General features: G+C 42.7%; 1 protein-coding gene across 1 annotated transcript; it reads right to left on the bottom strand.

The window, feature by feature from the left end:
- Nucleotides 1-39071: 39071 nt before the first annotated feature.
- IHH (Indian hedgehog signaling molecule) lies at nucleotides 39072-63654 on the bottom strand. The gene is made up of 3 exons (XM_070957143.1): nucleotides 63349-63654; nucleotides 45890-46151; nucleotides 39072-41241 (listed from the first exon to the last, which is right to left on the bottom strand). Exons 1-3 carry the CDS (start codon nucleotides 63652-63654, stop codon nucleotides 40592-40594), a joined length of 1218 nt encoding a protein of 405 aa, XP_070813244.1. The 3' UTR covers nucleotides 39072-40591.
- Between the last annotated feature and the right edge of the window lie 8435 nt (nucleotides 63655-72089).

Raw genomic sequence — 72089 nt, 5'->3', positions numbered from 1 at the left:
TCAAATTCTTTCTAAATCTAGAGGGTGTGGATATGTTTTACTGTAAGTAGAAAATATTTCTTCAAAGGTTGCTTCAGTCCTAAATTATTACTGATTGTCTCAAGAAGACTTTTCCCAACCATGTGCTATAATTAAATTGGATACTAAAAGATAAGTCTCTCTCTCTCAAGTCAAGCTCGATTGATTTTTTTAAAAAATAAATAAATAATTGGTTTGCCAAGGACTTTTTTCAGAATGATGGTGATTTGGATGTTGTTGGTGTGGTTTTTCTTCTCAGTGTAATCTACAATCCAGGGATTTCCTGGTCCTCAGATACTGTCTAAATACTAATCACCTCTGGCTCTGATCTTCTTTAGGGTTTGGTTTGGTTTTATTTTGTTTTTGAGGTCAGCCAAAGTCAGTAGGTACTGCCACCTGCTGTGCCCACAATTCTAAAAATATTCATCCAGGTTAGAAAAGGCTGGTTTAGCTATATATAAATCCTTAGTTTAGCCCAGATTGTTCTAAAACTGCGTAAGTTAATGCAAGTATTTGTGTGTGTGAGTGTGTGTGTGTGTGTGTGTGTGTGTTTGCTAAATTATCAGTTCCAAGTATTTCAACCTTGACTCATCAAAGATTCTAATCAATCATTTGTGTTATTTCTTCATTTGTACTTTTTTCCATAAGGTAAAGGTAAAGTTTCCCCACACACACATATGTGCTAGTTGTTCCCAACTCTAGGGGGCGGTGCTCATCTCCGTTTCTAAGCTGAAGACTCAGTGCTGTCCAAAGACGTCTCTGTGGTCATGTGGCCGGCATGACTAAACGCCAAAGGCGCACGGAACGCTGTTACTTTCCCACCAAAGGTGGTCCCTATTTTTCTACTTGCATTTTTTACGTGCTTTTGAACTGCTAGGTTGGCAGAAGCTGGGACAAGTAATGGGAGCTCACCCGTTTACATTGCTCTAGGGATTCGAACCACTGAACTGCCGACCTTTCAATCGACAAGCTCAGCATCTTAGCCACTGAGCCACCGTGTCCCACTTTTTTCCATATATCTACCTAAATTGTTTTGACTCGTGAGCAGTGACTGTGGGCATATACAAACGCTCGACATATGCTCTTTTAACAAACAAATATGTGCTTGCTGTATTCCTCCGGAGGGGAAAAAAAATTGAATGTGCAAAATTGTATGTCTGGGAGCAGGAAGGAGGAAATTGTCACTCACCTTTAGTTAATTATATTTATTCAAGATGATGGATCCTAGGGCCAGCCATAGCTATGAATTAGTTCATAATTGTTTAAAATGGGAAGATTAATCAAAATAAGCTATCAAAAACACTATGCAGCTTTTTTACCTTTCCTTCCTTGATAGGTTTATTTATCTGCCTATGCATGTGCATCTGTGTGTATGTATCCAAAGAAGTCATTTAAAAAACACACACACACAACACCTTGGCTGTGCCAGAAAGGATTCTGCCAATGAAAAAACAGAGCTAGCATTACCCAGCATCTCTTTCCTTTCCACCAAGGCCATAAACACGAGAGGGAAATAAGCTTTTCATAAAGACAGGAATCAGCCAAACAATTAATTTTGTCCTTATCTCTTCTGGTGGTAATTTAGCATTTTCTATGCCCCCCTCCCTTCTCTCTTCTAAGGGAGAGAAGTGCACGGATCAAAGGTTAAAGAGTCCATGCGTCAATCTAAAGTCAACAATTTGCTCTGCATGAGGAATCTCTCTAAATAGCAAGTGAAGGTCTTTATGTTTTGCTGGGAAACCTGTAGGGAAGGCCCCCCCAAAAAAAGACGGGCACCAAACAAGTAAAATGTAGCAAAATTAATCTGCCTTAAATTGGCAACTGAAAATATCTGCTGGGCCTACTCAAAATACTGACTTTCTCTTAATGCTTGTACTGAGTAATTATTCAAAATTATATTCATTTCTAGAATATTTTGCATATTATTCTATTCCCTCAGGCCCCACAGATTTTCTTCCTGCACTTACTGGGCCTTCCATGAAGCATTTTTTTTCCAAAATAGCCTATTCTAACCATTTTCCTCTTCTGTCATGTGGGAAGAATTTATTAATTTATAAAACTGTGATAGAAATATTGTACAGGAAATCAACTAACCCAGGTCTCCAACAAGGTTACTGATTAACAGCCTCCGAAATCCTTTAAACTTACAGCAAACATACAAATTAATTTAACAATTATTTCAAATTGTAAACATCCACAAGCAAACATACCAAACTCAATTAACAGAGTGTAAACATAATTATAATGCTGCATCACATCACTTGATTTAATCAATCCCTTCTCCAAATCAACAAGTACACACACACACACACACACACACACACACACACACACCACTCAGGTGTCACCCTAGAACCAGCACGCACACACATTTGTAACCTCAAGACCCCTGCCAAGGACAAACTCCCCTATAAAACAGCCCTTTTGTACCTCTTTTCTCTGTAGCTACCCCCTGCCCCCCGTAGGCAAACCTCTTTGCGCTGGGGAAGAAGTCAATCTCCTTTCCTAACAGCTGTCTGGATTTCATTTTGATTTATTCTTGCGCAACCCCGGCTTGAGTTGAAACCCCAAATTATTGTTCTGACAGTCACAATTCACTACAATACTTTGCCTTGAGCACCCTTCAGACAACGGGAGCAAGCTAATCTAATGATGTCGTAAATTAAGAACTACGGTGTCCCCTGCCAGCCATTATAAGGTGGCGAAGGTACCTGGCCTCAAACGGAAAGGAGTTTAAAGAATTCTTGGCACAGTTTGGTGCAGTTACAGATATGCTGGTTTACCATCAAAAGAATCCCAGACCAGAAATCATGTATTCTGAAATATGTGGTAGAGATTCAATTGAGCAGGCCTGCTTAACATATCATGATTCCGGCAAGTGATTCCAGGAGCTGCCTGCCTTAAAGACAAATGTTTCTTCACTTTAGTAACACACTGACTGCATTTATCTCATGCACTAATCCAGGGGTCAGCAACTTGCAGTTCCAGAGCCACATGCGGCTCTTTGGGCCCTCTGCTGTGGCTCCCTGTCAGGTGATCCCACCATTGGCTGACCCCGCCCCTTGCCCTCCCCTTCCAGTCACTCCTCGCCTGGCCTGAGAAGGTAAGGGCGATGGCAGGGGATGGGAGAAGTGGCCAGGGCAGAGACAGAGAGATACAGAGAGAGGGGGAGAGAGAGAGAGAGAAACAGAGAGAGATACAGAGAGAGATACAGAGAGAGAGGGAGAGAGGGAGGGAGGAGAGAGAGAGAGAGATGTCAAAAGGATTTTGTGATTCCTGGTGTTTTTTAACAACTGGTTCTCTGCCCTAATGACGGCTAGGTAGGCGTGGCTAGGGGGTGTCATGTGACTGGTGGAAGTGAATGACATTGAGTTGGCCACGCCCACCCAGGTTTTGTGGCTCCCGATGTTTTCTTTTCTGTGGGAAACGGATCCAAATGGCTCTTTAAGTATTTAAGGTTGCAGACCCCTGCACTAATACATAATGTGGTTTCTTTGGTTCTGGTGTACAGTGTGAACCCAGCAACTGCATTTCAAGATCCAAGACAAAGGAAGAAGATAGAGGAAGCTTTGTCCTACAAGCCAAGAAGCATCAAAGATGCAACTGCTTTAAAGTTAATACAACTATTAAAGCAGCTTCACCTTTTTTCCCGTTTTATTCAGTAGTGAAGAGCCGGGAGATTTGAAGGGTTTCTGAATCACTTTTGAAACATATACAACCTACGAAGGAGAGACCATTTCAAAAAAAACTACACTTTGACAAGTCCCTGCAAAGGCTTACATATTATGGTAAGCCAAATGTGGTTTTGTTTGGTTTGGGCTTAGCATTCAACAACTAGGCTTATTTCACCAATTAAAAAAACCATGGCTTATCCCGTGGTTGTGGAACTAGCCATTCTTTATTTGTGGAACTCATGTGTGGAACTAGCCATTCTTTAACCAGAGATAGCTTTGATAGCAGTTACTAACCATTAAATCTGCCTTATTGTCCAATGGAGGGGCTAGTTACTACAACTGAATACTACCATTCCATCCAAATCCAGAGAGTCCCAAATGATGCAAAATATTGTGGAAAAATTAAATCTTCCTCTTGTGGCTTTTGGCTTTTGAGGAACAGCAGGGATAAGACTAGAAGAAAAAGTCCGAGCAAGGTCCAAGGAGAACAAGGATAGGACTTGGGACTCAATAGACAAGCTGGCTGGAAGGGGCGGACATCAGAGAGTGATAGATGCCAGCAGCGTTGATGAGTTCAGAGTCTGCAGGTCATCAATCAGGTCCAAGTCAGATTAAGGTGTCCAGGTTCTGATTAGCTTCATTTCCCACTGAAGGAAGGTGGGAGTCCATTCTCATCCGTCACAACTCAGCTGACAGCTCACTTGACCAGCAGTATGGAGGAAATAGAAGATTGGAGATGGAAAATGTGGTTATTGCTTCCCTGTCAGAAAAAAAAGAAAGAAAGAAAGAAATAGGACTGGAAGAGGATTCGCCTACAGTTGGATGGCGTGGGGCAGTAGCAGCAGGGTAGAATAAATGACAAATTTGAGGAAACTCAGAACAGAGGTGAGAGAGTATACATAAACATGAAATCCTTGCCAGAAGAAAGGTTGAAAGGAAAGGAAAGATTGAAAGGAAACTGAAGGTCATGAAAACTTGAAAACATGCAATCTGAATCTCCAAATCCTCCATGTAATTAAAACACATGGCTTAAACAAGGGGTCTCCAAACTTGGCAACTTTAAGACTTGTGGACTTCAACTCCCAGAATTCCTCAGCCAGCAAAGCTGCAAAACAAAGCTGGCTGAGGAATTCTGGGAGTTGAAGTCTACAAGTCTTAAAGTTGCCAAGTTTGGAGATCCCTGGCTTAAACCATATGTTTAAAAATGGACACACTGTACAGGGGTTTATGGAAATGAAGGAGAATAGAGAAAAGTGGGTTGATGAGAAAGACAGGGATAAAAAGGGTAGGTGTTTTTGGAAAAGGGGCCAGGAAGTCTGAACTAATCTCCAGGATTGCTCACTTGCCATGCCAGTTGGGGCTGCTGGAAGTTGGAGTTCAATAAAGGGGGAGAGCTACCAGTTCTTGCTTTGAAGGCACTTGGTGCTGGCATTTTGAGCCAGCCTCTTCATAAAACATCAGGCTGCCTGGCAAAACTGAAGACTCTGATTAGAACAAAGACTTTGACATATTTGCCAATTGGAAGCTCCTTTTGGACTTCCTTTGTGTGAAAGAAAAAAAATAAAATCATGAGACATATGGATTTGAGTATTAGTAGTAACACTCAGTACTCATGACATACGTAGCAATACTCAATACTCATAACATATAGATTTGAGTACTACTAATAGTTATAGATTATAAAAAAGTAAATGTCTTTTTTATAATCTATAAATATTACTAATACGTATAACTTTGTATTGTAATCGTAGAGCAAGAGTTGAACTCTAGTTTTATTTATATCTGCTGCAGAAGTTGGAAGTCATTCTTTTTAATGTATATTTTGTTTCTTTCTATATTTTTTTTATTTTATTGCACTTCCACCTGCTGTTTTTTCTATATTCTGAGTTCTTTTGTATTGTCTCCCTTGCCCATTAATTTTGTTGTTGTTTTATTTTAAAAACTTAATAAGTTTAAAAAAAAAAAAAAAGCAACATCAGGCTCAAACCTCCTGATGCTTTCTCCTCAGGCAGTCTCAGTGCAGAGAGTCCCTAGTCCAACCAGCCACCCAAACCTCAGGAAGAAGCAATTCATTAGCACACTTTTCCACTTGACCTAACAGCTCATTAAACTCAGTGGAGTCTGTTTGGAGAGCAGCTTTATTAAGTAAACTGCATCTTTGAAGAGGTAACAGATTGAGAGGAAATTTACCATGTTGACTTTCCCCATGGAAGTCCTTTCCTTGCCTATTTCATAACTAGCTTTGACAAAAATAGTTTCCTTTTCTGTTCCAATTCTTCGGTGTCCTCCAAGCAAACTCTTAGCTCTCCCATATCTCTGCTTAATCCCACCCTCTAGTTTGCTCCTGTTGCTACCCTGCCACCCTTCCATTGTTAGGAGGGCAAAATGAAGTGAGGATTTCACTCTACAAGCCTAGGAGTATTCTGCCTCCGTGCATAAAATGCACACTTTTTACACAACGTATTTTGTGGCCTTTTGCTGTTATCAGAATCAAATAAGGATGATGGGATCCTTCCCTTAATAATTTTTTTGGCACATTTGGAATTTTCAGAGGGTGCCCTTTTGACAAAAGTGATGGGCAGGTGTCAACAAGGTGGCTACGTTTGAAACCCAATCTCTTTTTATGTCTGTCTATTGTGATTTTTTTAAAAAAAAAACACACACCTTTTTCTGTGGTTCTTCATGACTAGCTTCTTCTTTTTTTAGAGGAAGCTTTAGGTCAGGGGTCTGCAACCTTAAACACTCAAAGAGCCATTTGGACCTTTCCCACAGAAAAGAAAACACCAGGAGCCACAAAACCCTTCCCGTGCCTGACTATTTCTTGAACGGCCACAAAACTAGGATATGTAGTTGAATTAAACGTTCTGAAACTTTTCTTTTCTTGGATTTATCCATGGTTAGCCTACCAGGGGTTGAAAAGCTCAATAAATGGTGTGCCATTTATAAATGTGCTGGCGGGTCTTGCACATTGGCAGTTGTGATGCATATTTTGAGTGACAGGGAGCCTCAGCAGAGGGGTGAAAGAGCCACATGTGGCTCCAGAGCCACAGTTTGCTGACTCCTGCTCTAGGTCTTCTAATATTCCTTCGTTGCTTACTTTGTTTAGGAGGTAAGATGACCACTGCATGGCAGAAGAGGAAACAAGGCCTAATTACCCTTCTCTTCCAGCCCACATTAAAACTGTTCATTTACAAAAGAAAGGATTGTAAACTGGCAAGTATGGCGAGACAATTTTCTTCAAATGTTGAGGTTGCAAATAAACTATGTTTCCATAAAATCAGTGGCAAGTTCTCCACATAATCACTGCATGGATGACCAGGCAGGGAGCTGCAGTCAGGGAAGCTAAAGTTCAACCTTTCTATGGAAATGGAAATTATTGTCCAAGATAGTCACCAAATTTTGCAAGATAGGAAAGGGCAAAATTGCAGACTTTCAGGATTGAGGACTGCTTTTAACAAATGGATTTTATGTGCTAAACATCACCCCAGATCAGCTTGTTCCATCCCAGTGCTCTCTGGGAATGATGTAATGGCACATCTGGAAGGTCTGGAGGAGTTGCTTTATTCCCACCGTTCTATATGATAACATGCCCTCTTCCTCCTCATTCCTTCTTCGTGGTATTTTCATTGGGTAGACATTCTAGCATCATCAAGAGGACCTGGATAAACCAGCCCATTTTCCCAGGACCTTGGGTGTTAATTAATGTCAGCTCATTAAAGAGATAGTAGCTGTTTATTATTATCTCTCTGGCTGCTGATTAACCACACCAGGGCTGCCATTTCTCCTCCACAGCAAGGTTAAAATTAAAATGGGTAAAGTGGGCTGCTTTCAGAAAGGGTGGGAAATAGGTGGGAAATCTGGTAGCAGAATTATCAAAAGAAGTCAGCTAGTAGAGAAGCCAAGTTTTGCAGCGGGGAACTGTAAAGCTACCAACTCTTGGTTATAAAAAAACCAGACTTCTGCATGAAAACCGGCAGTTAAAATTTTCCATATCTTTTTTGCTGCCATTTAGTTGTCACCTGCACTTTTGCAGCTCAGAGGTGGCAGCCTTAGGCAAGGGTCTGGGAGGATGTTCTGTGACTGATGGGATGAAGTTCCACATGTGACAATGTATACATGGAAATCCATGGTAAGCAAGGATGCTTGCCATGTAGACAGCTCAAAAGACAGGAGGAGGAGGAGGAGGAGGGGGGGGAGGGGGAGGAGGAGGAGGAGGAGGAGGAGGAGGAGGAGGAGGAGGAAGGGGAGTAAGGATGATCAACCCTGGACACAGTGCTACCTAAACCCATACTCTGTGATATGTACATAATTTATGACATTCTGAGAGCTGGAGTAGATTCTAGTAGCCAATATCATCTGACTTTTTTTCTTGTTCTTTTTATAAATAAGTGGAGTTGGGCCTGACTAGTACCATGACAGGAGACAACTAGGAAATCCTGGGGCTATAGATTGGGAAGTTGAAAGAGCGTACTGGGGAAAAAAATAGCAAACCACTTTTACTGTATATTGTTGCCTAAGAAAAATGCATGGCAGTATTCATTTATTCACAAGGAACTGAATTCAGGTTGAAGGAGCCTTCGCATTTTACTTTTTGGTGCTATTAGAATGGCTACTGACTCCCCTTCCCCTTTGATTACAGCAATCCCTGATTGGCTGGTTAATGTATAATGTGCCTCAATCACTAAAGCTTAGGACATAATATGTAATATCTGATACATTTAAACATTTGAAAAAAAGCAAAAAATCCAGAAAACCAGTAAGAAAAGGAAATGCCACATTAAATGGCCACATCAGGTAAGAAAACAGATTGTTTGGTTTCAGTTTAGACCAGGGTTGTAACAAATACCAGAATGTACTTTATAAATGTGTCAAAAATATACAGTATATGCTGATGACTTCTGTATCACTATAATTCAGTATATCTTTTGCATTTAAAAAAAGCATTAAAAGAGCCAGGATGGAGGAATTTCCAGTATCTAGTACTGTTTAAGTACATGATTCTTCTTTAAAACAATTTCACTGCATACTTTTAAGAAGTAGGCAATAGCATGATATCTTACACAAAGCAGGTAAAACAAGGTAAAGGTAAAACAAAATATTTCAAATGTACCATAACATTTTATCATGCTCTCTTTCCACGGATGTATTGGAATGCATGGTGACCAAAGCAATCAGAGATATTGATACTGTACCTTTTGTTGTGAGAAAGAGTATTATGAGAGTTTGCGGTCCTCTGGGATCCATGAATTAGGTCAGTACATTGCAACTTTGGCAATTTTCACTTCTGAACTCCCTGAACTCCTCAGCCAGTTTGCTGGAAAGTTTAGGAATTGAAGTTCACATATCTGACAATTACCAAAGTTGAGAAACATGATTACACAAATCTGATCGATAAAAATAATGTAGATGAATTTGTTTGTTTGTTTATTTGTTTGTGTGCTGCCCACTTCCTCTAAAGGCGAGGTGGATGGAATGGGCACACATAAAGAGAATTTGGAGCCTTAATTGCCATAGGTTTGGAAAGGGTTCTCTCCCATTGTTAGAAGCCTCATATCTAGCCAAGTGCCAGCACAGAGCTCTCTTATGAGCTGTCCAATTTTGCATTACTGAAGAGGAGAATATAATGAATTAATAAGAAGAGCCAAAAGTGTGAATATGAATAGTTCTCTGCAAGCTACCAGTCAAGTCTATCTGCCTAATAGTTTTTTGTCTTTTTCTTTTCTTTTTTCTTCCTTGTTGTTATTGCAGGAACAAACATAACAGGTGAGCAGGTAGCAGTGTCCCAAAGGTGCTTTTTCCAAGAGGCAACTGGACTTCCTTGTTTTTCTTGGATGAGAAGCCAAACGTCTTCAAAGCAAAACCAGAAAGTCCAATTGCCTCTTGAAAAAAAGCACCTTTGGGACAACCATGACCTGGATGCCTCCATAGCCTTCCCCAGGCAGTGTTCTCCTTTTCAAATCCACCCCTCTCATCTGCTATTTGGCCTGGTTGCAAATGCTTAGGATCTTGCAAACTGGATCATGAGAGCTGTAGTGCAATTTATCTGGAGGTTCCCAGGTTTGTCAGAGATCTACTGGCATAAAGGCCCGGAAGAAGCAGTATAGCCAAAGGAATCAAATAGATCAGGAAGAAAAATGCCCATCTTTTCCAATGCCTTTCAAAGCTGTTTCTGCCTCGGAGAAAAGCGCATCTCTCTGCTCTGGGCGGTGTTTTACTCAAGGGAAGGGAAGAGAAAGAGAGGCGGGCGGCCCTTTCTCTCCGCTCCTCCGGGGAGCGAGACCCTCAAACGACCTTCTCCAGCGACTCAGGCGCCCGACGAAAAGCGCCAGCTCGCCTCTCCCCGGCAGCCTTTAAGGCTAATGAGCCCCATTATATCAATCACTCCGCTCAGCGCGGCCCTATTAGCAGGAGCGGTGGCGGATCAATCAGGCTGAGGACTTCACCTCGGCCCGCTGACACCTCCGAGGTGCGCCGCTGGGTTATTGACTGCTTGCCCGGGGAATAGATTAAACAGATTAAATTTCTCGGGCGCTTCGCGGCCAAGAGGAGGGTTGGCGGTGGGGTGGGGGGGAGAGGAGGCCACGGAGCTCCTTCTGGCTGGGTTCCCGCTTGCGCCACAGGCAAGAGGATTCATTACAGGCGGCCCGCACGGTGCCCTCGCTTGGGGAAAAAGAAAAGATCTCGGCTTGTTGGGAACCGCGAAGGTTTTACCTTCTCTCTCTCCCCACCCCCTCGATTGTGTGTGTGTGAGTGTGTGTGTGTGTAGAAGGATTCCCCCCCCCCCCGCCCCCGGTCCTTCTTATCCCATTGAAAGGAAACGATCCTGAAGAAAGTGAGATGCTTCAATTCATACTGGAGAGGATAAATAATAAAAAATGAGCACAAAGGGTCTGGTGAGTCCTCACAGATATGCCAACTCGCCTCTCTGATCTGTTGTTCCCTCCCCACCCCCGTGTATAAGGCTGCAATCCACGGGTGCTATTCAGCAGATTCTGGAGAACCGGTAGTGGAAATTTTGAATAGTTTGGAGAACCACCAAATACCACCTCTGGCTGGCCCCAGAGTGGGGTGGGAATGGGGGTTTTGCAGTATCCTTCCCCTGCCTTGCCCACCAAGCTATGCCCATCAAGCCACACTCACAGAACCGGTAGTACAAAAAAATTGAATTCCACCACTGCTGCAGTCCTAACTCAACATGAAGGATGTTGCATTCCAGCACAAGACAGGACAGAACGTCCTAGGTAGGATGGTCTGAAATGCCTCAATGGACTGCAAGCCAAGAACAGTTGTGTTATGTTTGTATTATTGAATTTAAAAAGTGCATTTTAAAAATGTGCTATTATTACATTTATATAGGCCAACATAGGTTGGCCTATGTGAGCAATCAGGTATGATAAAAGAGAATATGAAAAATAGAGTGGGAATAAAATCAATGCAATCAAAATTAAATGTGGTGTCATTTAAGCCAAGCGTCATCAACAACTTGGCAAAGAATATGTTTTCTGTCAGCTTTTCTAAATAGTGGGGGAAGGGAGAGACTAGCACGCTTCCTTAGGAAGTGCAATTCACAAACTGAGGGTATTACAGGAGAAAGTCTTTTCCAACACACCTAATAGTCAAGCTACCAGCAGTGGGTGTCTCTTCAGGAAGTCTTCATCCATTGATCTAAGGAGCCTGAGATAGGAAGTCCTTATGAAAGTCAGGCCCTGAGCAATTTAGTAAATAGTAGAAAAGGGCATTCTAGTCTTTCTTTTATCTACTGCTTTGTCTATCTGCGGAATGAGGAAATGGCATTCTTTTATCTCTATTGATCTACCACTGCTTATTTATTTATTTATTTATTTGCAAATATTTATATGCCGCCCTTCTCCCAAAGGACTCAGGGCGGCGAACACAAGTTAAAAACGTACAATAATAAAGAAAAATCCTGATTAAAAACCAATTAAAACAGGGACAAATAAATAATAAACTGCATGTTGATCAACCACTGAAATCTGTTTCCACTTCCTAAAGAGGCTAAATTGGGAAAGGAAATTCATTCGGATTTCTGCTTGGCAATAGAACTATTTTGTCCAGTTAAGAATCAATGCTTTCAAATTCAGGATTTTCCATTGCTGGACAGTTCCTGGGTTTCAGGATGTTTTCTGCAGTGGAGTTGTAGGGGGATGGTCAGTGAAGTATCTTTAAAAAATGTGTTTGTTGGGGGAAATTCTCCATTTTGCAGTGCCAATATGTTTACACTCTAGTTGTTCCGTGTTTGCTGATAGGCACTGCATATCTGCTCTGCACAAGCTGAAGAAAGCAATTCCAAGTAATCCATTACAAATCTGCTTGGACTAAATTAACCACTCCAAAAGTGGTGCCATCCAGATGTTTAATGCTGCAGCTCTAAAAATTTCTATCAGTATCAAATGCTAGTCTAAAGTTCATTAGAGGAATCATAGTAATACTGACCAAATTTGCCCTCTGATTCAAGAAGAAATAAATCACAATTTTCTGTCTGGGATGAGGTCTTCTGTTATAAAGATCTGGTATTAGATAACATTTAGTCATTAACGTTTTCAGGTTGTTCTTTACAGACGATGTTACAACTCAATCTGCTTCACAAGACAGGTGTGAAAAATGACATGAGATGCTAAGATTAACATGAGAAATGTCCTGTTTCCCTGGATTTCCGGGGAAGAACAGTGTTTCAAAAGTATTGTTGGTTATAAGAATAGGAGTGAAAAGGCAGGGGACTTTGCTTGGAAGCAGTGGTAGACCTGGGACACTGTATTTCAAAAGCTACAGAAATTCAGGTGAATTGTATGATTAAAGCATTAACAGATGCACTGATAACTCCCAGTCTAGAATGTGAGGAATTAATACTTACCTGAGGGAGTAAATAATCTTTATTGATTCCAAAGTAACTGTCATTGATCATGTATGTAGAACTCTTCATCTGTAATAAGCTTCATATCCTAAAATCTGGAATCTCACTATTTGGACAGGAATAATTTATACCATCCTAGTGGGTTGTTTTTTTTTTACACTCTGTATTTTGTTTTTATTTATCACAAGTACACGTCAGGCATTCAACTGATGAGTGCAGCCGAAATGCAGATACAGATGCAGATCCTTTCAGTTTGAAGCATCTGCTGATTGTAGTGAGAATGACAGGTGATGGAATAAGGTGCAAGAAATGTACAGGATAGTGAGTTTAAAGAGAGTGTATAGTTGAATTCAATTGTTGATCTCTGCAATCACCTCTCAATAGTGGAAACTCCCCGGATGTCCGATGTAAGCAGATCATTCTGAGTTCTCTGTAGATCCATTTCTATCTCAACTTGGCTAAGCACCAGAGGAATTTAGGATTTAAGCAGCCTTGATGTGGATTGCTTACAGTTCTTACTATACTTGAGAAAATCTATATTAAGCAAGATAGGTTACAGAATCTGAAGTGATATGCAAACTGAAGCAAGAGTGCAGAGCATTTCCAACCCTCATAACTCCCAACTAGCATAACTATCATCTGGGTATCTATGCAAGGTGAGGTTTGAACAGACTGCTCTCAAAGCTTGCTGGAGCATTCTCCTCTTGCTGCCTCTTCCCTCAGCTGTGCTGCCCAGCATTCCCTAACATTTCCCTATCAGGGTATTCTCTCCATTCTTGTCTGTTTTTCCAGTTTTTGACAAAATATGTTAGGGAGGGCAGGAAGGAGGGAGAGAGAGGAGACGGAGAGAGGGGGGAGAATATATATATAAAGGAGCTCTAGGGCACCCCTCTGCTGTGGCTCCTTATTACTCAAAATATGCATCACAACCGCCAATGTGTGACACCCGCCAGCAAGCAATTTATTGAGCTTTTCAACCCCCGGTAGGCCAACTGTGTATAAATCCAAGAAAAAGAAAGTTTCAGAAGAAAACAGAATGTTTAATTCAATTACATATGCTAGTTTTGTGACCACTCAAGAAATAGTTAGGCACGGGAAGGGTTTTGTGGCTCCCGGTGTTTTCTTTTCTGTGGGAAACGGATCCAAATGGCTCTATGAGTGTTTAAGGTTGCAGACCCCGGCTCTAGGGGAAGAAAAGAAGGATTACACTCAAGGAAAAATAGACAAATTAAACCAATGCATTTCAACATATTTCCTGGATGCATACACACATACATAAATACACTTCTTCCCACCCTGAATATACTTAGCCTTCTACTGAAATCTCTGTCCTAGGTCTTGTCCTTATTTTTATTATGGGCTTAAAAAAAACACATATTTTAAGGTACATGTCTGACCACTGTCCCTCCCCCCACCCCCCACCAAATGTCAGTGCATTCCTGTTCAGTTCTTCAATTGCCTGTTTATTTAAAATATTAGCCCCACCTTTCCCAGTGGAAGCGTGACTCCCACGAGGTTATTGGAGAATTAGAAATAATTTAATTTCTGTCTCTTGACAGGTGCTTTGCACTGAAAAGCCTCTTGTCAGACAGCAAATCCATCTTGCTGTAGACTTACATCAAATTTCATTCACTAATGAGAAAGTCTTGCTCCCCCACCCAGCCAGGCTTATTTGCCCCTTCTCCCACTCACAGAAAGCCCAGCACCATTAGGAAAATATATTGTTCCATTAACTGCATTGTTGCTGCAGTCAGGTCCCTGATGCTATGAATTATTAGGTGGGGAGGGTGGGCATTTGATTAAAACAAACGATTTATTAAGGGAAAGGGCACTGATTAGATTTGACTGCCCTCCCCAACTCCACTGTATAGGCTGTCAAGATAGTCTCAACTGTATCCCTGCTCCCAAGACAGACACACTACTCCCAAATGAGTCATTTTCCAGAAGGTCACTAGGAAATAGTCGGTGTCAACCCCCCACCACTGTAGTGTGCTTACTGAATGTGACGCATGGGAAGAATGGGAGACTTGTTGATCTCAAATCAGAGATCCAGAAGCTTACAAAATTTTCATCCACATTGTGTTTTAACAGAAAATGTAATTTGGCTCCTCCAACTCATTCAGATTGACTTTCTTGAGCACGAGGTGACCATTTCTGGGTTCTTTCCCTTGAACCCGTTATATATTATAATGATTTCAAAACTGAGAAAATATTAGGTGTTTGGTGGCCTCTGAGCATGATTTTCTTCTTAGAGATGTTTCATTACCCAATGAGGTAAGGTTATTAGTGCTTTGAATGGGGAGATAAGGGTTTTCATGGTTTAGATACACTTGCTTGTTCTCCTAGCCTTGTGTGGAACTGGAATATTATTGTTTCTTTGATTTTTTTCCCTGTTTATCTGATGCTGGTTTCTGCTTATCTAGGTGTTGGTTAATGGATATATGATAAGGGAGAATCTGCCCAGAGCTGTTTATCTCCCCCCCCCTTTTTTTTTTTTGGCTTTTTCTTCGTTCTTTTTGATGGTTTATACATGGGGTTTATTTCTATACAAGTAGTCCTCAACTTACGATCAATCACTTAACAACCCTTTGAAGTTATGACAGAGTTGAAAAAAGGTTACTTATAATCTGTCCTTGAAGTTACAGTATGACTGCCATACCACAGTCATTCTGGGTTCTTGGCAACTGGATCATGCACAGCACGGAAATGGCATTGGTCGCGTTGGTTGATGATCTCTGGAGGGCTCGGGACAGGGGTTGCTCCTCTGTTCTGGTCCTGTTAGACCTCTCAGCGGCTTTTGATACCATCGACCATGGTATCATGCTGCACCGGTTGGAAGAGTTGGGGATGGGGGGCACCGTGTTACGGTGGTTCTCCTCCTTTCTCTCCGAACGGTCGCAGTTCGTGTTGGCAGGGGGGCAGAGGTCGACCTCGAGGCCTCTTATATGTGGAGTGCCTCGGGTCGGTCCTCTCACCCCTCCTGTTCAACATTTATGTGAAGCCGCTGGGCGAGATCATCCGTGGCTTTGGGGTGAGATACCATCAGTACGCTGATGACACTCAGCTGTACATCTCCACCCCAGGCCACCCCAACGATGCCCTTGAAGTGATGTCCCAGTGCCTGGAGGCTGTACGGATCTGGATGGGGAGGAACAGGCTCAAGCTCAACCCTTCCAAGACTGAGTGGCTGTGGTTCCCGGCATCCCGATATAGTCAGTTGACTCCATCACTGACTATTGGGGGCGAGTCTTTGGCCCCCACAGAGAGGGCTCGCAATCTGGGAGTCCTCCTGGATACGCAGCTGTCCTTGGAGGAACATCTGACGGCTGTAACCAGGGGGACCTTTTATCAGGTTTGCCTGATCCGCCAGTTGCGGCCCTTTCTTGATCGGGATTCCCTGTGCACAGTCACTCATGCCCTCGTAACCTCTCACCTTGATTACTGCAACGCTCTCTACATGGGGCTCCCCTTGAAGAGCACCCGGAGGCTCCAACTGGTCCAGAATGCAGCAGCGCGGGTAGTGACGGGAGCAGCGTGGCGCTCCCATGTAACACCGCTCCTGCGTGAACTGCACTGGCTCCTGGTGGTCTTCCGGGTGCGCTTCAAGGTGTTGGTTATCACCTTTAAAGCGCTCCATGGCATAGGGCCTAGCTATCTTCGAGACCGCCTACTGCCACCAATGACCTCCCATCGACCCGTGCGCTCCCACAGAGAGGGCCTCCTCGGGATGCCATCAGCCAAACAATGCAGGCTGGTGGCCCCCAGGGGGAGGGCCTTCTCTGTGGGGGCACCTACCCTCTGGAATCAGTTGCCCCCAGAGATAAGGAGAATCCATGACCTCAGTGCCTTCCGCCGAGCCCTTAAAACCTTCTTTTTCCAACAAGCTGGGCTGGCCTAATTCTTTTTAAGTGTTTTTAATTGTTTTGTTTATTGTTTTAATTAATGGGGCCAAATCTATATATATTTTTAACTGTATTTTAATATTTAATAATAATAATAATAATAATTTTATTTCTATACCGCCCTTCTCCCGAAGGACTCAGGGCGGTGTACAGCCTATTTAAAAACACAGACAAAACAATGATATAAAATTTAAAATAATTAAATAAATGGCTCAAATTTAAAACCCCAATAAATTTAAATACCCCAATTTAAAACTATTGTATTGATAGTCTGGCCTGGCGGAACAACAGGGTCTTCAATGCGCAGCGAAACACCCGGAGGTCAGATATCTTACGAATTTCCGGGGGCAGTTCATTCCACAGGGCTGGGGCTCCCACAGAGAAGGCCCTCCCCCTGGGCATCGCCAGCCGACATAACTTGGCTGATGGCACCCTGAGGAGACCCTCTCTGTGGGAACGAACTGGTCGGTGGGAGGCTATTGGTGGCAGAAGACGGTCTCGGAGGTACCCGGGTCCTATGCCATGGAGCGCTTTAAAGGTGGTAACCAACACCTTGAATCGCACCCGGAAGACCACCGGGAGCCAGTGCAGCTCGCGCAGGAGGGGTGTCACATGGGCATAATGGGTTGCGCCCATAACCACCCGCGCGGCCGCATTCTGGACCAGTTGGAGCCTCCGAGTGCTCTTCAAGGGGAGCCCCATGTAGAGAGCATTACAATAGTCCAACCGGGAAGTAACAAGGGCATGAGTGACCGTGCGCAGGGCGTCCCGATCCAGAAAGGGCTGCAACTGGCGAATCAGGCGAACCTGATAAAAGGCCCCCCTGGCCACGGCCGTCATATGCTCTTCTAAAGACAGCCGCGCGTCCAGGAGGACACCCAGATTGCGAGCCCTCTCCGTGGGGGGCAAAGATTCACCCCCAATAGTCAGCGATGGCACCTGCTGACTATATCGGGGCGCCGGAAACCACAGCCACTCGGTCTTGGAGGGGTTGAGTCTGAGCCTGTTCCTCCCCATCCAGGCCCGCACGGCCTCCAGGCAGCGGGACATCACATCAAGGGCATCGTTGGGGTGGTCTGGGGTGGAGATGTACAGCTGGGTATCGTCAGCGTACAGATGACACTTCACCCCAAAACCACGGATGATCTCACCCAGTGGCTTCACATAAATGTTGAACAGGAGGGGCGAGAGGACCGACCCTTGCGGCACTCCCCATGCGAGACGCCTCGAGGTCGACCTCTGCCCCCCTGCCAACACGAACTGCGAGCGGTCGGAGAGGAAGGAGGAGAACCACCGCAAAACGATGCCCCCTATTCCTAACCCCCTCAACCGCTGCAGCATGATACCATGGTCGATGGTATCAAAAGCCGCTGAGAGATCTAATAGGACTAGGACAGAGGAACAACCCCTGTCCCGAGCCCTCCAGAGATCATCCACCAACGCGACCAATGCCGTTTCTGTGCTGTACCCCTGCCTGAAGCCCGACTGGTACGGGTCTAGATAGATAGCTTCATCCAGGTGCCGGGGAAGTTGTCGTGCCACCACGCTCTCAACAACCTTCGCCACAAAACGAAGGTTGGAGACTGGACGATAGTTGGCTAATTCAGCCGGGTCCAGGGAAGGCTTCTTGAGGAGGGGCCTCACTACCGCCTCTTTCAAGGCAGCAGGAAAGGCACCCTCACCCAAAGAAGCACCTATAATCCCCAGGAGCCAGCCTCGTGTAACCTCCCGGGAGGCCAGTACCAACCAGGAGGGACACGGGTCCAATAAACACGTGGCGGCACTAATCTTACCCAGAACCCTGTCCACATCCTTGGGAGTCACAGGATCGAACTCCTCCCAGATAACATTCTCAAGACCTGCCCCGGTCTCCTCCCGTGGACTCATCCAATCGGAGTCCAAGCCATCCCGAATCCGAGCGACTTTATCGTGCAGGAATTGCACAAAATCCTCAGCACGACCCTGCAAGGGATCTTCCTGCACTCCCCCCCGAAGAAGGGAGTGGGTCACCCTAAACAGGGCGGCTGGGCGGTTCTCTGTAGATGCGATAAGAGCGGAAAAATGGTTAGATTTTGCCGCTTTTATCGCCACTAGGTAGGTCTTGATATAAGACCTCACCTGTGTCCAGTCGGAATCGGATTGACTAGTCCTCCAAATGCTCTCTAGGCGTCTTTTCCGACGCTTCATCTCTCTCAGCTCCTCAGAGAACCAAGGAGCTAATTGAGATCGGCATTGGGTCAGAGGCCGCAAAGGCACGACGCGGTCCAAAGCTCCGGCGGCCGCCCTTTCCCAGGCGGCCACCAGCTCTTCAGTCGAGTCATGTGTTAGAGTCTCAGGAAACGGCCCAAGCTCCGTCAGGAACCTTTCGGGATCCATCAGGCGCCTGGGACGGAACCATCTGGTCGGTTCCGTCTCCCTGCGGTGGGGGCAGGCGGTAGGAAAGTCTAGTTGAAGGAGTGAATGATCTGTCCATGACAAGGGTTTAATATCTAGGTCCCCTCTACCAAGATCATTCAACCACTGACCAGAGATAAAAATCAGGTCCAGAGTGTGTCCCCCTATGTGAGTGGGGCCTTGAACTAACTGGGTCAGGTCCAAGGCCGTCATGGAAGCCATGAACTCCCGAGCCACCTCTGACGCCTCACCTGCGGATGGGAGGTTGAAATCCCCCATGACAATAAGTCTGGGGGTATCAACCGCCACCCCGGCAATGACGTCGAGTAGCTCGGGCAGGGTCGCTGCCACGTGGCAAGGAGCCAGGTACGTAGTCAGCAAACCCATCTGCACCGCACGGCCCCACTTCACACAAAGGGACTTACATCCGGCTATCTGAGGAACAGTGGTCTCCCTCGGACAAAGACTCTCCCTAATGATCACCGCCACTCCCCCACCCCTCCCCTGGGCCCTTGGCTGATGAAATGCACAGAAACCTGGCGGGCACATCTCTACGAGGGGGACCCCCCCCTCTTGGCCCAACCAGGTCTCCGTAATACCTGCCAGGTCTGCACCCCCCTCCGAAATAAGATCACAGATGAGGGGGGCCTTATTAACCACCGACCTGGCATTACATAACATCAGCCGCGGACCCTGGGCCTGAGGCTCTACACAACCCAGGACACGAGTCACGCATTGGGGGCCGGAGTGCGCAATCGCTCGGAGACAGCGCATGCGCACCCCCGACACTTGATATGACCCCCTGCGCCCGTCGTACCTGCCCCTCCCACTCATGATTTCAATTACACAGCCCTTTCTATCGTCCCCCTGCCCCCCAGTTAAATTTCCTGTCACGACCCCTCTGCTGCAGCTAACCAACCCATCATCCCGCACAGTCGCTATCTGGACCCCCCCAGGTCCACTTTTACAACTCCCACCCGTCCTCCCGGGTCCCCTTAAAATTTTCCTTGTATTTGTATTTGATGTTTTTGTATTTGATGTTTTTATTTGGCTGTTCACCGCCCTGAGTCCTCAGGGAGAAGGGCGGTATACAAATTCAAAATAAAATAAAAATAAATAAATAAATGTTTATGATTAATTCCAATTATGTGATCACATCACATCTGGCAAAAAATGCCCATTGGATAAGCTGGATTTAGATGTACAACCAAGTGATTTGCTTAACGACCATGGTCACTTGCTTAATGACCCTCATAAGAACAGTAATAAAATCAAGTCCAGTTACATGGTGACTTGACTTATGACCTCAATGACTTATGACTAAAATTGCAAGCTCAGTTGTGGCCATAAATCAAGGACTACCTGAATGTTGCCAATGGCTAATTTTTCAGAAGCAAGCTTTTAGGAATTGCATTCTTCGACCAGACTAGATCTAAAATATTTACAGGATCTAAAATGTTTACAGTTGAAATAAAAAGACTGGCAAGTTGGAAGTTGGTTCCATAAGGGAGAATTACTATTTCCTTACTCTTAGTCAAAGGAGATGTTATCTAAGTTATGCAAGCTAATTCTGTTTGATTTGTGTTGTGTCAAGAAGGGAAAGCTGAAGTTGGCTATTAATTCCCAATTCTTTATTTGCATGGAACTTTGAAAGATAACTCAATCAGCAAAGTAAATATATGCATAAAATTTGTATAATGTTGATTAAGACTAAGTATAGAGCTATCCCACATCATGATACTTTGGCATTCATAAACATTTTTTTCTTTAATAATCTCACAGATGCAGAAGCTTGCCCATGATATTTCAGAATTGGATTGTGTTTGGCCCAAAGCTTTTTATATATGCATGGCATTGCCAAATGCAGTGTGACAGGCTCATTAAAAAATAAGGAAGCTCCTATTTTGCAGAATAATATCTGTGGCACCTAAAGTTATACATCTACATGTCCCAAAGAAGGCCCTTTATGACACTGTGTTCCATTGTTCCATGTATACAATCAATTATAGTGCTATAGATGTATTCTTGTCAAAATAGGTAGAAAAAAACAAAAAACTGAGACTCTGCATCTCCCAAAATGTACTAGCTAAACCAAATACTCTAATGCCCAGGAGACAGACCTTAATGAGAAGGATAGTATTAAATTTGATCCCAAATTTTCAACATGTAGTCAACTGTGACATTTTTCTTCCTTCCTAGTGTTTTCTTGCAAGGGCAGGGTCTGCTTTTTTTGGATAAACCAAGTGTTGATCCATTTGGTTGTAACAGGAATTGGCCGATCAGTTTGTCATCCAAGCCTGACATTCTGGGTTGAGAGAGAGTGACTGACCCAAAGTCACCCAGCAGGTTTTCATTGGCTGAGGCGGGGTTAGAACTCACAGTCTCCCGGTTTCTAGTCCGGTGCCTTAACTACTAGACCAAACTGGCTCTCAACAAAAACATTTAAGAACATAAAATTAAAAAAAAAAAGTTTACATTTTGCATTCTTTTTCTTGTGCCATATCCATCATTGGACGTTGGCAATCATGTTGGCAATCCTTTTGCATGAGAAAGCAAAATGTATATTGAAAGTATGTGTTTGGTTACACATTATTATAAAGATAAAAAATGGTAGGGAATAACATAAGAATAAACATTTGTGTAAAAGGTGACTCATGGACCTCATTGACTTTAAGAATGAAACACCAAATAATCTAAAAGACAAACCAATCACTCTAAGTCAGCGGTTCTCAACCTGGGGGTCGCAACCCTTTTGTGGGTCCAACGGCCATTTCACAGGGGTCGCCAAAGCCCTCTCTCGCCCCCCCCACGCCTTCACTCACCCTCACCCTCTGCCTCTGTTGGATCACTGTTCGCCGTTCGCTTACCCCGCCCACTCCCAATCTATTGCTGCCTCCTGAGTCCCACTGATGGCTAGAGGGAAAAAAACTGTTTAAATTCTTGCCGCGGGGCTTCAATGGGCTGCCCTACAGCTGATCAGTGTTAAAAGAAAACAAATGAGTAGACAGTGCCTGCAAAAATAGAAAAAACAGCCCCTTTCAACTTCAGCATAGGTTAATTACCATAAGTTGATTTGATCAGCCTCCCGACTCTCAGCTGATTTGCTCTCAGCTGTTTTGCAGAGGGCTCTGTTGCTAGTTAGCTGCAAAGAGGTAAATTGCTGGAGCAGATTTTTTTCCCCTAGCTATGCTGAAAAAGCGAAACTGAAAGTAAAGCAGGGTCTTTGCTGCAACGTGACAAAATGAGGCAGAGAGATATTTCTTTTTCTTTTTCCTCACAAAAAAGGTAGGTGCAAAACTGCAAACAATGGGAAATTTAGGGCAAAAGAGGAGGTTCAAGATTTTAAAACACAAAAGAAAAAAATCTCTATTTAACTAGGGAATTGTAATAATTGAGATACTATTAATTGTATATTGTGTTGAAAGCAGAAATGGTTAAGTTGTGGTTTGGAGGAATATATGGGGGAAATTATTTGGTTTATTATTATTGGTAAATATAATTAATTGATTTGTAAGAAATTGGATTGCATGGAAATATTTGGAATATTCATGTTCATATTGATTAATATACAAAAAAGATAGTTATATAACTAATTGATTTATATTAAAATGTTGAATTTGTATTAAACAACTGTATTACATAATTACATAATTAACCAATGTGAGGATGGATATAAAAATAGATGACAATGGGAAGGGGTATAATATAGAAGGGAAAAATTGAATTTGATTAAGATTAGAGATGAGGATGAAGGGTAATATTGGTTTTTTACAAAAATAGATGAGGAATAAATATGGCAAAAAGGAAATATAGAAATTGTAAATTTAATTGAAATGACTAAACACTGTTTAAATTTGTGAACCGGCCAAATACTCTGTTCAAAGAAAATACATTGTATGTGTGTTTCTAATTATTGCTATTTATTCATATTTGTTCTCTTTTATTCTTTAAATTAAGTAGCCTAATGAAGTTATATCTGGGTACTACAATGAAGTAATGAGTTCTGAATTTTTTTTAAAAAAGACTGAAGTGGAGAATATTTGAAAATGTTTCAGAAATGGTCATAGGTAAAACTAAACATTTTATTTGTAGGCATTGCTGTATCTTCATTTACATGTTTATTGAAGGTCACTTGCAGCTTTCCTTTTGCAGTTTTTGGAGAGCAGATGTATGTAGATAGTATTGTAATGTTACTGACTCATTAGAGTCTGAGGTCATGATCATAAAACACTTTATTTGGTGTCATGTTTTTGTGCAAAGAGCCCAACCAACAAATACCTAACACTTCCAGTGTTCGCATATAAATTGAAATTGAAATTGAAATTATATCCAGCCATGTGATATTTTATTGTTAGTTTAGAGTGATTGTTATTTGTCTTATGTTGGTCTATTTCAATAAAAAACAAATATATACTTAAAAAGGCAATTTAGAGCAGTAATAGTCACATATCTCATTGGAATATATAAGCATTCTCCCATTTCTTCTTTCAAAGTTATAGGGTACCTAAAGTGATGAGGGACAATGTGATGGGGCAAAACCAAGAGGAAAGATGACAATTATAATTGCCTTAAGAGACACTCCACCAAATCTTCTCAGAATCTTTATACCCTGGCCTGAAGCAACTGCATTTCAGAATCTTGCTTCCTGCTTCAAGTCTGCATTTAAGCGAATTAAATCTCCCAGCCATTTTGAAATTGTTGTAATTAATCCAAATTTTTGGATTTAGGACAAGAGAAAAAGTGTGACTTTTATTTGGAGGAACAGAATTGCTTTCTCTCCCCCCTCCCCACCCCCCACATGGCAAGAGCCTAGAGACAAGTAAAGGGGGAAAGCATGAAAAGAATTGTTTGTTCCTTGTTCCTCTGAAGCTTTTCAACAACTTCGTTACATCTGCTGGGTGCTTCCTTCATCAAAGTGGTGTCTCTTCTTTCTATCTCTTCCCCCAACAGATCCCCCATCTTCAGACTGCTTTGTAAATTCACTGTGTATTCCCAGAACAAAATATGATTTAACTTTGAACACTACTTTACTCTAACTGGGAATGTGGACATTTTTAACTCTGGCTTCTTCACTGCATCAAAGAACAGCTTCTTTAACAGGTGTAATATTGTGGTGGAAAATAATAAATAATAAAGCCATGAACTCCTCTTCAAACTCCCCTTCCATATCCAGCCTCTTCTTTCTATTGCCTCCACCTCAGCAACTCTCCTGTTGCAAACTATTTCCCAATTTCCTTCTGCTGTTCTTGCAACCCTGCCTTTGCTTATGTAAACCAGACCACCCTCCGGCTAATACATAATTGAACCCTGGCTGTTTCTGCTGCCAAAATGGCTTTTTAATCCCATGACAGCAAAAACAGTGAAAAACCCTCACCTACAATAAGTTCGTCTAGAAAGCAGGAAGTGAGAAGCCACAGACATCCCACCCTCTTAACAATGGAATCCTTAGCAGCTTTGCTTTACAATACAAACAAAATACATTTTCCTTTGTTTCTTATTTGCTCAAAATGTGTCCAGGAATCAGCATCCACAGATTCCCCACCTCTCAACCCTGGCTTTCTATTTATTCAGGGTTCCCCTTTCTTGCAAAACAGGCATCCCCAATGAATAAATATCGGTCCTTGCTCCTTGGGATTGTGTTCCTTTCTTTGGGGAAAATTCCACAATGGCATCTTATGCCCCAAAGGTGCTTCCCCACCCTCCACCCCCAAGAGGCAACTGGACTTTCTGGTTTTTCTTTGAAGACGTTTCGCTTCTCCTCCAAGAAGCTTCTTCAGCTCTGACTGGATGGTGGGGAATGGAAGGGTTTATACTCCTTGCAGACAGCTTGGTCATTTGCATTCTTTGGGACAATAATGACCTGGATTACTGAGAATCTCCATAAAACATAGCATTTTGGAGTCGCTCACAATCCGCCCTTCCTCATTTTAGCCCGTAGTTTGTCTGCCAGTCCTTCTCTTGCACCAACAGCAGCTTTTGAGAGGCAATTATCTTTAAAGCGAGCAAAAAACAAAAAAACCCCGCAGCGCTTTTCCCGCCTTTAGCCAGTCGCGCGCGCGCGCGCGCCAAGGTCCTGCCCTCTTCCAGCCCCCGCCCCCCTTAAGAAATTTGACACGCCTCCTTCGGCGAGGCTTGAAAGCCGCCTGACAAGAAGGACGCAGAGTCGGGTACTGTAAGGCATTTGCGCTTGGGCGGGGCTTGGAAGGCGACGGCTGCTCTCCGGATGCCTTGCGTTGCAGTTTAGGGGAGGCGGGGTGGGGCGCAGAGGGCAAGTTCTGTCGATGGGTCTGTTAGAGGAGCTGTTGGCATGTGCTGAAGAGAGCCGCTCCCCGGCTTCAAATATATCCGAGCGCTTTGTACTTTTCTGCTGAGACAAATCCTTTACTTTATGCATTATTATTTTTTTTTAGACTTTTGCCCCCTCACTGCAGAATTTACACGGTTGTGGTGGTGGAGAATGGAGTGCTATGAATTCTGCTTTGAAGGAAAGCCAGGATATAAAATCAAAGACATAAATAAATTGTTGCATTGCTTGAGATGCAGTAAATGTTCTTCAGCTGACTTTATGGCGCAAACCAGTGCATATTTTGTTTGGGTTTTTTTATGGGACATCCCATTCTTTTCTGTTGTAAATTAAAAATATATATGTGAAATTGGTATTTTTGAATGGATAGGGAAATGGTTTTGGTGTAAAGTTTCTCTGCCAGTTTCTCGGCAGCCTTGAAAATATTTTCACCTGAGAAGGCTGCAGGTATGAATTTGCTTTGCCAGTTGTCTCATTGCTTCGGCTATATCAAGATCAGCACCCTTTTTTCTGTTAGCTGTCACACTCATAATGACAAAAATAGGAAATTTAAAGTTTTCTTATCTTGGATCAATGGTATTGAAGTGTTTGATAAATAGAAAATTATATTAGCTTTTCAGCTGGCACAAAGTGTCTTGAAGATCCTTTTAACTAATTTGGTTTTTTATTCAAGATTTTGCAAGTATATTAACAAATTATCTGCTAACAGTATATCATCATTTCTGCATGTAACTATTAATCTGAATATTAAAAATAACTACACATATTTGTGCATGTATATTAGCTTTTGCTGGGAGTGGGTATATGAATGGGCTTATCTGGGATATAAAAAGGCTTTTTTTGCAGTGAGGGGTGGCAAATAAATTTAATTAATAAATGCAGTCATTTGTATCTTTGATCACAACAAAGGCCAATGCATTTTGGTTCCTCTATTAATGTATTGAATTAAAGAAGATCCATGCATTGCAATTCTATTAACTTTTTAAACCATTATTGTGATCATTGATATCTCATCAATGCCATTTCCCTGATAAATATTGTTAATATTGTTCCCAAAATGAAGTGATTGAAAAACAAAAGAAAATGCCAGCAGGCTCAAAGGCAATTTAGGGCTTCAATTCAAAGGCTAGTAGAATTGGAGGCGGGGGATCTATATTTCTGATCTTCATTTGGGGGTTAAAGGATAAAGGAAATGAAAACTTGCTTGGGGTTCAAAGATGTGGGCTCCATTTGTCATGTGACCGATGCCAAATTTAGTAGAGCAGATCCCTCCCCCTCAGAATAAGTCCATCTGAGAATGAGGGCTTTCTACATATACAAAACCATATGAACACATTTTTGTCCCAGGATTAGTACCTACTGTCTCCTGATAAGACTTTTATCAGAAGAATTCAAAATGAATTCAAAAAAGCTTATGAGAATTAATGTAAGTTCTCATGAATGTAGAATTCATATTTTAGCTTCTGTTCAACTTACTATATTTTCTGTGTTTTTCTACATCTCTTTAAGTATTTTGCTTAGGGGAGGGGAGAACAGATTTGTCATTTCAAAGGGTGATGCCCTCAAAGAAATGAAATGTCCTCTGTTCTGCAATCTGAGGAGCTGGTCCTGTCTTTGATGGCTGAAAATTGATGGCACAACAGCAGATAAATGAAAACTGTTTTGTTGAAAAATTGGCAATTTAAATAACAGAGACAGAAAGGAGAAAAAGCAGAAAATTCAAGGGCAAGCTTAATATATATTGTGACTATGCCATATATGACAAGGTCCTGTAAGTCTGGGGCCTTTACTCATTTCTAGATGCTATGGCTAAGAAGAATCTGTGGTGGTTAATGTAATGTACCTATAAGGATGTTTAGTCCAAGAATGCAAAACTAATGTTGCATCAATGCCTATTTTTGCATATATAACTCTGGGGAACTCAAAAGCTATTTCAAGCATAGAGGTCATACTGGTATTTCTTATTTGTTTCCACTTAAGTTTGGACTAGACAGGTCTGTTGTACTCTGTTGAAAAGATCACATACAAAAAGCCTGAGACCAAGCAGAATTCTGATCTGATACATCAAATATTTATATGCTTGTTCATTTGTTTGATTATCAAACTTGTATGCTGCCCATCTTGCCAAAGGCATTTCTGTTTTTTTCTACTGTGGTATATGGTTTGCCAATTTAGGAATAGAACACCTAGGATTTAATCTTCAATTGTTGCATTATTATATCAATTATATTTTTGTGCAATTTTTTTATCACTGTGAACTTCTTTTTTATACAAGCTTTAAAAGATTACTGAGACAAAAATAACTCAAGAATAAAAAGATACATAAAGCAAGGTAGGAAATAAACCACATTTAATTTATGCATAAATAAAAACATTATGAAAAAGACTTTTGGTAATACATTCTCTGCTTCACTTCAATTTGTTTCCCTGATTGCTAACCCCTTCCTAAATATTTGTGCTATACTTCGATGGCTTAACATTGGAATTATTGTTAATATCAACATCATTTCATCTACTGTTTTTAACTGGCCTTTTAACTTTTTTCATAATTGTATTTCCAGTATTGAAATTTGCCCTGCTATGTAATGGATAATATATAAAGGAGCCATTTCTGCTTGAATTTTGCTAGGCTTACATTATAAATATATACAATACTTTTTAATTTTGCTGGTTCATTTTTAAAGTGAACTATCCTGTTTGCAAAGTAATATTGATATGGGACAGTTTCCTGATTAGTGTTACGTTCAGTACTAGATAAACCTTGTTTCTGTTTACTGTATCAACTGAGCTATTTTAAAGCTACATGCTGGAACTGGGAACCAATTATACTACAAAGGCAATTGAAAATATATTCATTGGGGGGGGGAAGGATTGACTTCTACTGTAGTTATAGGACGCTCTCCATGGTACTGGAAATACCAGAAATGAGAAAAATATATACTATATTAAGCCATAAAATCAAATTAAACCACTGTCTTTATATATTGAGAATTGAATGTAGCTCAGTGTGATTGAAATTCACTTGGTGTGTTTCATTGAAACCAAAGGGAAACTCCAAAATATAGAAGCTTATAGTAAAACAATGATTGCTCAGGGAAGGCCTAGCATGCAAGCCTTTGGCCTAATATTAACAGAAGACTTGTTCGTCATTCATACTGATATTTGCTCCCTATTTCTGATCTGCTATTGGGGAAAGGACGAAAGGGAGTCCCTCCAACCTCTTGGTTTTTCTGCTCCCCTTTTATTACCACCACCACCCTGGAAATTACCTCTTGGGGAATGTGGTCATTGATTGGGGCAGGTAAGGATGGATGAGCTCCTAGGTTTATTTTTTGGCTTTAACAAGAATTCCTTAGGGAATGAGAGAACTATAAGTGAATATATAAATGGATACTGTATTCTTAATAAGCCTGAGAAAATGAGGGCACTACTGAAGGGTGAGGGTTTTCAGGGAGGTAGGAAGGTAGGTAGGTAGAAAACATGTCTCATGAAGGGAAGCCAGTATGGTGTAGTGGTTAAAGCATGAGCCTAGAAACCAGGATACCATGAGTTTTAGTCCTGCCTTAGGCCTAATACACCTTCTCAGGCTGCCCTAGGAAATATGCAGATAACCTGTCTTCAAGAAATGCAGACCAACATAGTGAGTCCCTACCATTTTTCCTTCACAGCAACTCTGTAAATTTGATTAGATTGAAAAGTAATGATTTGCTGGAGGTCCCCTAGTGACTAAGCGTGAGGCATGAACTAATCAAATACTATAACTATTAAAGGGTTTCTGTTACTATATGCTGCTCTGAATTACACTGAGCAGCCTTATTAATGCATGAAATAAATAAGCAATATGGTACAGTGGATGTGTTTCTAATAGAGTACATTTATTACTCCAGTACTGAGAATGGAAAAGGAATTAAATTGAACCATACAGTCTTGTTCCTGATTTTTAGCATCCTTTCTGTCTCAGTATATGGCTAGCTGGATTACAGTCAATTTTACAGGCTACAAGTTTTGTGTAATACTCTTCTTTTTTTTCCATGTAATCGTGTCCGATTCTCAGAGGCTGCCTGGACAAATCCTGGTGTTTCCTTGGCAAGATTTTTCAAAAGTGGTTTGCCATTGACTCCTTCCTAGAACTAAGAGAAAATGACTGACACAAAGTCCCCTAGCTAGCTTTGTGTCCAAGGCAGGACTCGCCATCTCCTGGTTTCTAGCCTAATGCTTTAACCATAAGGCTCGTCTTATCTCATTGTAAGTTACACCTGAACAGAAAATGAACAAGAAACTTCCCTGACTTTTCCAGGATGAAGTAGAATTCATGTTGGAAATCTTGAAAGCTTCATCTCTCACTTCTGCTCTTAGCTGAAGTCCATTTCCTTGCAATATCCTGATTCACAAAAATATTGCAAAGAGAAAGCAAAAATATAGCCAGTTTGGTCTAGTGGTTAAGGCACCAGGTCAGAAACCAGGAGACCATGAGTTCAAGTCCCACTTTAGCAGTGAAAGTCAGCTGCATGATTTTTGGGCCAGTCACTTTCTCTCAGCCCAACCCACCTCCTGGGATTATTGCTGTGGGGAAAATAGGAGGAAGAAGGAGCATTAGATATGTTTGCCACCTTGAGTTGTTTATAAAAATAATAAACACGAGATATAAATTGAATGAATGAATAAATTCCATACCAATACAAAGTAAGTAAAGTAAGAGATAGATGTTCAGGCAGGCAGGCAGGCAGGCAGACAGATAGATAGATGGGTTATAGTAGATGGGCCAAAAGTACTACCGTATTCGAACACTGGAGAGGACAGGCATCAACATGAGCACTTAAAAAAAAGAAAGCAGGACAGGAATAAGGGAGGTGCTTCACTCTATTAAGGGCTATTTATAGCATGTTTAATCCTATTAGTGAAGCCTGGAGCTGTGATCTGTGGCAAACATTTCTCTCGGTTGTGAGCATGAGGCATGGGGCTGGCAGTGGGTGGCAGAATGGGTGGGCTGGTGTGCCATGGATCCACTACAATAGAAACATCACCATCAATTTGTCCTCATTTCCATGTCAATGGCATGGCTAAGAATGGGCAGCTGGGGAAATAAGGCCTGCTGGTCCCATCTGGATAATCTCCCCTCCCTTTCACTGGGGTTTGATAGGCTTTGACTCCTCCTGCTCAGTGTCCCGCCGCCCCATTTCTTTTTACCAGTTTTCTCCACCTTTCGCCCCAATTCCCTGCAGTCCATTCCTGTGTGCTTATACCCATTTAAGCAATTAGGAAAGCTTCATTAGCTCTGAGTTGTTAACAAGGGTAGGAGTGTTCTCTTCTCTCCTGCTCCGTTGTCATGTCAGCCTTTCTGTTTCATCAGATGTTCTATGACCCTTCTTTTTAACCCCAAAGTCATCGAAACAAGAGAATTGTTTTCTTTTAAAACAGAACCAGCTCCCCTGGGGTTGAATCTTGCCAGCAGAAGGGTTGCAAGCTGATTAAGAGAAACCTGATGATGGGGAAAAGTCAGTCTGATGACCCAAATAATAATAATAAAAAAATGCAACACAATGCAAAGTTGTGTGGTATGAAAGCAGAGCTTTTGTCTGCCTAGTTCAATTCTAACTTGGGTTAAAGGGGGTGACAGACCTGTTACGTGATGTTTAGGTCTATTTGATAGTGTTTATTTCTCTGGATTATTTTTCTTTTTCAGGTTATGTACGTTCTTATTTTCTTGTCTGCTTTTGTAAGTTGCCCAGAATTGTGATTGATTAGGGTGACCTATACATTTCATATAGAACTGTGATAAATAGTATTTATTCTGATCGTAGTCTCAGCAGGGAGAGAAAAGGGGCATCCCCCCCCCAAAAAAATCTAGGTCTGTGGATTCATTTTAAGTGGTGATGTTTGGAATCAAAACCTGATATTTCGTCCTAAAGACCATGCCCTTTCTTTTGATCCAATTTTCAAAGGAGCTTTCCTATCAGCACAGCTTAAAAGCTATTCTGAAACAGAGTCCTTCTGCACACAAAGAAGGGACACAACTGCAGCCCTTTAACAGGTAGAAGGGCTGTATCTAGCATCTATATATCCACTGTAATTGTCTATCTTCTCTCTTTAACATGGTACACAGACATTATAATACTATCAAAACCATGCACCCTTTAGAAAAATACAAAAAAATGAATCTAGACTAGCAATTTGGTCAATTATAGGCTGAACAATATCCTGCTGGTGATATGATTCATCGAAAAATTAAGTAATTGAGATATAGGATTCATATAAGCACATTCATCCATCTTCCAAAATAATAATTGGCTCTAGTCCACACTAGTCAACTACACTTGGTCTAGCAACTTGCATCCCACCATGACTGAAACAAAAAGCTATTTTTTTTCCTGAGAAAACCATTGTTATATTTATAGGTGTTCTGAGTTTTTATTATTTAGAAATGTTATTATAATCTATTATTACTATATTAAATAGTTTATTATTTAGAAAAGATCTGCACCCAGGGTTTAAGTTAATGTCTACTTGAAAGTGGTCCAACAACGTTTATATTCTCACTGCCCTATCATTATTAGATTTGTAATCTCTCTAAGCATTGGGTTGTGTGTGCCAGGTATTTTCTCTATTCCGGTAATAGTTTGGCATAAGACCTTCCAATGTAAAATGCTCATCTCTAATAAATTAAGGTGCAGTACGGTAGAGATGTTTCTGTAATTTAATAAATATCTCATAGTGGAGAGACAAGAATTAGATCTCAGGGCTATGGAATCAAAATGACAAGAGTGAAGACAACGCTCTAATTCAGCCTGTTCTTCAGCTGACCAGGTAGGATGCAGAAGGAGCTTAGATTGAGTTGGGATATTGGGCATTTCAGAGATTTTAATGACATCTTTTAAATGAATTCTTTGCCACCCAATTATACAAATATACTTCTCCTACCATAACCTATTCTTAATGCCCCAGGATATCCAAAATAAACCGAAATATACCATATTTTTCAGAGAATAAGATGCACCTATCTTTTTTGGTGAGGAAAACAAGAAAAAGAAATCTCCCTCTGCCTCCCAGCAATTTTGCCTCGTTGCAGCAAACAGCAAATAGCCTGCTTTACTTTCATTTTTGTTTTCAGCATAGCTTGATTAGCACAAGAAAAAAAAGCTGCTCCTAGCAATTTACCTCCTTGCAGCAAGCAGCAGAGGCCCCTGCAAAACAGCTGAGAGTTGGGAGGCCGAGCCAACAGACAATCAACTTGTACTAATTAGGCTGTGCTGAAGCTGAAATGGGCTGTTTCTTCTTGCTGCTTGTTGCAACGAGGTAAATTGCTGGGAGGCAGAGGCCAAAGGGTGGGAGCCAGTGGGTGGGCAGGGCTACATTCGGTGTATAAGACGCACCTAAATTTTCACCCCCCTTTTAGGGGGGAAAAAGGTGCATCTTATACTCCAAAATATACGGTATATCATGTGCAAGTTCAGAATTTCTTGAAACTGTCCATCAAGGAGAAAGAAAGGGAGCCAATTCTCAACAACAGGGATAGCAGAGGTCACTTCCTAATGCAATTGTTTAAAATCACTTAACATAGAGTGACTAATTATATAGATGTGGTGCCATGGGCATGTATCAAGCTATATATAATTTATAATGGACTAAAGCAGCCTTTCCCAGTTTAGCGCATCTGGAGTTTTGGATTTCTAATTCCCACCATCCCAATCAAGGCTGCAGATGGTAGGAGTTGTTGAATTCAAATACACCTGAAAGGCCCCAGTTTAAAGAGAGCTGATTTAAACCCTGTTTTAAAAGCCATAAATTCAACTTTGGTCACCTAATCAATGATCCAGAGCCTTGCGAAACACAAATGAATTGCTGTGGCTATTGTGAGCAACAGAGAATGTTTGTGCAACTTTTGAACATGGAGAGGCGGGGTGGAAAAGAAAGATTTGCAAGACATTTGCAAAAGCTACCTCTTTTCCCTACAGTAATGCCAAACAAAGTAAATTTAAGAACATAAGTCCCTTTCTTGCAGTGGTCAATTGTTTGTTTTTGGGTTTTTTTTTACTCATAAACATTTTGAATACAGTGTATTGTCAGGGTATATCATTTACAAAAGAAAAACAAAGAGAGAATAAAAAGAAATATTAACACATATACTGGTAACAATAGTAATAATATAACAGAATAGTTTTAACTGAATTTTTCTTTATAGTAGCTTATTTATAATTCTGTTAATTATATTGGCATATTTATAATTATAAACCATCTTTATATTCATATATAGCAATAATCTTTCTTCATCTAATTTCTATCTCTTATCTCTAACCACTCATAAAATCTATTCCATCTCAAGTAATATTCTGTGTCTTCTTTGTCTTTTATTTTTAAAGTCAATCTGTCCATCTCTTCACAGTCTAATATTTTCCGAATTACATCCTCATCTGATGGAGTGTTCTCATTTTTCCAATATTGTGCAAATACAATCCTTGCTGCTGTCAGTACTTGCAAAATGAAATATATAGTCCCTTTATCATAACCCTCCAGCATTATATCCAACAAAAATATTTCTGGTTTCAACTCTATAAGTTGCTTAATTATCTTTTCCAACCAAGTATGTATTTTTTTGCTTTCATACAAGTCCACCACATATGATAATAAGAACCTGGGGTCTGAGTTGTTTGTTTTTGAAAGGAGCTGATATGCTATCATGCCTCTGTCAAAGCTAATCCATGGCCATCTTCTCCCATAATTGGTGCCTTTCCTCATTGTTTAGGATTTCACAGTAGTAAGATAATATAAATAAGCTGAAATATTTTTTAAGCTCACAGGAAATATAACTTTCGGGCTGAACAATTAATACACAATCAATTTCTTCCTTGAAGTTTATTCCCAGAGGAATTGCTAGGAGAGGAGGAACAGGCTTGTTAAATTCTAAATTCATAGTGCACCATCATGTCTCTGAATGCCATTCTCCTTAGCTGTGAATCCTTTTCCAGCAGCTCCTTTGTGGCTAGCAGCTAGCAACAGGGAGCATGTGGCAAGTACCACTGCCCTAAGAATAGCACTCCAACTAATTTATTAGATTGTTATTTTTGAATGATACTCATGTTGATCTACCCTATTTGCATAAGCAAAATCACTCCATATTGAAGCATCATTTTTGTACATCCTCTTGACTGAGTCTTTGAACCAGTTCCAAATGCCTGGTTTCCATGCAGGGAAGGCATATTCCTAAAATGGAACATTTGGTTTAACCAGCTGTGTGGGAAGAGGAGGGAGGCATCCTCCAGCAGTATAATTAAAGTTATTTTTCTTGGAAGTATCTGCTGATATGTAGCACCCTCTGCTGACCCTTTATGGAATATTTCCAAGATAAAGAAATTAATTGGCAGTCCCTGTTAGAAGGTAGAGGCAATACTTTGATACTAAATACTTCTGTATTTAGAAGAATTTTGCTCCTTATCTATGTATGCCAATTTAACCTAGACATTCTCATGTTTCATCTCAAAGCCATCATTCTACTAAGTTTCTTCTTCTTGCCAATCAAGTCTCGTTTAATCACTTATTCACTGAATTTTTTTTTAAAAAAATCTGTGCATTAAAAATAATTTATAACATTCTGTCAACGAAAGTCTTCTTAAGTCACTATTCATCAATGAAGCTAACCAGAAACATATCATATACTAATTCACAAGTGAGCAGTATCTCCGGAACATGTTAGTTTATCAAAATTTAACATTTTGAGCAAAGTGTTGAATAAAATTGGAGCTTCCAAATTTATTTCCATTTTTTAAAAAAAGAATGAATGAAGATATTAAAAACATGTAAAGTTAAAGGAGTGTAGGAAAGCAACAGCTAACTATATGAAATTGAGCTACTCTTTCTCAAGCTTCATGACAATAATAGAAAGGCTTAATTTTAAATTTTTATAAAACTGGAAAATAAAGATGGCTATAAATGTAGCACAGTTTCATCTTTGGCTACTGCAAAACATCCTTCTAGCACATTTGAGAGATAGTAGTCAGCATCTCTATTGAAAAAAGTTGATGAAGGAAAGAATGCTACCTTCAAGGATATACGTTTTCCCTATTATTTGATAGAAAACCTTCATATTAATGTGGATTCCTATCTTTTGGAAGAGCAGAAAAATCCTTTCTTTGAAGCCTTTCAAAGATAAGAGATAATTATTTCTTCTCCAGGCCAACCTATATCCAACCTTTTCTAGCTTTAGTCTCCAAGCTACTCCTTATCTCTTCCCTGTTTCTAGAAGTGGAGAAATCTCTTCTTGCCACAAAAGAAGACAAATTGTGATTGTTTTCTGCTCTCTACAGTGAAAAAGAAAAGTGCTGAGCTTGTTACTTTTGAGCACTGCTGCAAATAAATCACCATAAATTCTATTTCTTTCTAATGAGTGAAAGTCTGTATATTTGTGGGTGTAGTAAATTTTTCCTGTACATTCAGAAATAGAGATTTGAAGAAAAAAAAACTATAATTTTGGCCTGCACAAATGATCATCCATCAGACCAAATGCTGACTATTAACTGCCCAAAGTCACCTTGCAACAACACGGGTGGTAAACAAATTTAATAAAATAAATAAATATGAACAATGTATTATTGTTTGTTAGTTGCGAAGTCATGTCCAACCCATCGTGACCCCATGGACAATGTTCCTCCAGGCCTTCCTGTCCTCTACTATCCTCTGGAGTCCATTTAAGCTCACGCCTACTGCTTCAGTGACTCCATCCAGCCACCTCATTCTCTGTCATCCCCTTCTTCTTTTGCCCTCAATCTTTCCCAGCATTATGCTTTTCTCCAGTGAGTCAATGTAACCACCGTGACAAATATTCGAAAATATTATTTATTTTGTGTCTCCAACTAGTGGCAAAGGAGATTTTTCTTTACTGGACTTTATCTTAAGCAGGGAAAGAGCAGATTCATTATGAGGAGGAATTAGTAGAACTACAAAACCATAGCCTGCAGAAAATCCCAGAATCAATAAAATACCTTATTCATTTAATAATGGAAGAAAAAAAAAAAACCTTTTGCCCAAGTATTTGGACTTGGCATAAGGCAATTTCCTAAATTGCCACTCAATTAGATAAGTCATATTAAACAGCCTCTAACTTTTGCTGATTGATACATTATGGATTTGGAATACTGTAGCTTTTTATCATGAAGTCACTCCCCTGTCTCCATTCCCAATAGTCCTATTTATCTAAATAATCCATACATCTGAAAAATTAATTGCTTTTCTTTTTTTTTAAGAAACCCTTGTACACAAAATGTTGCATCGGCAGAGAATAAACAATCTACTCACTAAAGATCACACCGATTCTGCATTTATACATTTAGTATCGGAAGAAGAGACCTTGTTCACCCTAGCACTCACTTCACTAACATGTCTATGGACTATGACCAAATTACAAATGCATTAGAGTCCGTAGCCACCATTCTTTTTGTAAACAAACAAAACCCCATTGTTTATTCCAGCAGTTAAGTGTGCCAATTGATCACATTGGTATATAGTTTCCCTAAAATGCTGGAGTAGGTAGTGCAAGATTGAAACACTCTTTGGAACAAGTAGGTATTGGAATTAATTGGAAATGTTGGGGGGAAATTAATAAAAATGCATCCCAGGAATCAACTCTGGACAGTTTTCCTTTTTTAGCCACCAGGTGGTATTCTTGGATTTCCAACACTGGACTTCCTGCTATGGCAGTGCTAGGAAGAGCAGTACAGCCAGCCTTCACCTGACCCTCCAGATGTGCAAGATTATTGGTCTCCATCCGCCCCATGGGCACACACAAATAGCTTTAGAAAGAAATCTGCTGCTCCCTTGCTAAAGCAAATTCTTTTTCATTTGCTGAATGGGAGACATTCTAAATCAATGTGAGATTATAAGAAGGTAAACACGGGTGGATACAAAAACAACATGATAGTGTAAAAATCAAAGCAGCTGAACAGGGCCATAAAGAAAACCGCAGACATTCATACAAAGGCAATTTCTTTATTAGGGTGAACCATAAAGTCCCAAAGTGAACAGCAATTCTGTAAGATGCTCAGAGCTCTTCATCAGGCTGAATGTTGTCGCAATGGAAACTAAAAGGGATGGAAATTTCATACCAAAGCTAGAAAGTTAACATTGATCAAGATGACTTAGCAAGATTTTAGGCTGATCTAGATTCTATTTTGCATTAAAGGATAGTGGAACAAAGAGACCCAGTGAGGGCTGTTGAGCCAAAATGTGATTTTGTTTTGATTTAGTGCAGAGGTCTCCAAACTTGGCTACTTTAAACCTTTGGACTTCAACTCCCAGAATTTCTCAGCCAGCCAGGGCTTAATGCAATACATGAACCCAGCTAATGACTGATTCAAAAGGTATAAAACCCACCAAGAGAAGCTAATTCAATTAAGGATGTTTCCAGACTGAAGGTGCCTAACATAGTTATCAAAAGAGATTGTATAGTTATCTGGTCATTATTTTCTCCCTAATGGATTTCTTGTGGCAAGGAGGAAATAATGGGAACAAGCCATATGAAATCACAGCTGTGTTGTTCAGACTTTAGATAATATTTATTTTTCTCCATGCTGATTCCATAGTGAAATTCCATAAATTACTGTATATAACAAATTTCATCTGAAAATATTCTAAAAGCAGGTTACTACATTTTGCTAATCCATGAATTAGTTTTCTACAAACCGATGCATTCTGGTTTGTAAAATCATGGTTTATGATTTAGCATATTTGAATCTAACCATTATGGTTTATTCCAGACATCGTGGTTCAAACTGTGGCTTAGTGTAATGTGATGCGTTGTACTTGTTTAAAGATGCCCTCTTAACCAAACCATGGGGCATTTGTCCCAGCACATACTACATTTGCGTATATTCTCCTGGTAGTTGTTACAATTTTCTTCCAAAAAGGAGTGGAATGGAGTGAGCAGGCCATTCAGCCCTTTGATGTGTAGATATGCATATAAACATACAACCTCTGTTAACTTAGGTAAAGATCCTATAGGATCCTAGAAGCAGCAATCAGAAATAGGCACCACAATTTAATTACTGCATGAATTGGCTTAAGACTTAAGAACTGACTGGTTTTGTTTCTCCTCCTCCCCATTTCAATCCCACAGCCCAGTTGGATCCTGCCTTTTGTGCTGGATATGTGTTTGTCCAGGGCCATGCTGTCTTTTTAGTCACAGACAATCACAAGACATCCAGTGTGAGTCAAGAAATTTATTGGACTTCTCATCCATTTGGGAAATTTACATCCAGTGAAAAGACAAAATGCTTACACTTCCCTCACACCCTGCCCAAGATCACATAAAAAAACTGTGCTTTTCTGAAATAATCCTTAAATACTTTTATTAGAAACAATTACCCCAACCAATCCCCACCCATCCCCACCCACCCTTTGGTCTCTTTTAGCAGAAAGTTTTACCAATCACAGAATTCTGAGCATTTTGCAAAGAGCAGGGAAATAAATAAATGGAATGTGAAGAGCAAAGATTCCTTTTCAACTATTACCCCCCCTCCCCCAGGAGGGTTAGAATTGAGAATGAAGGTGGAGAGGCATGAGGAGTCCCACTGTGGGCAAAAAGAAACTTATTCTTGGTGGCTAGTTAAATGGGCTGTGCTGATAGCTACATAGAAGCAAAATGCTAGTTGTCCGAATCGAAGGTGGACGAGGACCAATTGCTGGTGTAAAGATGTCACTGCAGCATAATATTCTCAAAGAGAGATTTAAACTGGGAGATCTGGATCTGGTTTTCACTTGTGACAATTTCCAACACGGATTTAACTTAATGTGGGAAATGCTGGGTGTACCAGAAAACTTACCATTTCTAAAAAAATCCATTACCATTTAACCAAAAACCTGATCCAGAGAGAGAGAGAGAGAGAGAGAGAGAGAGAGAGAGAGAGAGAGAGAGAGAGAGAGAGAGATTGAGCCACTAATGCTTTTCCTGTACAGCTGAAAGCTATTTTCTAGTAAGTTGCATTAGATGATAAACCAACCAGTTTTATTTTTCTGCATGTAAACCTAGCACTTCACTAGTTTGTTTTTTTTAAATGCATATATGCATCTAGAACAATAATTTTGTCGAAGATCATCAAACAAAGTAGAGTTGATCTCAGGCATACTCTGTAGAAACATGATTGATACATAATGCATACAATTGTCCTACTGGTGGCTTTCCATGTTGCCTTGGCAAAGAAAGATCCATATTTATCAAACTAATGCAAAGAAGAGAGGATTGGCAGAGCGAACAAGCAATTCTTCTCTGCAAATGGTTTTGGGTCTGTTCCTTTTTCTTACATAAGATCAAATATCAGATCCTCTGCTTTGCACCCCTCTCTTTAGGATGCCAAGAAGATAGGAGGCGAAGCTCCTGAGAAATATCTGCCCTCCTGAACCTTCAAAAATCAATAAAAGACTTTGGAAAAATCAAACAATCCATTTTTCCTCCCTGACTCTTAATCTGTCCCTCCACAAGCAGAGAATTCCCAGTTCTGTTTTCTAATTTTGTTCCTCTTGGTGATTTTTTCAAGACCAGCCAACATAGGTGACGTGATTAAATAATATTATTACAATAACCGCTTTTTGGTGAATCCAGCTAGAACAAGCTTCTTAAAGCAGGCTGAGATCTTTTTTCTTCCCCTCATGCCACCCTGTAGTCTTCCTTCTTTCAGTGCACGTTTTTAGGTGGAGTGATTCTTTTAATTTGAATTAGTGAATGCAGAAGACAAAGAGAGGGCTTTCATCACTGCAGGCCAATAGTCTACTGATCCAAAGATGATGGTTTGATATCCTATATAACTTCCCTCTCTGTTGCCTGTTCCCTCACCATAACTGATGTGCCCTTCTTCTTTCCTGTGCTTATTGCTCCCAGATTCAGGTGAACTTTCAGCTGGAAATAAGCATTTCCATCCTTCTCACAAGGGTGAGAATCCAGGAGTGTCTCCTGTGTAGCTGCTTTGGCCTCAAAGAAACAGTGCCAGGAGGCTTACTGTTCCTAAAAGGAGGTGCCTTTGGGAGAAGTCTCACAACCCCACCTCAACCTCTCCCTGGAACCTCCTTGCATATACAGTCACACGGGGACTTCCTCAATTTGCAATCTAGAGTTGCAGAATTTCCCAGCCACCTCATTCGTTCATCCTGGGTTTGAGGATTTCCACCAGGCTCACTCTCTTTTTTGCACCAAGAGGCTCTTCAACCAAAATAGCAGCATATGGCCCCATTGCTGGGCACTCCCTTCTGTAGCCAACAGCACAAAGAAGGCTGAAACAAAAGCCAAAACCTTCCTTCCACTCTTGTGCTTGGTGTAGGTGATGGGAAGCCAGAGGTCCCACCTCCTTTCCCCCACCCATCAGGGTTTCGGCTGCCAAGCAATCCCTCTCAAGAACCAGTGGAGGCCACTGGGTTTCTCCCTGTCTCAGCGGCAATGGAAAACATTCACTCAGCTCTCAAACTGCACTGTGGCCAATTGGTGGAAGCTATCTGAAGCTAGGAACATTTGGCCCAGGCGGTAAAGCAGGACAGAGTACCAGTGCACACCTTCTGGCTGGGCCCAGTCACACCCTGCCCAATGGTGATACAGTCGCAAGGGCCAGAAAGCCCACTGAGCCAAGTGATGGTCACGCACCAGAGCAAAACAAGAGGCCACCACTTCATCCACCACCAGAGTCCCATGGCTGGTGAGGGGAGCATAGGCACCAACATCCACCTGCAAGGAGACAGCCGCTATCCTGGCCGGCTGCAGCCGTCCCCCCTCAGTTACTAGCACGTATTGGCCTGGCTGGACCAGGCTGGCAAAAATAGTCTTCATGGGTGCAGTTGCATTCTCCCCCACAAAAAGGAGGTGTGCTGCTGTGAGAGCCAAGCGGCGGGGTGGGTCCTGGGTCTCAACGATGTGGAAAGAGGTCCGTGATGTCACTGCCTTATCCAGAAATGCCAGGAACTCACTGTAGATGAGGTGGCCTTGCGCATCCATGGCTTGGACCCGCTGCCCGGGCTTAAGTGCCCACAATGGAATCTTGGTCCCACTCTCTAGAGTTGCCAGGGCTCGGGCTGGAAAACATCCTCCCGTCTTTGCTGCTGCTGAATGCTCTGAACAAAAAGAGAGAAAGAGTGGCAGTCTGGTTATTAGAAAGAGGGGAACTCAAAGGCAGGCATAAAAATTCATGGGAATAGAGTGGAGTGGGAGGGCTCCAGGCTCCCTATATATTGGATAAATAGGACCGTTATATAAATAAATAACTTGCTGCTGTGGTAGAGGAGAAAGCTGTTCTCCATGGTTATCCAATTAAACAGTTTTGAAGCCATCTGCAGCAGATTCGTCAGGAAGAAATACAGACACAGAAATAACACAGATGGTGGAGAACATCGAGAAGAAATGTGATTTCTCCAGCTGTAATCAGGCCAGGAAGAAATATAGACTCTGAAATCATAGAGCCAACTCCACACACCTTCTGGAAGCTTAACACTGCTTATATATAATAGCAGACAACTCTCTGGGTGGATGAGTTGTATATGTTTTTTTTTAAGGGGTTTTATGGAGAGGAGGAAATGGACTTTATACATTAATGTTTCTAATTAGGGAACAATTATATCTGTTTTTTGCGGAGAAGATAGATTGGCTTCGGAGACTTGACTTGTTGTATTTAATCAATCAGCAATTGATAAGAGTTGGTATAAAGAAGCAAATGTGGATATTTGAACCAGGATCAATTAGGGTTAATGTTTGGGATGATTGGAGACTGAAGCCATGGTAAATATTTTATGAGTTGATCACAATAACAGCTTGTTAACAGAGGGTTTTAGAATTTCAACTTTGGTTTTTTCTTATTACTGTTTACAGTTTCTATTATTCTTTGACGTTTACATAATAAATTTATTATTATTGGTTTTCCTAGTTCATAAATGACAGGCTAACAATTTGTAAGTAGATTTAGTAATTTAACTGTCTGAAATTCTTTTAGCCTGTCACGCTAGGGGTGAGAAACCAACATTGATGTATTATACTAATCGGCCTTCAACTAGGGATGATGTTAGACGTAGTATATGTGTTAGTTTCTTTAAGACACTTTTTTTTGTTGTTGTTTTTTTCTTTTGTTGTTGTTTTTAAACATTTTGGTGTTTTGTATTTTAAACTTTTTTGAATAAACTAACATTTTCTATTTAAAAAAAAAAGTTTTGAAGCAATGCATGAAGGTTGGGTTTGTTTCTCAGTCTGGAATGACTGACACATCCAAAGTTCCACCTGGATGGTGCTGTACGAAGGGGAATCAGTTAATAGTTATGCCAAAGAGGGAAACTCCTTTTGCCCAATTTAAGAGGCAGGGGTGCAATCCCCTTCAGCCATTCTAACTCTATGCTGCTAATGAGTATAGTATTAATCTGTATTAATTAAAAAAAATTAATTGCTCCCAAACTTTCCAAAGAATTTTAGAACATGTTGTTTGGTCATAATACTTGACAGCATCTTTTATACCTATTCCTCCCAATTAGCTTTCTGGGGGAAAAGTGCTTATGGCAATAACAGGTTCAAAATGGAACAAGAGTGTTCTCTCTCTTAATAGCGGTAAGGAAGAGAGAATTTCAGCAAGTACAACTTGTATGACAGGGCACATCACTGAGTTGAGATCTCTTTGGCAAGCACCCTGCATCACTTCTCCAAATTCATCATTGTGCAAATATACTCAAAGTATTTTTTTTCCCTGAAGGGAAAAAAAAAAGAAAAGAAAAGTGAAGAACCACTTCTCTGGCCCATAGAACCCAGTGACAAGATAAGGAAATCCATCCTTTACTCGAAAGATCAACAAACTTATTGTTCTCCAAATACTTGGACAAGGAAGCACATCCTTACTTGCCTTTGTCTCTTAAAGGCCTGTATTGCTGTAGGAGGGAGAATAAGGGAAGAGCAGACCAGACAGCAAGCCATGGTCTGTATTTCCTATCTAGCAACCATTGCACTCCAGACATAGTTTCTTCAAGTCTTGGCGTAAAAGAGGAAACATCCTTTTTCTCTGCAAGCACCTCTTCATTCTCAGAGAAGAGATCAGAGAGATTTATGTCGGGGTGGTATTCACTTACTTTCCCTACCGGTTTGCAAATGTGGGTGAGCGAGCGTCCATGCATGCACATGGCTTTCCGCGGATGCACTTTGCTGGCACATGCGCCTCCCACGCATGCCCGGACTAAAAAACGTGCCTAAATAGGATGGCATAGAGCCGGGGCGGCGGAGCAGGCCCACCCACAATTTCTGCTACCAGTTCGGGTGAACCGGTCCGAACTGGCTCGGGCAAACCGGTCCAAACCGGCTGAATACCACCTCTGATTTGTGTATTGATTTCTCCTATTTACTGTATGTGATTGCACAGAAATAAATGATGGCATAGAAGAATAGCATATGGCAGGTATAATTCGATTGTAATTTTTCTGCATAACTTTGTTGTTCCAACTTAAATGTGATTGTATTGCCTGTGTGCCAAGACCAATCTGCCTTCTTTAGACAAGCCGTGGTATATCTCACTGTATTCTGCACATAGCTGCTACAGGAAAAAGGCTATTCCGCTATTATTTGATCTTATTTGACCATAAATGGAACAGAGAAGTATAGATAGATGTGTAATTCAGGAATCTCAATGCTCTCCAGGTGGGAGATTACAGAGAGCTGTACACTAGCAGCTGATGAATGCTATTCATAACAGTAACCATGGATGAGAAATCAAATATATATATTTGGCTGTAATAAATTAACATTCATTTGAAAGTAGATTGATTTAAGCTTAAATTGGCAATAACTCTTCTATGTGAAAAATTTCTAAGTTTGTTCTAGAAGTTCATTGAACTAAGAAAATAAGTTTCGTCCGTACCAGAACCAAGCACATGTTATGCTACAAAGAATATTAAAACAATTAAACTGTTCAGTTTTGTTTTTCAATATTGCATAGATAATTACAGAGTCCAAGCAAGAGAAGAGATGGAGAGACAGATAGACCAGATTACAGAACTGATACAGATGTTTAGCAGCTGTTATCAGGCCAGATATTCAGGATACATAGCATTACCAGTCACGTAAAAGTTATCTGATTAAACACAAAAATCCAATTGCCATTCAGCCCATTACTTATCATTATAGTTTCTATACAAACCTTCTAAACAGCTCAGGGCTAAGGTATCCTATCTGTACTGCCCACTAGGTTTTCTAACCTCCATCTGCCTGAAATCCTGGATGAAGACCTCTTTTAAGATTGTCTGTTCTCAAGTGTCGGTTCTCCCTACTAGCAGAAACTGGATTCTCTCTCTTCAGTCACCAGTTCTTTATCCCTGCAAAATTCTTCTCCTCCAGTTGTCCACTATCATGAGAATTTTTCTGTCTTTGAATAATTTGTAATATTGGAACATCCATTTAGAAACGTGAGCATCCAGAAACAGGCAGAGTATCCCAACAATGTGCACAGCATTAAGAAGATAAAGCGAAATTTCTTTGCCTAATTTTGCCCACAGAGCATAGAGGAAGTATTTTAAATATATGATCTGGGGAAATCACCTGGCAGTGATCTACCAGCAGTCCAGGATTCCAGCTTGGCAATAGACAGGCCACGGTATCCAGTGCAACAACTCAAATTATGAATATATCCACAGCAGTTCTGCTGATATCAAGGCTTTGGATACCCAAAATCCAAGGGGGAGAAGCTGTTGGACAAAGTTTCTTGACACTTGGCTGGCAAAGCTCCATCCAGTGGTCTACAAGGCAGCATTGTCCATCCTAATACCAGAAGGGAGGGGCTGTGCTCCACTCTGCCTGGCCCGGTCTCTTTCTCCAGCGCCGTTCACTCCGGATATGCTTGCAGTCAATTGATGGAGATTTGGCTGCTGGGCCAAGCACTGTAAGATCAAGCTCGGGCAAAGGCACTTCGTTCCCATCAGCGACAGAGCCTGTGGGTCTGGAAAGGGCCGGAGGGACACCCGTAGGTCATGCTAATGGTCAAAGGACAGGAACAAGAGGCCACAGTCAAAGCATGGTACTCTGGCCACCAGCGGGAACCCCACAGCACATAATCCCAACAGACAACATAGGCCTTAGGACTGGGCCATAGTTCAGAGATGCCTTCTGCTGGACAGAATCTATTCTTCTGGTCTTACATCACACACACACAAAAATACTAGCTGCTTGGTGGAAAGTAAGCGAGATAAGAGAAATAACCTTTTGTAAAACAACCTTTCCTGCAGCATTAGCATACGCACCTGAACATAGGTGGGAGTTCTTACTCTGGCCCAGTGGAGAAGACACTGAGGGGGAACCATGCCAAACAAAGATTGTCTAAAATCCTCATACAAAGCCGGGCTTACATCCTGTATTGCCTTACCATAAACAGAAATGGGATGGCATTTCTTGTTAATTATCCCACCTCACCTATCGTATTGTTTTGGAAAGGAAAAGTCCTTGGTCCAGAATCAAGGAATTTCTTCCGATCAGTTCCATCGGCAGCCTCAATGCCATCAGCTATGAGGACAGAGTCCTTGGAAACTACACACAGCAGATGTGTGGGATCACACTGGTACTGCTGATGCAGCAAGAAAGGAAAAAAAAAGGGGGGGGGGAATGTGGTAAGCACCATCCATTCCTTTCGCCCGAAATTCTACACACCTATCAGATTCTTCTATCTTTCTTATCTTTGTGTCTCTTGCTTCCTCCGTGACCCCATTATCACCTGTTGCCTTTTATGCTGTTCTCAAAATAGTGCCTCACCTGATTTAACGGAACAGTGAATGTGAGCCTTGGATTCATAGTAAACCCAGTCAAAACCAGCCTCCACAGCCAGGCGTGCGAGCATCCCATACTTGTTGCGGTCCCGGTCAGAGGTGGTGATGTCAACAGCACGGCCTTCATAGTGCAGGGACTCCTCTGAGTGGTGTCCATCTTCATCCCAACCTTCTGTCACCCGGAGCTTCACCCCTGGCCACTGGTTCATCACTGAAATGGCTAGGGAGTTTAGGCGGTCCTTACAACGCTGAGGAAGAAGAACAGCAAAAGAGGAAAAGATCAGCAGCGCAGTTCTCACAGGCTGGAGGAAGCATTATTCCATAGCCACCCTTCAAAATCCTCTGCCTCTATCTAAGCCTGGGTCACATCCAGTGGTGGGATTCAAATAATTTAACAACCTGTTCTCTGCCCTAATGACCGGTTGGGTGGGTGTGGCCATGGTGAGCATGGCCAGGGTGTGTGACAGGCAGCACTCGGCCTCCTGCAGAGAGCAAAAACGGGCCGCAGGGGGGATGCGCCACCCCCTCATTCCCTGTTTTGGGTGTAGTAGGCCTCCCTGCACTTACCTGTGAGCCAAAATGGGATGCGGGGGGACTCCTGGAAGGGGTGGGGTGGGGAGGGGTGGGGCCAGCCAGCAATTTAACTACCAGTTTGCCTGAACTGGCTGAATCCCACCTCTGGTCACATCCTGTCAGTGCTTGTATAAAACCCTAATGAAGCAAAGGGGAGTTTGTTTACAAAAGCTTGCTTTTAGAAATCCAAATATCCTTGAATATCGGGGGGGGGGGTGAGGAAAGGCGCAAGTCCTCTTTTTCAGTTTTTACTTCTATACTTTAAAAAAAAACCACATAATGGAGTAATAAGAAAAAATATGATCCCATGCCAACAATCTAAAGCATGGCTGGCTGGGGAATTCTGGAAGTTGAAGTCCGTGTATCTTAAAGTTGCCAAGGTTAGGAAACCCTGACGTAAAAGAATACAGTAATCAGAATATGACATTCTCATTCACAACTGAAAGTAGTATAGCCTTTTCTGTCAGCCTGCAGTGTTTCCATCACATTCTATTCCCTATTTGATCTAGGCCCTTCCTCACATTAAATTAGTTTTTATTCAGAAATAAGTTAATATAATAACTTAAAATGCTGAGATCTTCATTTTGCCCAGATAAGTCTTCCAGCTGTAGATATGTCCCACAAATCCAATTGTCTTGCTGGCAAAATGGACTCCCCCCCCTTCATAGAGGTTGGCAGCAGCCCAGAACCGCATCAGAATGACGCTCATACACAAGAAGAGGTTATACCACAAGGTCCACTCTGTGTAGTTGCAACTTGATGGCTGATGTGCGTATGTAATTCAGCTTTTGCTTGATACTGCGATGAACATTTTGCCTTCTCCCCCAAGCAGAAATTATGTTTGCTCTCAGTTAGCAGTGGAAGAATCACCATTTCTGGATGGGAGTAACTTGAGAAAGTTACATTGCAGAACACCAGATCACAACCTGACTTATGCTATGTAACATTTCAAGACAACAGAATAGGGAAAACTACTCGGAGTCCTACAGATTCACTTCTAGAACAGTGTACAGCTTAGAGTTTAAACTGATCCAGTTTAAAATAAGGTAAAACTTGATATAAAGACATTTGAGTCAACTCCTGGTAAACTGCACAAATAGGTCCATATAGGATTTTTTTGGGGAGCAATACAGAAGTGCCATTGCCTTCTTCCAGGATGCTGCTTTGTTTTTACCTTCCTGATGTAGCTCATAGCCTTGGGATTTTGCTGTATCCAAGTATTAATTAGTCCAATAGCCATCCCATTTATTTTTTTCCAATTCAGCCAAGGTCACTTAAGTGCAGCCACTTGCTATGGGGTAATTCTCCATTTGTGGAGGGAAGAGGGAATGGCCTTGATGGACAAGAGAGAGAGACAGAGCTGCTACCAAGGCAACAGTCAGATTAAAGTTGCCTGAGCCCAGGTCAAGAAGGTAAGGTGGGTAAATGATTCAGGCCTCTCCCTAGTTCATACAAAGATAAAGGGAAGGAGAGGAGAGGAGAAGCACATTCAAATTTGCAAAGTTCTATTATGGCTGTTCCAATGATAGTAGTTTTAAGATCTCATATGGCTTTGGTTTCTCAGTCTAGCCTATTATCCATATCTCATCTATCCATTAGCTCATTAACCTATTTAAAAATTCACCATTAAATAATGATTTTACTAATACTTTTATCAAAATGTGAATTTCCAAATGAACAGAATGACCAAATTTGCTACAGCAAAAAGTTCTGTTGTACCTGGAAGACTGACATATTTATGGTTGGAATTATATTCTGAAATTGCATTCATCAGACGCCTAATATGTAACCCTAAATTACAAGGCATTGAGCACACAAATTTTGTTGGTGGGAGTGAATAGCAGAGAGAAGCAAGGCCAGGAAGAAAAAAAAAATGTGACAGTGATAATGATACACTTGCAACATAATTACTGTGCCTAGGAACAAATCAGTATTGGTTCTAACAAAACACTAATTAACTTATGTGCTGTTAAAAATGTGTAATTCCAGTTCAAGCCAGAGAGGATAGAACAGAATTTTCTGATTAACTTTTGCTTATTTTCTACATGAGGGAATCTTTTCAAAGAATGCTGGCATTAAGGATCTTGTAAATCCGAATTTCTTATGTCATATTTCTAAATATATGTTAAATTATTCCCATATAAATTTCAAACTGTATAAACTTATTTGCTATGGGGCAGGGGGCTCAGGTAAGTGGAATTAATGCACCAATTAATTCCTACTCTATTTGTCCTCCTCACAAATATTTCTTCAGCGTCTCTAATACTTTCTTCTCATGGAGTTGTGTAAAACACTGAGTTTAGAACATTTCAATATCAAAAAATTGTCCTGAATCAAATCTGAAACTGCAGCCATGTTCCAAAAGTTTGTCTTAATCTCAGAAAGAAAGAAAAAAACCACCCTGGTTTTGTTCTAAAATTGTTTTGTTTGTTCCAAGAGCTTCAGGTTCTATGATTGGCTTGGTATAAAATCCGCCCCCCCCACACACACACTTTCTGCCAGCATAGCCAGTAAGTATCAGGGACTGGTTCCAATAGTGCTCTCAGCCAGGACTGAGTGGAAGGAGAAAGCAACAGTTGCTTAAGTACATATATCAAAATCTAAAGGATTGTAGATGTTGCTTCAGTTTAAGCAAAGCTGATCATACAAGCCTTTGACCAATAATAGGCTAAGACGGTGCCCAGTTCCATTCTAAAATCAATATTAGGAAAACTATAGCAAAAAGAAAACATGAGAATTGAGACAACAAACGGGTGCAGATATTGTTCAGAGAATTTTTCCTACTGATCACTGCTGAGGGACAACAGAAAAGATGTTGACTGGATTTAATCCTCATTTTAAAAAGCAACTGCAGACTTTTGTGATGTGTCTTCTAAGCAAAATGCAAAACCACTGTCAGCTTCAACTTGGACACCCTTTTTAGCTAATGGCGTTAGCAAATCCAGACTGCGTTTCAGTGGTGGAATTCAAATTTTTTTACTACTGGTTCCGGCTTGGTAAGCATGGTGAGGCTTGGTGGGCAGGGCAGGAGAAGGATACTGCAAAATCCCCATTCGCTCCCTACTGCTGGGGGAAGGATATTGCAAAATCTCCATTCCCACCCCACTCCTGAGGGAAGGATATTACAAAATATCCATTCCCACCCCACTCTGGGGCCAGCTGGAGGTCGTATTTGCAGGTTCTCTGAACTACTCAAAATTTCTGCTACCGGTTCTCCAGAACCTGTCAGAACCTGCTGAATAGCACCCCTGCTACATTTCCTTCCTTGTTGGAAACTGGAATAGTAAAACTCAACCAAAAGAACATAGGGGAAATGAAGGAAAGGACATAAAACACAGTTCTTTTCCCCTCCCCTTTGGTCTTATCTCTTATCAGACAGTATCAGTATCGGTGGGGACATAATAACCCATCAAGTGCTGCTACAATACAATTACCATGGCCCCAATCAGCCTAGCTAGTGATAAGGGATAATCAAAGTTGTAATTTAACTATCCCAAGAGGGCCACAATTTCCCGAACTGTTTACAGGCTCTTTAAGACCAAGACTTTGCAAATTCATGTGCCCTTGGGATCTGTTTTTTATTAGGATTGGGAAGCCCGCTCATCATAAAGTAAAGGTAAAGGAGTCCCTGCGGATTTTACTCTGCTAGTCTTTACTGACCATAGGGGGCGGTGTTCATCTCTGTTTCAAGGGCATTGAATCTGTGCTATCCAAATACATTTCTGCGGTCATGTGGCCAGCATGACGTCACAGACTACTGTTGCCTTCCCACCAAAGTGTACCTATTTACCTACTTGCATTTGCATGCTTTCGAATTGTTGAGTTGGCAGGAGCTGGGGCCGGGACGGGAGCTCACCCTGTTGCACGGCACTCGGGTCTCAAACTCCGGCTGATGGCTTTCCAGGTGTTAAGCCCAGCATCTTAACTGTTGAGCCACTGTGTTGCTCACTCATCATAGCTACGTGAAAAATAGGGGGATGCTAAGTAGTCAGTTATTCTTTGCATTTCAGGAGTCACACTCTGGAGATGTGAACCAAAATACTCACCTGAGGTACTAGTGTACAAATCTATACTTGTACATAAAACTCTCAGCCTGAGAGTTGCTGAGTTACATAATGACTTGGGCAAAGGCACTTGATATTTCTATTTCACAGATGACTGACACCTGAGCAAAAAGATAAGTGATTACAGATAATCCTCGACTTACAACAGCACTGAAAAAAGTGACTTATGACCATTTTCCACACTTATGACCGTTGCAGCAACCCCATGGTCACATGATTTACATTTGGAAATGTAAATCAGCTGGCTCACATTTATGACAGTTGCAATGTCCCGGGGTCATGGCATCTCCTTTTGCGACCTTCTGACAAGCAAAGTCAATGGGGAAACCAGATCCACTTAACCACTGGGTTATTAATTTAACAACTTTATGATTCACTTAACCAATGTGGCAAGAAAAGTCGTAAAATGGGGCAAAACGTAACACATTTCTCATTTAGCAGCATATATTTTGGGCTCCACTGTGGTCATAAATTAAGGACTACCTGTATAATGCCAGTTACAGCAAAAAAGGATTTGTTGTTCTTTTGTTAAAATGCACTTGATGTCATTGCCAAAAAAACCAACAACACCCTGGGGGTTAAAATTGCTTCCTGATCTATTGCAAATCACCGAGAGATCTTCCACTAGGTCATTTCTATACAATCCTGCTATAGGCTGAAAGGATTCTGGAAATGCATAGCTCTTAACTTCAGCAAAATTCCAGGGCCATCAGATTTCAGGAGGAACCCAACGTCACAACTCACCTCAACTTCTTACAGCTTCTTCTCCGTGTTTTAGTGGCTTTTTATTTGCTTTCAGAGCTGCAGTGGGGTTTTTTTGGGGGGGGGTTATTCTTTAAGAGTTCAGTTTTTTTCTCAAAACAGTTTTGTGGCAGATCTGAAGCTCCCTTAAAGGGCGGCATTGTATTTATTGATTTTTTTTTAAAAAATCACCAGGTTGTTGTGGTTGTCACTTTTTTTTTTCTTGGGTGCCACAAAGTCTGGGTATAGACCAGTGCCCTGTACAAATAAGAGTGGTTCACTGTTCCCTTTTGAAAATGTATAACTGTGCTGTATAACGCACAGTTATACAGGCAATTGTTTGTTAAAGGCACTGTCTCTTCTGGTTTTGTTTTATTTTCCAAAGTTGAGTATACTTTGCATACCAGCCTGCATCGTTTCTTCAGAATCTCAGGAATCCTATTCTGATATCAAGAAGTGACATATAATGTGTATAAGGAATGTTATGTAACATGCTCTCTTATTTCTACCCAGACCACCAACCCTTAACCTCGCTTATGTACTGTCACACTCTTTTCCATTATCCTGAGGGTTTTCAAATACTTTTCCCCTTCCATTTAGTCACGTCTGATTCTCACAGGCTGCCTAGACAAATCTCTGCAGTTTTCTTGGCAAGGTTTTTCAGAAGAGGGTTTGCCATTGCCTCCTTCCTAGAGCTGACAGAAAGTGACTGGCCTAAGGTCACCCAGCTGCCTTTGGTTGCCCCCAGGCAGGACTTAGAAGCTACCGTCTCCCTGTTTCTAGCCTGATGCCTTTATCACTGGCTCTCTTTCAGACACAAGAGAACCCTAAAATAATAAATGAATGGAAACTGATGGATCTGTGATTTCATTAGGATAAGGATTGGGCAAGAAATAATAACATATTAGTATTATATCTTCCTTTTAAATACGTATCTCAATACAATAATGATAGAAGCAAGTAACTTCAGAATAGCAGCTGTAGAACATCCTGACTTGGCTGTTGGCTGTGCCAGACCAAGCAGGGTGAGTTCGGACAGCGATGAAGCTTTGCATATTCAAGCCATCAAGCTTGCTTAGGCAAAGCTGGTATTCTGCTGCATTGTGCTACAGGCTTTTTTCCCCCCCCCCTATGATTTACATACACCGACTGTACTATGTTGGTTGTAAGGCTGGCTTGTCCAGGCAGAGTGGGAGTGAGTTCTGGCAGCCGTACTGCTTCCTATCTACAAATGCAGAGGCATTAGCAACATCTACCACTTTAGTCAAAACGAGGAAAGGAGCATTGTGCCATTGGGATGTAAGCTCTTCCCCCTTTTGCAGATACATGTGGTGCAGTGGTGAAATCCAATTTTTTTACTACCGGTTCTGTGGGCGTGGCTTGGTGGGCGTGGCAAGGGAAAGGATACTGCAGAATCTCCATTCCCACCCCACTCCAGGTGAAGGATACTGCAAAATCCCCATTCCCTCCCCACTCCTGAGGGAAGGATATTACAATATATCCATTCCCACCCCACTCTGGGGCCAGCCAGAGGTGGTATTTGCTGGTTCTCTGAACTACTCAAAATTTCCGCTACCGGTTCTCCAGAACCTGTCAGAACCTGCTGGATTTTACCCCTGGTGTGGTGGCATAATTCACATAAAAAGAGCAACAGCTTGCATCATAATGTCATGATGCCGAGAACGTTGTTTCAGCCCCCCCAAACACTCAGAGATATTCTCTGTACAAGCCGCCAAAATATTTGTGATGGTCCTCAAATTGTCTTGTGACCCCCCACCTTGCTCTAAGTGGGTAATAAAATACAATAAAGCAGCAGTTCTTGATCTTTTCTCCACCACGGACCCCTTTTAAATATTTTTTGTGATCACGGACCATGGCCACGGACCACCAAGACTTAACTCAAGATTTAAATCATAACATTTCTTCAAGCCTTTGTGGACCCCCTGTGATGACATCATGCCCCCCCCAAGGAGTTCGTGGACCACAGGTTGAGAACCACTGCAGTAAAGAACCTCTATTTTATCCTATTTCCTGAAACTCACTAGAAACAAGTGAAAGATTATGAAATATGTTTTTTGTGAATGGAGCAACAGCTCATCTTAAAATTGGGATTCCTTACCCAGTTTACTCAGGGGCTCTCATTCAGCTCCCACTGGGACATGCCAGTAAACCATCAGATATTCAACTGTTGCTGCACATTTCCCCAAATTCTGAGATTGAACTATGTGGAAACAGCTCCCATGTAAAAAGAAAAGTTAAAAAGGAGATCCCAACGGATCACAAAAAACAATAAAACAGCCAGGCGCCCATCTCTGACCTTGGAATGCGGTCAAACTGTCTGCAAGGGCAAAAGACTTGGGCCTCCCACTCGTGAGGTCACTTCTGCATCAGCCTTGAGAAAAAGGGGAAGCTACCATAGCTGAATTTTCCCCACGTTCAGAGGAAAGGTTATATTGTCAGGGCTGGCCTTTGTCCCCAGGAGAGCAGGGCAGGAGAGGCACAAAGGGCTGTTCCAGTTTCTACAACCATATTCTGTTGTTTATTCTGGGCCTCAAGAGATAAGGTGAGATAGAAGGATACAAAAACCCATGTAAAAGAGAAATGTTTATCCTTATTAAATGTCTAATAGGAGGGCAGGTGAATTGAAGCTTCCAAGTTAGATCCCTAACCTACCTTCTGGCTTACCTGAGATAACAGGTAACAAAATTACTGCCTTAATTAAGCCCAGAAACATAGAGGTCACTGGGGAAATGTCCCATGTTGGGCTTTATGGATTTCCTACAGAGCAAAAGTAGAGATGGTGCGCCTTAAATCTAGAGGTGCTAAAAATCACACCTTCTTGAGATACTGCCCAGATTCATACAGGATTTTAAGTCATAATATGTTTGATTTGGCTTAGAGTACTATTATGAAGCCAACCCATGTGGTGTATTAAATGCAATGTGTGAATCCAACTTAACTCTTTAACAAGACCCGTTGCATAATCCCTTGGAAATCTTTCTACTCATCCGTTTTTGACAGAAGCCAACATGCCATGGAGTCAACATCACAGACAACAAATGATGAGTGCCTATACATATACACTACTCACAGCTGTTTCCGTTCAACACCATCACATATGAAATCATCTCATTTCTGCTATTATTCCAAATCAGGGCTATATTGAAGAGTTACCCATATGCAGTGGTGAAATCCAAATTTTTTTACTACCAGTTCTGTGGGCGTGGCTTGGTGGGCGTGGCAGGGGAAGGATACTGCAAAATCTCCATTCCCACCCCACTCTGGGGCCAGCCAGAAGTGGTATTTGCCAGTTCTCTGAACTGCTCAAAATTTCTGCTACCGGTTCTCCAGAATCTGCCAGATCCTACTGGATTTCACCCCTGCCATATGCATTTCAGAGAAAACACTTACCCCCTAGAAAAACCACATGCTCAGCTCAGAACTACTGTAATTTGTATCTTGGTTAATTCCTATTGCAGCCAGCAGGGGTCAATGGAGAGCTGCAAAGGAAGAGCCAATGGAACTCAGGCAGGGTCTCTAACTTCTGATCCCAGGATATGATGATCCCCAAGAGTCTTAAACCCCCTGGACAGCCAGCCATGTTGGAGGAACAGAGGAAGAAAGCCCTCACACCAGATTTGCTGGGATTGCTGTGCCACATCCATTTCAGTTCAGGCCAAGTTAACTGCTCTAGATCTCCACAGCTCGCTTCATTCTGCCCCAGCTTGCCTTTACGGGGAAGGTGGAACAAGTGGGATTTTCCTACTGTAGGACACCAAGGACTTGAAAAAATGCAAAATATTTTTGCCCCTCCTCACAACTCAACAAATAACCATAGTTATCAGAAACAGCAGCTCCCATCCCTCGCACTGAATTTGCCTTGGGTATGGGGAAATCCTGCTGTTAGGTAGAGCAGGGGCCTCCAACCTTGGCAGAATTCTGGGAGTTGAAGTCCACAAGTCTTAAAGTTGTCAAGGCTGGAGGCCCCTGGGATAGAGTGAGGCAGCTGCTTCAAGCGGTAGATGCTAGAAGAGGGGACAGTGGGAGCCCTGTCTAGAGATGGGTGGAGTGGGAGTGTCTTTATTCCTTATTTCTTTTACTGTGCCAGATCTTGCGCTAGCAATAAAATGACTTAAATAAATTAAATAATTACCGTACATAAATTAACCCAATTTATCAGGGAGTAGTAGACGTTTCATTAGTTTCCCATCAAGTAACAGCATTAAATCCCACATCCAAAGTTCATTAGTCTGTTGCTCAATGTCAATGGTTGTTCTAGATGGGCTAAATAAAAGGCCCTGGACCAGATATGGCCCACCGGTTGACCAATCTGTGTGTGCCACATACTTTAGGCAAAAAAGTAAAATCCTGTCAATCGTGTCTCTGCAGCATGCTAGTCCTCACCAAATGCATTTTTTACCTAAAGTTACAACTGCAGACACAGATTGAGCAATGTTGGCAACGCAGGTTGGAAGAATGCATGCATGGCGCTATTTTGCTTCTGGTGGAGAAATCAGGGTTTTTAAAAATGGAAAATGATACTTAAGAACAAAGCAAGAAAAAGCCAGACACGAGATCAAACTAAGGATGGCCTTGTTTTATGCAGCAATGTCCGTATTGCCTGTGCTAAATATATGGGATACAGCATAATCTGCAGCAATAAGCGCTGCCAATTCTTGCTGTTCAGACATATAATGGGGATTTCCCAAGTAGGCTGAGATGGACAAACAGGTTCATCCTCCATCCTGAACTTCGCTGGGGAAAAAACATTATTACGAAGGGGATGCCAACCCTCCTCTGTGTGTTGCCGTCAAGCCTGGTGGCTGTCTGGGCAAATCTCTGCAGTTTTCTTGTCAAGATTTCAGAAGAGGTTTGCCATTGCCTCTTTCTTAGGGCTGAGAAAGAATGACAGGCCCAAGCTCACTTGGTTAGCCTTGTGCCTAAGGTGGAGCTAGAGCTCACAGTCTTCAAGTCTTTAGCCTGGTCCCTTAACCGCATACCAGACTAGCTCCTCTACCAGTCCTCCTAGTCCCAGATAAAGTCTGTATTCTCTTGGGTTCAGAAAGCAAACGGTGGCATCCTTGTAGGAGCATTGATGGATACAAGAGGGTTCCAGGGATCAGACCGAGGTGAACCATCATGGAAAAACTTCTGCTTTATTCAAGCAGGAAGCCTTTGCCTTGAGCTGAACCAGCTTGTGGTTCTGGATGCTCAGACTCAATTTCTTTCCCCTGCCAATCTGGAGGAGAGAAAGCAAAGACCCTCACAGCAGCTCACCCCACACTGGCAGGGCTTGGCCCGGCTTTCGTGTTTGCAGGCCACACAGAGGGATGTTGGGGTTTGGCTTGGAAAGCCAATAGGCAAAGAAAGCCAGGCAGGGTGGGGAAGAGGTGAGGCAACCATGCCTAGGCCTTATCTGAGCTCAGGCACCACGAGCAAACAGAGACAGAAATTCTTGAAAAAGATGGAGTGATAAGAGCAGGTGGGTGGGACCCCTTTTGCCCAGGGATATGTAGACCCTTGGACTTGGCGAAACTCCATCTGCAGGGGAAAGCCAAGGAGGAGCTGGGTCCCCACCCTGACTGCTCAGGAGCTGCCCCTTTGAACCCCATCTCAGTCCAGCCCAGATTCAATCAGCAGGCAGGACGAATCGTCCCTCTCCCTGGAATTGCTAAGGAAGCAGAGGCAAGAGCTACCGTACTCAGACCACTCTCTTGATATGCAGTGTTTTAAAATGTGTTTGTGGTTTGGTAAAAAGATAACCCCATTAGCACCCACGTGTGTAGTATTTCGTACATCGCACAGCCCAAGCTTGGAAAAAAATTCAGAGAGAATAACACTGGATCCATAGGAGAAATCCCAATTTGCAGACTGAAAAAAAAAGACTCCATGCTATCCAGGATCACCAGGTACTGCATCAGTTGGGAGGGATGTGTGTGGCTCTCAGCATCACTGCCCACTGTAGGGTTCCGGATGTGAAAGGGGACAAAAAATGAGATTTGCTGAGTGGTGATGTTCATTCCTCATTACTGGAAGGTTATCCCTGGAATGGGGAGCTAGAGAAATCCAAATTCCCAGGGCACACCGCAGAATTGCATAGGCACGCAAGTGGGCATCTGGTCTCCATCCTGATTACATCTCAGAATATGTACCCTAAACGCTGAAATAAATAAATAGCTTTGCCTGTCGTGCTCAAAGCGTAGCAGCCTGGTTTTGATTTCACCCACTGAATCCTGCCCTTCCTTAAGCCACCTGATGCCCACAGAGGCAGGTGAGGCTACCGACTCAGCAGGCCTCTGGTTCCATCACAGGGGGCTGCCCTGGACCATCATCCTGGCTGGCAAGCAGAGAGGCAAGCCCCCCCCCCCCGAGGGTGCAAAACATCTTATCTGCATTCCTGGATCCCACAGGCATTTCCCCCGGTTATACCAGAGAGCCCTACATAACTTTCGGCCCCACACCACCCATCCCCCCCCCTGCTGTCGCCACCCTGGTTTCCTGCTCCAATGGGGCAAGACTTGTGGAATTTACAAGAGGGAATCGTCCCCTGTGTAAGCATCTCAGTCATGCTTATGTCAACATCTTCACAGCCCCACTGCTGCTCAGCACTCACCTTGCTCAAACACACTCCCAGCAACCCTGGCCCGCAGGGAGAAGGGGGAAACTGAGGCATGGGGGAAGGGTGAGAGGAGAAGAACTCAGCTTGTTCGTTGAAAATCAACCCTGCATTTAGGAGGTGGCGGGGGGGAGGGGGAGTAGCAGCGGCTCCGGGTTTCAAACTGCAGAAAAGATCCTATTTTGCTTCTTCTGTACACCCATTCAGTGAACCCAGGTCATCCCTATCTTCCTTCCAGGTTCTTCCTAGCCCCATGATAAGGGTATAGCAAGGTCCTCAAATAAATCTCACTGGCTTTTGCTGCTTTTAGTATGTTTTTAATGTTTTACTATTCCTCTGCAAACTGCCCTAGGAATTTAACTGAAGGACAGGGTGAAAAATCTTGATAAATGATTAATTAAGGCTGCAGTCGTAGGCATACTTCCTAGGTAGTATGAAAGTAGTCTATTTGAAATCAGTAGGCCTTACTTTTGAGTAGATCCAGAGGACTCTGCGGAAAGTAACTATGCTGTTTAACACACGCTGTTAAAAATAGCTTTTTTCCAGTTTAATCTTAAACCTATCTACCTTCTCTCTCTCTCTCTCTCTCTCTCTCTCTCTCTCTCTCTCTCTCTCTCTCTCTCTCTCTCTCTCTCTCTCTTCTCTCTCTCTCTGCCTTTCACACACAAATATACCTAGCTATGAATCATGGCTCACGTTCAGTGATATAGTTAGATAAGGAATGGATAAAGGAATGGAGAGGAATATACCTGTCCCAGGATAATGTTGCAGGATCCAATCTGGGTCATTCACCAGGACCAGAGGTTTTGTCTTCTGAGATTTTGGACTCATGCTGCAGCCCATCCTCAGGGAACCTCTCTCTAGCAGTGTGTGTTACTGTTAGAGAGAAATTCCTTGAAGATGGGCTTCAGCTTAAGTCTGAAAGCTCGGAAGACAAAACCTCTGGTCCCAGTGAATGACCCAGATTGGATCTTGCATAGTTAGCTAACTTGGTGGCTCAGTGGCTAAGACACTGAGCTTGTCAATCCGAAAGGTCACCAGTTTGGCGGTTCGAATCCCTAGTACAGGTCTCCTGCGTGAGCAGGAGGTTGGACTAGATGACCTCCAAGGTCCCTTCCAACTCTGTTACTGCTACCTAGGTAATTTTACACTTTCGTTTCTTTTTTCTCCTTTCTTCCCTTTGAGATATTAATATAGGTGTATTTTGCTTGTTAGAGAATATGGTGCACCACTCCTGACGCAGCTCAGAGCTGCTCCTGAAAGCAGCCCTGGCCTGAATGGTTTTTCTTTAGTCTTGCCTTGATGGCACTGCTGCTGCTTGTGCTCCCTGCTCCAAATCTTTTGAAGCTCACCATTCTTTGCAAAGCAGGAAAGGGAAGAGAGAAGAGTTCATTTTATTATTTTATTCCCATTCACCCCCATTTTGCAGCATTTGTATATAAACTCACACATACATAAATAAAATTTAAAAAGATGCATATATTTAGGGGAAAAAAAGAAAGAAAGAATAATCCTGGCTCTTAATCACTGAAACCAACTCATCCAACCAGGGTTGATCACTCCCTTCCACTCTCCCTCCATTTCTCTCTCTCTCTTTCAGTAGGCAATGTTTGTTTTGGGACATTTTCAAAGGTGAGGCTTTCATCAATTTGTTTTTCATTTTCTATCTAGAAGGTAAATTTAAAATTCCTCCACTGGCCAAGCTGGCTGGGGAATTTCAAGAGCACCAGGCCCCCAGAAGGATACCGTGTTGCGGTGGGCTGGACTAGGATATGCATTATTAGTTTAAAAAGGGATAACCTAATTTCTTTATCTCATTAATAGCCATTATTGGCACATTTTATTTATCTATTTTGGGGGCATCATATGTAAAAACTTTCTTTGGGCTGCAGAGCAACTAGCCTAATAGTCACAAAAGCAGGATTCCAGCAGGAATTTCAATTTGATTTTCTCGGTGTTAGTGATATATTTTCATGTGAGGTTGTCATTCTCACCTCTCACCTACAATTCTATGGCTAGGAACTTCCTGGACTAGGAAAATTCAGAGTCCATCATTCTATTGGCTTTCACACTGTTTTCCAGAATCAGAGGTGCCCACAGCTATTGCTTTGTCCAGGTAAAAAGTTCTAACCAAGTAGCTCAGCAACTTAAATTATATCCAGTTTTCCTGCTGACTGCTTGTTGAACCCAGTTGGAAGTGCTGAAGTTTATTTATCTAGGATGCAACTTTTAGCCAGGTTGTGAGTAGCTTTGGTCCTACTTTCCTCTTTAACTTGATAGGACAGTAGAATGAGACCCTGCCCTCAAAAACCACCTACTCCTGGAAATCTTGTATCTCTCCCCCGTCCCCCATCCCACATTCCCCATCCCCCGTCCCCCATCAACCAAGACTGTCAAAACATCCCATTTAGGAGCACTTCTAATCAATAGAACTTAGCTATTTTCTTGATACTTACAGTACTAGTCTGGAGAGAAGAATTGATTACAGCTGAACCTTTCTCCATAAACTTAATTTTTATGTGGGAGAAGGCTGATATCCATGGGGCACAGGGAAGAGAGGGTTAACTCTTCCCTCCCCATCTATGCATATCTGAAAATACCCACCCACCCACCTCATCATCTCACTAATGTCCGTATTGGCACCAGTAGAAAGTTTCTTTCTCAACCCTCCCTGTCTATATCTTAAATTGCCAGATTGGGAGACCAGACTTTCTGCAGTTTGCACACATGATGGAGAAGATGATTAATCTTCCTGCCCCTGATGCAAGCCCTCCATGCACCTAGCATTAAGCTTTTTTTTGGGGGGGGAATATATTGCTATCAATGAAAAATATAAGGAAAAATGATTCAGGGGAGTGTTCTCATTATCTCTGTTTCCTATAGACACAGATTTGGACTAGACTACCAGAGTACAGACAAATCTCCATCACTGGCCTGAAAAGTCATTTTTGTTAACCAACGTTAGAATAGCCAGGGGCCTATTAGAACAAGGCATTAACATGCGCTGAAATATTCCCATTTAGTTCTCCCAAGTCTCCTAAACATGCTTTAGAGCACCAGGCTCATGTCTCCAGGCATTCCTGGCCCAAAGTATCTGAACCATTGCTGATTTTTGGTTCTGCTGCTTGCTACATCATCTGACATGAAGCGGTATGATTGGTTTATCACAAGTTACAGGGATGGTAGTAAGCTTAGAAGTGCTTGGAAAATACCACAGTACATTGAATCAGTAGTCCCCATAGCCCAGCCTATTTCTCCTGATTTTAGCCAACCCTTTTGTAAGGTCCAGAAGTAGAATATGCTGAACTATCCACATGCTGAAATATTTATCCCCAGCATTTGATAGGCACGCTACAAACAGCCTCAACAATGAAGATTAGAATTTTTGCTGTCCTGGCCAGCAACTACTAGTGGACCCTATAATCCAATAGTGGTTAGATTCTGATGCCCATCTATCGTTTTGTTGTACAGATTCTTGTAAAGGTTGCTGGAATATAAGGACTTTGGTCTGATCCAACCACGTTTTGCTTGTATTTGTATAATTGTTTGTATCTCACTTTTCAGGCCTAAATTCATGCTACTTTCTTAAAGATTGGGAAAGTAAGTAAATTTCCAATTATTTGGTTTGTAAGATTTAAGTAGGATTTCTAGATCAATTTACTTTAAGAGATTTCCGTTTTTTTAAAAAATCATTTATCCTTGGAAAGTAATATCACCTTCCCAAATTACACTTCCACTTAACTGAGTTTCCAACTCTGAAATCTAGTTTTGAGTGACTGTACCACTTTGTATCCATCACACCTTCAGATTCAATGTTGGGTATGCAGTATTAGTTTGAGTACAAGGAGACTTTCCCAGATCAGAGGTAAGTTCTAAATACGGTGCTAAGACCCTGTGAACACGGGCACAAATACTTCACAGCACATCCAGATTCTGAAGATAGAAGCTTTACACGAACTGTCTTCAAATGGTGCGATTCAAATGAGAATTTCCTGAATTCTCAGATCTTCTGGTGTTGCCACTGTTGACCCTGAATTAAGTGCTAGGGAAAGAGTCTTTGCAAAACTGGGGAGGGCAAAAAGCCGGTGGAGAGGCACATGGTCATTCCTGCTCCCCTGGGAAGCCATATACTGTATGTGCAAATCCTACAAAGAGGCATAAAAAGCATTACCCCAAAGCACTGCCTACTCAAGATATGAGAGAGTGATGCTTCACCAGGTTTCTACTCAGTATTCATACAGACAGCTGGAGTCTGGGGAACTGCGTTAGCCTTCGCTATAAGCAGCCTTCCCTGCTCATGCGTTTCTTTAAAACTTCCATTAACCCCTCGTAGATTATGGGAGTTGTAGTCCAAAACAAGCACTGGTCTGAAAAAAATTGCTGAGCTTGGAAACCTGGTTTGAAGGAAGGAATCTCATCCAAGCCCTTTCACTGAATGGCTTGGTTTTATTTATTCTATTTTACAGTTGGTCGAGAGGGGCTAACATCAAAAAAGGACTCAGTATACATCATACAGTATAAATACCGGATCGTTGTCCCCTTCAAAGATAGCAAGGGGGAATAAGATTTTAAAAAGGATAAATTGGTTAATCATCCTTTCTGTCTAAACAATCAGAACCACTCTGCTGGCTGAGTGATGATATGCCTACTTCCCAAGCAAATAGTACTACTCAGTTCCATAGGATTTATTTCCAGGCAGGTGGGTCTAGGATCACAGCTCAAAGAGCAAAGATTTTCTCTAGCTTTTGAATGTGGACTGCTATCATTCAAGCCATTTCCTTCCTTTGCAGAAATTGTGCCTCTTCTCTTCGGAACGGGCAAAAAAATAAAAATAACACCACCACCCCCTTAGGAACAGGATCTACATATTTTCGGTTCTTCCCATCTTACTAATTCCTTCATAGCTCTAGAATAATAGTTTTGAGTCCGGGGTACATCAGCAGGATCGGGACCCCGCGCACGCGGAACTCGTGGCTACCCATCCATTGTCTTGGCGCGTCAAAGGGACTAAGTAACTGCTCTTTGGTTTAAACCGGAAAAAAGGAAGACTATACCGTAGTTACCGTGAGGCGGCCGTCCCTTTTTGAAAACTTTCCCCCCACAAGAAGATCCTGAACCTCGGGGTGGAATCGAGCACAACCCGAAAAGGCAAACGGAACGATCCCGAGGATCCTCCCTAGGCTTTCCAGATCACCGCTCCCCAAAAACTGCCCATAACCACCACCACCCAAAATCAACGGAACGACTAGAGTTGGGACGCCAGACAGGTGTCCGGAGCCGGGATGAGACAAACAGGTGTCCCCGCGCGGGTGCGCTCGGCCCGGCGGAGAGCGGAGCGCGCAAAACACCTGCGCGGGATCCGCACACACTAGCGGGGATCCCCGCTAAGAGCCCGGCTAAGAGAGGCGACCGGCGTGAGAAGGGGGGGGGGGAGACGGGATGGGCGCCTACCTGGGTCATGAGGCGGTCGGCGCCGGTGTTCTCCTCGTCTTTGAAGATGATGTCCGGGTTGTAGTTGGGCGTCAGCTCCTTGAAGCGCTCCGAGTTGCGGGCGATCTTGCCTTCGTACCTGCCGCTTGCGCCCAGCGTCTTCTCGGGCACGTTGGGGCTGAACTGCTTGTAGGCGAGAGGGATGAGTTTCCTGGGCGGGCGGCGACGGCTGCCCACTACCCGGCCCGGCCCGCAGCCGCTCACCTCCGGCGCCAAGAGGAGCAGCGCGCAGCCGCTGAGGAGAAGCAGCAGCCGCGCCGCCTTCATGGCTCTGACGGACCCAGCGGAGCTCAGCGGGACTCGCTCCAAGACGAGCAGCAGCAGCGGCGGTGGCGGCGACGACGGCCGGGCTGCCCCGGGAGGGGAGCAGCGGCCGCGGCCATGCGGCGAGGGGGGCAGGTGAGCTGGTCGGCCGCTCTGAGCCGGCCCGCTCCGGCCGCCGCCAATAAATAGCGAAGGCTCCGTTTGTTTTGGCTGCCGCGGTTAAAGCGTCGCCGCTGCTGCTGCCGCCGCCGCGCTCTAGCGGTCAGCGCTGCCGCCGGAGCTGCTGCTCTTTCTGACTGCGCCTCAGCTCGCAGAGCACGAGTGAGCGACGGAGAGGGGAAATTGAAGAAATCCGGATTGGGGATCGCCAGGACCGCACCCAGCCCGTGGCCGGCCCTCTCGCCCTCCCTTTCCTCCTCCTCCTCCTCCTCTCCTAACCTGCCTGTCGCTGCCAGGGCCCCGCCAACCGGGAGGTGGGCGGGCGGGTGGTGAGATGGGGGGGGGGAGGCGAAAGCCCGCCCGACCCACCTCCGGGGCTCGCTCACCTGCTGTCATTGGGGAGGCGGACGCGCGCCTCTGCCTCGGGAGTGCCGCCCTCGCCCCCTCCCTCCCGGCTCCCGTCTCCACGTGCTCCGGGCCGAAGGTGCCAAAGAGGTCATCGAGGCTGTCGGCCCGAGGAGCGCTGCCTCGTGCCAGGGACTGCGTTGGCGCGACCCAAGCGGCTGTCGTTTGGGTCGGGCTCCAAAAAGGCGTCCCCGGGCTTCGAGAACGGTGTGGGGCAAGGGAGGGGCCCAGCGCCCTCCAGGCCCAGATCAGATCGTAATCTGAGGCTAATAATAATAATAATAAAAATAAAAAGGCCAGAAGGAGCTGGAGCCGGAAAAGACGCCCCCCGCATTGATCCCACGGCTCTAGGTCTACTCTCACTTCGCAGTCTGGAACCCGGTCCCTCGATCTGCCCCACCCGTGTGTGTGTCTGTGTGTGTGTGTCGGGGTGTCCCTGGCTTGCTCGCGTGCCCGGCTCCCTGGGCTCTGGCAGGCAGGGAGGGGAAACTCAGCTGGTTGAAGTTTAACCACCACCTCCTGGGGCCCTATTGTTCGGCCAGAGGCCCGATATTTCCACAGCGGCTCGTAGGATCTGATTAACCGGCTGAGACAACAATGCCGCCTGGGCCGGGCTTCCCCTCGCAGCTGCCAGCGGGCAAAGTCAACATAAGGCCCGGGAGCACAGTCCCGGAGGAGCCAGAGTACTTCGTGGGAGTCGAGCCTTTTAGTCCCGGACCTGTTTCGGTGCCAGAGTTCAGCTCCGGAGCGGCGGCAAAACTGCAGGAAGGAAGAGACGCCCCCAGAGCATGTGCAAAGTTATTTTCTGTGTCAGCCCAGGCGGAATACAAAGCGGTTCCCTTTTCTAGAAATGGCCAGCTTGCTTCCTCTCCTCATCCCGATGGCTTCTACCAAATTAAATGCTGTCCTTCCTTCCTCCCTCTTTACTAAATCTCGGGTTTCTTATTGACATGAAGGGTGAATTTTCCTTATAAATAAGGGGAAAGGAATAAAGGAGGCGCCTTTATTCCCAATCTGGCTCTTTGCTTCTTTGCCCTACCACAGTCCCACTAGGCTAGGGTCTCTCCGGCAGGCTTGGGATCTGCAGCTCTGTACCATCAGGACCATCTGTGTGCATCCAGTGCAACTGAATAGCTTCGGGTAGAGGAAATGATGACCGGCTTGGGAGAAAGTCCCTTTCCAGTGAGAAGAGCAGGGCCATTTCTTCCGTAGGACAACAGCATCAGAAGTTGAAGCTTAAGTTTCAAGCAAATTGCCCAAGCTCTCTGTTGGTAGGAATGGAAAAGAAAGATGGCAGAAGAAACCACCTGAAATCTGAGCATGTAGAACCTGAGGCTCATTGACTGGAGGTGTGTGGTGCATGCGCTCTTGAGGGTCATACTTCAGCCAGCAGGAAGTGTTAAGGCACTCCCATTGTGCCTCTGTGGCATTCGGTCACTTCTTGGCACCCTTGAAAAGAAGCCATGCTGAGAGATCCTGCAGCAAAACTGAAAGGGGGAAGAGTTTTCCATCCGGAGAGCAGGTTTTTTTTGCAGTGGAGACCAGATTAAGCCATCCCTGGGGTCCTTATCCTGAAGACTGGTGCCCAGAAGGGGACCTAAAAGCCAGCCAATGGCAAATCGAAAAGATAGAGGAAACTGAAACAGCCAGGAGATGTGTGGAACTGATGGGACAGAGAAAAGGCTTCCAGGATCTGCAAAGAATCCCCTGGGATTTTACTTTGCTAGCATTTGATGGAGATAGCAATGGCACAACAGCCTACTTTCTTTTCTTTAGCTATCTAGGCACAAGGCCTGGATCCTCTTTTCTCTTCAGAACTGGCTCTTACATGTAAGCGACTGCATCTGGGGGGACGGGACGGGAGTGGGGGGGACGACAAACCAGGATTCAAGTTCAGAAAGGTTTAACTGCAAGTAAACTGGGAAGCCAAACCCAGTTGATGGTTGGACCATCAAGAAATCTCTGCCATTGTAACACCTTGTCATCCGCCAAGGCACTTTCATCCTACAGTGTACCCTATGTGGTGGCCTCTAACTGTCCTCTGCTATCATTCCCATTGTTGCTAGCCAGACACACTTCTGGAGAGCATCAGATGTGAAGAGGCTGTTCCCAGCCATATAAACATACTTTCAGCAATTCTAAGTCTCTTGATTTCACCCCAATTCAAATTTACTCAAGGGTAAAATGCAGCAAGCTTAAAAATGCAGTTTCCCAAAAATAAACCAAGGAGATGTTTATTCAAAATTCAGGAAAATAGTAATCTTACACCCAGATTCTGGATCGTCAACTTGGCAGCGGTTACAGTGTGCCCACAGATTTGTATCCCTACTCTCTGGTCTTTCTGGATTACTTTTCCCACCCAGGGTGGTCACGGTGGCACATTCATAATTTTATTGCTATCTGGCTCTTGGTCATTTTTATTGGCCATGTGCACCACGGCATGCATTTTGTGCTTCCTTTCAAAATCCCAACTATATTCCCAAAGAGCCCTGCCTCAGTCCAACCTTTTTTGGGGGGGGGACTTTGCAATTCCCTGAAGTCTGGCATGAACCTTCAAGAGCCAGGGCTATGGATGGAGGGGCTGTGTCTGGTTCTGAGGCGAATCAACGGCGGCGCTTAGCAACGAGACAAGATGCGGGCTAACGCCCTGGCCTGGCACGCCTAAAGGCCGTCGGCCGAGGCCTCCCCGCAGAGAATATGCAGTCCAGGGGGCGCTATTTCCTTATTTTTCAAATCCAGCCGTTGTCGGACAGAAGAAGGGAAAAGTAGATTTTTGGAAAAGGCTCGGCCTCGTGCTTTAGGCTCACCGCCCACGCGGTCCCGGCTGGGTCCGGCTGCTAAGGCTCGTGCGCGCACACTGCAAGTCATTGATCCGCCGGTAAGCATGCCGGGTGCCTCCAAGTGTGCTTTTCTGGGGCGTTTAATCCAAGCAGGCATCTTTTACTCCAGGGCAATCAAGAGCTTATTTCTTGCACCCTCCCCCCACCGCCTCCAATCGCTGGTAAGCCTAATTGGGGGGGGGAGGTAAACCATGCACCCCCCCATGAGTGAAAATACACAGATGTGTAAAATCTTTGGAGCCCTTGCAAGCTGATTACAGGGAAGCGGAATTTTCTAAATAAATATAAAATCAAATAATGCCTGAACTCACAAACTCACACTTGTAGACCCCGGCGGACTCCGGAGTTTGCTGAACAAGAGTGAACCAATAAGGTTTGCTTCCCCGAAAAGTGCTTTAAAAGCCCCGCCCCATTTCCCGGGGTGCTAACGTTTTAGGCGACTCCCTCTCTCCCCCACTCCACCCCCCCAATCGAACCTGATTTAGAGCGGCTTTCTCCAACAAGGTGCCCGTCGGAAATTTTGGACCACAAAATGATCTCGCCGATCATGTGGACTTAGGAAATGGCAGTTTGCCGTCTGGAGAACGCGACGTTTGGGGAAAGCCGCCTTTTATGCTTTTAAAAGGAGCGTGTTAGGTTTTGAAGGGCGAGAGAAGAGAAACCTTGTGAATTCCAAGGCCAGTAAATGATTTCTTGGCATTCAGGTAGACCATCACTTGAACGTGGGCACAAGGTAGGGACAGCAGCAGATGCAGAAGCTGCAAAGAGGGAGACCGCTATGAACCAGAGGAAGAATTGATGGGATGGATTGAAGAGCAGTTAAATGGTACTGCCTGGCTTGGGAGGAAAATTGTTGAAAAACGATGAGACGTTTGAGGAGAGGGCTGTAGTCAGCCAGAATTGCTGATTTCAAGTGTCTGAAGGAGTCACTTGTAAAGCGGGGGGGGGGGGGGGGTGGAATTGTTCAGAATTATTTCAGAAGGCAGGACAAGAATCAGGAGGTTTAAACTACAAGGAAAGAGATGGAACAAATTTCCCTAATGGAGTCTTTTTTTAAAAAAAAATATTGAAAGTGTATTTTTAAAAATGGGGAAACTGGCTGGGGACACTATAGTAACAGATTTTTGCCCTGGGTAGAGGATTGGACTAGATCAGGGTTTTCATACCTTTTCAAGCTGCAGAACTTGTTCATTAAAAAAACAACAACCACATCCTGGAATCCTTGCCCAAGAGACAATGCTCTACTACTAGAAAAGTGGCAATAAAATGAAACCTGTGTTCATTATTTATTGATCCAAACACCAATGACTTTAATATATAACCTCAAAATGACAAAAATGGATGCCCCACATTATCCCAGAAAATTCCTTATATTTGTAAATATAGAAATGTAACTTTAATTGTACATATAACATCAATGTTTTAAATGTACAAAAATTAAAACTTGAATTTCACAATTCATTGGACAGATGTTTTAAACAAAATCAATGTGTTTTTTCTTTAAAGATTGCTATAGGTATATCAATTCCGTCCATTCTTTCCCTCATAGTTTGAAAAATCTTGGACTAGATTATCTATCTGTAAGCCCCCTTCCAGCTCTTGTTTTATATAATTCTGCATGATAAAGCAACATCTATAATTTCACCATTAGAAGTAGTCCTTGACTTACGATCACAGTTGTGACCAGAATCCCAGTCACTGAGTGACGCAGTGGTTAAGTGAGATGCCCACATGACTACTTCTTTAAACAACCACAATCCCTGCTCTCTCAGCTACAGTTGTTAAAGCAACTATATGGGTCATTAAGCAAATGAATTGAAAGAGCTCCTTGCCAAAGGAGAGCAGGTAGTTCCCCTTCATGGGTGGAAGGAACCTCTGTGGCAGAGCTTGGCTCTTCAAGACCTAAACTCTGTTTCTGCAGCCCTTTGGAGGAGTTCCCCTTCCCTTGGCCAGCAGCCTTTTCATTATCAAAAGGTTGTTTGCCATCAGGAAATCTCAGCTTTGCAGCAGGCCACAGTAGCAGCTTGCAACCTCCTTCACTGGTTTCCCCAATGATCTTCTGGGGAAGCCAGCAGAGAAGATTGCAAATGGTGCTTGGCAACTGATCATAAGTGTAAACAGATTGCCAAGCACCAGAGCATGATCACAGGTTTCTCTCCCCCCCCACTCTCTCTCTCTCCCGCTCCCTCCTCCCCCTCCCCTCCCCATCTCCCCCTCTCTTTCTCTCTCTCTCTCTCTCTCTCTCTCTCTCTCTCTCTCTCTGTGTGTGTGTGTGTGTGAGAGAGAGAGAGAGAGAGAGAGAGAGATTTTTATGAAGACCAGAAGTGCTTTATCATTTCTGAGACCATCATAACTTTGAATGGTTGTTAAATAACCAGTCAGAAGATGAGGAGTAGCTATTTCTAGATCTATTTCTACATGTATTTCTAATCTCAGATCCACCTAGGCCGCATATATCATAAACGTATGATAACAAGAGGAGATGGCACCGTCTAATATTTTTGAAATGTACCCAAAAAGAAAATGGTAAAAAAAGCTTCCTGGAATTCACCAGGTTGCCTTCTGTTTATTAGAATCTAGGGTTCTTATGACTGAGTCATTTTATTAATAGAAAAGTCTGATTTGGGATTATGGGGACTGGGGATTTTCAGCCTTTGAGAAGAGCCTTTGCCTCTCTCAGCTAGCCATGATGGAAGATGTAAACATATCCAAATGCAAAGAAAAAAAATTAAAAAATATATTAAAAAACACAGGCCTACAGAGTAGATATTGACAAAGCTAGAGGGGTACAAGTAGTTTATGGCTTCTAGATGCCTAAAAACAGCCAGGAATCAGTAACCGGTCCCCAAATCAAACTTAGCTTATCCAAAGTTATGAAACACCAGTTTTTGGCTGACAGCTTTTCATTAGCTTAAGTGAGCCTTTGCTGTATCATCCTAATACTGTATTTTGCCAGGATAGTGATAAGCTGATTCCTCTTCGTTGTCCTGGATAGCTAACAAAAAACAATTATCATTCCTGGTGGTCAGAGAATATTTTGAGGATGCCGATTGGCTGAGGAGTAGCCAATGGTATCTGTTTTTCATTGCTCCTTATAAGATAACAGGCACCTTCCCAGGAAATCTACCAAGAATTCATCAAGGTTGGCCTGGTCACATGGACTACCCTCTGAAAAAGAGCGAAATACAATAAAGTTTATGTACCATGACTCAGGGTTAGATTAAACAGGAAAAACTGGTTATTTTCTTAAACAGAAAGGATCGGCATAAGGCTATTTAAAACATGGGCTGGGAATGAGGCAAAGTCTTGCATTGTATGGTCAAAGGGGAATATTGGAATTGGCAGATCTTTATGGTGTTTGCCTAAAGTGCATATTGGCCTATGGGTCTATATTGGCAATTATTAGATGAGAATCTCTTGAAAGTGTGATAAAGTGGCAAAAAATAATTCCTATTTAATAATTTTCTACTGATGTTTTTTTCCCCCTTCTTGTTGTTTTTTATTTTATTTCTTCTTTTCTGAATATTTTATGTTATATGGTAGTTTTCTACCGGTATATGTTTTAATATTGTAAATCACTGTTTTAATTTACCAGTGTAGGCTGTCACAGCTTGCATCTATTGAACAGCATTGAGCTTCAGGGCTTAGTGACCATGGTCCAGGCAATAGATTTCTGTTAAACCCTGAAAAAATCAGATTCCTAATAAATTCTGAAGTCCGCTACGATTATTTTAATTGTTGGCTTTTATTGCGAACTACTCTCATTTTATTTTAAATAAGTGGCACATAAATACTTTAAATAAAGCATGAGGTTAGTCTCATCACCTAGGTAGGGGCATATGACTGAAGAAAGCCTAAGACTCAATTTATTTATATACAGGTAGTCCTCAACTTATGTCCACAGTTGGGAACAGAATTTTCATTATTAAGCAAGGCAGTTGTTAAGTGAGCCGCATCCAATTTTATGACCTTTTTTGCCATGGTTATTAAGCAAATTACTGCAGTTCTTAAGTGAATCACGGTCATTAAGTGAATTCAAGTTTCCCCCCTTTTTGACTTTGTTTGATGGACGCCTGCTAGGAAGGTTGCCAGTGACGATCACATGACTCCCTGGGTACTGCAACTGTCATAAAATATGTGCCATTTGCTAAGTGCCCAAATTTTCATCATGTGATTGTATGGATGCTGCAACGGTTGCAAGTGTGAGAATATGTGGTAAGTCATTTTTCCCCCCCAGTGTCATTGTAACTTTGCCAAACAAAATGGTTGTAAGTTAAGGACTACCTGTCTCTTACTTGTTTTGGAAACATTGCAAAGCAGGATAGATAAACTACAATGTTATTTCAGATTGGAAGCCATATTGGCATGTCTTGCAGGATAATGTTAGGTAAAACCTTATTTTGCTTTTAGTAGAGAGATAAGACCCACGAAGTAAAGTTAGGATGTCCACAGATGCCTCCTTTGCCAAACAACCTATTGCACAGTGTAATTTAAAAAAACAAGAAAGTGATGGGAGCTATCATGATGCAAAATAAAATACCAGCCTCAACTTTCTTTTCAAGAATGCCTCCTGTGCCTCAGATAGTCCCATAAGCTTTCCTGAAGATAAAAGGGATAGCTGGTTGCAGCCCTGTGGTTTGCTTGGAAGCATGCCTGCATCTCCAGGAAAAGAGCAAAAGAGAGCAGGGATAGGAGAGAGTATCCTGCTGGGGAAGGAGAGATGGTATTTTAGCTAAGTGGTCATGGCTCCACTACATACAGGTAGTCCACATTAAGCAACCACAGTTTGGAATGGCAACTCTGTCATTAAGCAAAGCAGTTGCTAAGTGAAACCACAACTGTGCTTATTATGGTTTTACAGTAAAGCTTTCCTTTGCTTTATGGATCTGTGAAGTTTGCAAATGCAAGGACCGATTAGTTAGTTTCCATCATCATCGTAACTGCAGTTACGGTTAAATGAAGTAGTTTCTAAACGAGGAATATCTGTATCCTCAAAATGCAAAACATACACATCAGCTCCAAATGGCTGGCGAT

Source organism: Pituophis catenifer, unplaced genomic scaffold (genome assembly GCF_029215685.1).
Source record: "Pituophis catenifer annectens isolate HBS135680 unplaced genomic scaffold, rPitCat1.0.hap2 SCAF_1, whole genome shotgun sequence".
NCBI classification, from domain to species: domain Eukaryota; kingdom Metazoa; phylum Chordata; class Lepidosauria; order Squamata; family Colubridae; genus Pituophis; species Pituophis catenifer.
Note: the sequence above shows the minus strand (reverse complement) of the source record. Positions and strands in the feature narration are given on the sequence as shown.

Coding starts and splice junctions, on each gene's coding strand:
- IHH (XM_070957143.1), bottom strand. CDS start 63,654: ATGAAGGCGGCGCGGCTGCTGCTTCTCCTCAGCGGCTGCGCGCTGCTC. Junction 46,152..63,348: donor CCGACCGCCTCATGACCCAG/GTAGGCGCCCAT, acceptor CTTCTTCCTCAG/CGTTGTAAGGACCGCCTAAA. Junction 41,242..45,889: donor TCACTGTTCCGTTAAATCAG/GTGAGGCACTAT, acceptor CTTTTTGTTCAG/AGCATTCAGCAGCAGCAAAG.